At 28.8% G+C, this 59,464-nt stretch overlaps 1 protein-coding gene and 1 pseudogene across 1 annotated transcript; both read right to left on the bottom strand.

The window, feature by feature from the left end:
- Positions 1 to 4,108: 4,108 nt before the first annotated feature.
- LOC111293898 (wound-induced protein 1 pseudogene) lies at positions 4,109 to 5,178 on the bottom strand (annotated as a pseudogene).
- Positions 5,179 to 17,365: 12,187 nt separating this feature from the next.
- On the bottom strand, positions 17,366 to 19,913 carry LOC111295397 (uncharacterized). The gene is made up of 2 exons (XM_022888868.2): positions 19,773 to 19,913; positions 17,366 to 19,242 (listed from the first exon to the last, which is right to left on the bottom strand). The coding sequence occupies exon 2, from the start codon at positions 19,239 to 19,241 to the stop codon at positions 17,550 to 17,552; it is 1,692 nt and encodes a 563-aa protein (XP_022744603.1). The 5' UTR covers position 19,242; positions 19,773 to 19,913; the 3' UTR covers positions 17,366 to 17,549.
- Positions 19,914 to 59,464: the final 39,551 nt, after the last annotated feature.

The following is a 59,464-nucleotide window of genomic DNA, read 5'->3' as shown; positions in this document are numbered from 1 at the left end:
TCTTCTTTATATTTAAAATTAATTTCCTAAAATTTATTTATGAAAAATATTTTTTTGTTATGAAATTATTATTATTATTATTTTTAACGTTTTAGTGAAATTTATAGAAATCTTTATTAAAAAAAAATTTAGAAAAATTGAACATTTATAAAATTCTCGAAATTTTATCATAGGATTTTTTTTTATTAAAATTGATTTTAAGATTATCTTGATTCTTTGACAAAATCCAAAAATTATTTCTTAAACTAGTTTTAGGATTGTCCAGACTCTTTAGTGAAATCCTAAAAATTTTAAGCTAATTTAGGATCATCCAAACTTTTTGATGAGATCCTAAAAAAAAAAAAAATCCTTTCTCTTGGTGATAATGAAGAAAAATTAGAATTTTCAATTTTCCTTAAAATTTTTACTTAAGAGATTTAATTAAACATTTAATTAATTTTTATTGTTATTTTTATTGCTATTTTTTATTTTCTATTATTATTTTCTATTTATTATTTTCATCTTTTTCTTATTATTTAAATAAATTTTTATTTAGTAAAAATATTTTTTTCGATTATCCCAAATTTTTGGTGAAATTCAAAAATAGATTTTTGGTAATAATTAAGAGATTTATTTAAAGAAACACTTTTATTTATTTATTTATATTGTTATTTAAACAAATATTATTTAGTGAAAATAACTTTTTGGATTATTCCAACTTTTTGGTGAAATCCAAAAATATTTTTTTTAATAATTAAGAAATTTATTTAAAGAAACACTTTTATTTTTATTTATTTTTATTATTCATTTTTTATTGAATCAAAATTTTATTTTAGTAAAAAAATAAATTTTAAATTATTTCAACTCATCGACGAAATCTAAAAATATTTTTTATTTGCATTAATTAAAGAAAATTGAATTCTTTCAATTTTCTTTAAAGATTGCATTTTTAAAAGATTTATTCAAATAAGTAATTATTATTGTTATTTTATATTTTTAATAATAAAAGTAATTTCTTGAATCATCCTAACACTTTATTGAAATTCAATAAATAGGCTTTTTTTGAATTTTTTTATTTTTTCCTCAGTTTTTTTCTCTCTAAAAAACCAGAGCTCCTTTCCCTACAAAATCCTTTCCTCCATTGGCTGTCGTGAAACCCAAATTTCGACTGGTTGTCATTGTGTATCGGTAGCTGGAATCTTAAATGGTGTTGAAATTTCAAGAAATCTTAATTTTCGATCGATTTTTCAGTTTTTGGTAGCCAAAAAATTCAATTGATTGTTGAAAAAATTCAAGTTTTTTCAGATTTCGACGACCTAATAAAATTCAAAAATCCCCAAAAAAGATTTCAAATTACTCATTTTTATTTTGTAGAAACTTTTTTCAAACTAGATTTAAAAAAAAAAATCTCAAACCTTTTATATCAAAGTTTCCAGTTTCGACTAATTTTTTTTTTGTTTCGTTTTTTTTTTTGCTTGCAGGAATTGGTTGTATTTATAAAGCTAATTAAAAGATCAAAATCTTATATTTTTTTTGAGATTTTTGTGGACTTTTTTGAGGTTCTTTTGTGAAATAATTTGAAGATTTGTTCGGTGACTTTTGCTCATTAGATTTTATGCTATAAAAATTAGGTAGTATAAAAGATTTTTAGTGCTTTAAATGCACTGAAACTTTAAAAAATGATGAAGAAAAAAAGAAAAAAAGAAGGTGTAAGAAGAACTAAGATGATAATAATAATAATAATAATAATAATAATAATAATATTTAAATTAAAAAGAGATTGAATTCCATAATTATAAATTGATATAACCCTTAAGGATATAATATGCACCTCGTCTTATGCACGTAAAACAGTATGCAATATGGTTGTATCAAGAATATGCAATTGAATTCCGTGGTTAAAAAACAATACATGTTTTATTCATAAAATAATAAGGATTACCTCCATACAATTTGTCAATTAAAAAATCCAAAGTCTAAGTTAATAATGACCACAAATTTTTTAGTATAATTTTTGAAATCCTCTTGCGTCCACAAGTCCATTATTAGCGCTTTTTTCCTCCCCAATTTCAAGGCTTAGTCATTCATATACGCAATTACAATCTCAACGTCCGATTGGACTTTCAACTCCCACATGTATATTTCAAGATAAGCACCACCAAAATTTATTTTATTCCAACATTTGCTTAATATTTCCTTAACCTCTCTTGTAAGAAATAGATGAGTTCTTAACATTACAACCTTGAATGACAAGGATTGCCAACAAGTCCCAAATTAATCTATCTATGTTGTAAGGTTTAATCATTCATTTTACGTGTAGATATAAAAGAATAACTAATCAAGAAATTTTAATATGTATAAGATATGTTACACACACACACACGCATGAATCTATCTTCTACAGTTGACATATGTTAAATATGACACAGGATTCATGGAAAACGACATGACAATAAGATTAACTAGAATGAAAAAAAGAACAAAATTTCCTCTAATTTTTCTAACAAAAACCAAGATTGAGTGCTGATGATTCCTTTAAGATTGGGATTCAATCCCCAATGCTTGCAATTCTCCTTCTTCACCCCTTAGGCTCAGTCTCTCTTTGTGAAAAAAAAAAGGGTTGATTTAGTTAACAGTATTGAAGAAATTGATTCCTTTCAGTTATGAGTAACAGATAAAGATGATTTCCCACTTTGTTCAACAAAAGTGAAAGGAAGGAACCAAATATGAAGTGATAGGAAGGGTCCCCAAAAAAATCTCAATCAGAGTCTATTCGCTACTAAACTTTTAGATTCTTGATAAGATACGAAGCTTTTACTCATTGATCTCACCCCTTGTATAGTTCCTTTCATATTGGTCTTCAACTCTCCCCTTATCAAATTAAATTAAGTTGAGCTGTGCAATAGATTACAGATAGTAATTTAAAGGGTTCTGATTTTTAAATTAAAAAAAAAAAACTTAAAAATAAAATAAACAAATATAGGGGTTGAAGCAAAAGAAGCGGCATATTTGGGTATATAAACTTTTGGAAATGAAGATACAGCAACAAATATGGGAACTATATGCTTTCCTTTTCCTCTATTTTTTCTGGTTTTGGGAGGGAGACATATGCCAAATATATTGTTCCTTGGACACCTTAAGCTGGGGCAAACATTCCCCATCTCCTTCCGCAAGATTTAATTATTTGCAGTTTTGTGCTTTAATTTATTTGATATAAACATGTGAAATTAGTATACATATTAATTATCAGATCTACTTGTATATCTACCTTAAGTTAGTTTGGTTGCACTGTCTTTGGCTGTTTTCTTTTCTTTCCACGTGCGTTTTGTTTCTCTCTCTCTCTTATCTTCTCTCCCTTTTACCTTTTCTTCGTAGGAGGGACGAGGGAGAGGGAGAGGGAGAGGGAGAGGGCGGAGGGCGGTGCAGTTGGGTAGCCCAAAAGTCAAAACTTTTAACTACAATAGGAAAGAGCCTAAGGATAAGATGCAGTGAATGTCAAATGTCTGATTACATTTTTTCTTTGAAAAAGAAAACGTTGGCAAATTCTTTTTTTTTTTTTTATATATATAATTTTATATTCTTTTTAATAATTCATTCTATCTTTTGATAGTAAATTTATAACGGATCAAAAGTAGATGTTTGATTTAAAATATTAAATCTGTGCCAAATCAAAATTGGATGTTTAATTTTATAAGGAGTAAGAACTAAATATTTTAAGATAAAAAATCTTATAAAAGTATATTTTAAACTAGAATGATTTAAGAGTCTTGACGCAATTACTAAAGAAGTTCACATGGTCCTTGGAGTTCTATTAAAAATGTTAGCTAAAATGAAAAGGCTTTTTTTTTTTTTTAATGCATAAAAGCAAATACCTAATTCTCTTTTTGAGCGATTCTAAATACACATTATTTTATATTAATTTGACGCATTCAAATTTTGCTTATTTCAAAAGATTGAATCTAACTGATAAGACTCAATTTTTTTTAAAAATGATCATTTGCGTTCATCAGTTTAATTTTCTTAGTTGAGTTTTGTCTAATCAGAGATACCCTAGCAACGTAAAAATATCCTAACCGGTAGATGAAACAAGCACGTATCACTACTGGTACAAATGTTGGAAATCGAATGGTGGTAAGAAAATCAAAGGACAATCCTTTTATCGGACAATGGAAACACCTTACATCATAGACATAGAGATTAGGGAAAGAAGAACAAGTAGGTCTTCCCATGGTGGACCCACAAATCTCCAACCACCGTGGCAAATACGTTGGAAAAGAAACGCAATACAAGTTGAACAAATTAAACAAACAGACCCCTAAAGTAAGACACGGTCCGTGCATGGAAACATACATACAGGACCTTAAGGACTCACATCTCTGATCTCTCTGTCCTAACGGTATTTCAGCCCATCAGCAAGTAGGTCACCAATAAGGAACTGACACGCAAGCACCTTTTTATTTACCGTATTATATTGCCCTACCTAAGGCTGCACCTGATCACAGAGAGAGAGCTTTGAAATGACTAAAGTGCCAGGACAAGACCCGGCACAGACTTTCCAAGCCTGTTGGACAAGCTGCTCTCCCACACGGAAGGGCAATGCACAGCCGTTGACGACGAAGCAGACGACGATGGGGATGATGACTTGTAGTCGGACGGTGGGGATCGGGTGGAGTTTCCAAGGCGAGTAACAGTTAGAGAAGTGTTGAAGTACTCCCTCACTTGGGTAATTATCCCATCCGTAACAGTCCAGGCTTGAACCCAAGAGATTGAACGGTTATGATCACAGCCTTCAACGATAACGGTGGACCCAAAGGTGGTAAAAGAAAGAGGCTCAAAATGGAAAGAGTCGTCTGATGAAGCTCCAGTGAGCAGGCGCATCATAAACTGGTGAGTTGGGGGGCCATGGAACCACCACTCAAGGTCAGGAGCAAGGATTTCGTGAACGGTTTCAACGTCTCGAGTTTTTAAGGCCTCATAGAGGGCATGAACGACCTCTTGGTTCTTGTTGGTTTCCTCCAGAATTTTTTCCTGAGTGTTAGCCAGATCTTAAAAGAGAACACCTAGAAAACAAGAAAGCAAAGAAAGATTTGGGTTTAACAAGAATGCAAAGAACGAATTTTGTTTTGTGGAGATTTATAGAGAAGGGAAAGGAGAGGGAAAAACCAGCAAGAACCGGCAAGGGTCTCAAGCAAGGAAGGATGAAACGGGATTTATATAGAAAAAGTCATCAACTTGGCTTTGATTCTCTACATCCATTTCTTTGTCTTATAATCTACGCTAAGGCAATACTAATAGAAGGGTTAACGCAAAGGTCCAGGGTTTTTAATAATTCTGATAAAATCGTAGGGGTATTTGGGACTGAAAAATGGAAAAAATGAAGTATATGTTACGTGGCAGGATTATAGTGGTTATATGGATAGAGTGGGGCCAACGATAATGAATAATCAGTTTCTTTCCTATGCGGTAGGCGGGGTTGAGGACAGGTGAGAAGTCAGGAATTTCTGGTCAAGCAAACTCTTTTTGACCCTAATTAAATTGCTTAATTTCCTAATAATCCGTCGTTAAATTATGGATTTGGGCTAATAAAAGGAAGTTTGTTCTGATCTCTTTACGCTACCAACTTTGGGGTGATAAGCAGGTTCCATGCTAAGGAATATGTTGGCGTTTTCATTTGCTAGTGATATGTCACTGGTTATGTCGGTTTCTTTTTTCCTGTTTCATCCTTTTGGGTTTGGAATTTATTGTTCCTTCTTCTTCGTCTTATATGACAGCGAAATTCTTTTGCTGAAATATAAAAAAAATTGTTACGTTTTTTGGACCGAAATTTGAGTTTAAGAAAACGAAAGAGATTTAAGATACGCATGGGCTATTTTAGGCGAAATAAATCAAGAGAATGTTTGCAACTTAAAAATTAATTAATAAATCACCTGTTAAATATGATTACAAAAATTAATTAAGTTAAATTTTATATTTAATAAATCAATAGATTTTAATATCATAATAAATTAATCTCCTTTTTCATTGTGTTAAACTTGTATAACCTCTAAAAAAAAAAAAAGAAAAGGGCTAAAGATTAAAGAAACCTGCTAAATATGAAGATATTTAAAGGTTGTGCTATGGTAGATCAAAGTTTATAGCAGATCAGAGCAAGCAAAATGCCAAAGAATGATTAAATTATCTCACTTAAAAGCATAGCATTGCCTTTTCTTGCATCTCAAGGATCGGTGAAATAACTTGCAACATAGAGAAGTTTCTTTCATTTCACATCAACTGAGTTTTCATAACGATTCAACCAGTTATGTTTTTTGTTTCCTTTGATAGGATGGTTTTGGTTTTTGACAATGAATTGAAGAAGATCAGCTTTTCTCTTAACCATTTGTAACATTGGTTTCTCGACAGATCATAAAAGATTTTATAGTCATGTTTGCAATTTATTTTCATTTATTAGCCCCTGTTGAAAATAGACAATTTTCTTGCTTTGAAATAAACAGCATACCCGGAAAAGGGGCTTGCAAGTAAACATCAGTTACCATTCAATGCCCTTGTCCAGTGTAGATTATTAGATATATATTTTCAAAATAAGTGTGGCAAGCAATCCTTCGTTAGAAAGGAAAAAAAGAGTAGGGGAAAGTTTGGTGTGGAAAAGAGTGTACATTTGGAGTACTATGATCTTGAACTTTCAATTTTTAGATGGTCTTGAGTTAATTAAATAATTAATAATATTTATTTAATGATATATGTTATTTATTAATATATATTATTTAAATAAATAATTAAATAATATATTATTATTTTATTTCAAGTTTAATTTTTGAATTAAACGGAAGTTAATTAATTTTTATGTTTAGATAATTATGTTTGTTAATTTAAAACAGATAATTTTATTTGGACGGACAGTTATTTGCAAAATGACATTTCATTGTTATTATAAAAACTTAAAAATCAAAATTAATTTATGTGAACTTTCTTTATTTCTCCAAATAATTATAAGATTTTTTTTTTATAATATTTTGTTGTAAAATTTTTTTATAGAAATCTGATAATTAATCTTATAGGTGGGTGAATGTTCAATGTATTAATTTCTTTTCTTCAATAAACATCACAATTAATCACTAAATTCCATAATATCCTCTATATTTGTATTTGCAACTCTTTTACATATCTACTCTACTAAGTAAATAATGCAACAAAAATAATTAAAATCTCAAAGAAAATGGCATCGTTACGCCTTATACATTTCCTTAAATTTCTTGATTTTTCCATACATTTTTTCGGAAGTCACATCTAGAAATCAACATTAGGCCCCAGTCCTAGGCGGACGAGGACAAAGAGAGCTTGTCTTGTACAATAAAGAGCAATGGAGAGTAAAATTGGCCGTGGTAAATAATAGTTGAAGCTGGTTTGCATCCTCATTTATCATCTATCATTTATCATTATTTTACAAAAAGGGTCCTCCTATTGGAAATACATATTTAAATCCTATAAGGGATTTATTTGAAATTAGTTACATATTACTTGATGAATAAAAAAAATTACAAAAAAAAAAATTTAAGAGTAAAGAGATTTTTAATAGGTAAATTTGACTTGCGAAAAAAGAATTCTAAGAGAAAAAAGATTCTTAATAAGTAAGTTTGTATGGTTATAAATATGTGAAATTTTTATAAAGTTAGGTATGAGAAAAAGATGTAACAGAATTATAGGGTTTTATGGGTATACACCTAAAAGACTACTGAAGATTTACATCTTATGAGTGTATATGTTTGTTTGTGAGTGAATTAGAAGAAAGTGAGAGGATTCATATAGATATGATGTATGGGTGCATATAGGTATATGTTTGGTTGTATTGAAAAGGGTGTACATAGGTATGTGTTTGTTAGGTTGAGAATACTCTATAAGATTAAAAGAGATTGAGAGGGTCTATGAGTATTGATTGTTGAGTGGTTGATATGTTTTGAAGTATGTTTGTAATTTTTTACAACTAGTGGATTTTATTTCTCATCCGTGGATATAGATCAATTAGATCAAACTACGTTAAATTATTATCTCTTGTATGATTGATTGATTGTTTGATTTTGCTTCCACTGACTTGATTAGATTATGGCTTTTTAGCTTAACAAGTGGTATAGAGTTGTAGGGTTTTATGGATAGACACCTATAAGATTACTGAAGAATTACATCTTATGAGTGTGTATGTTTATTTGTGAGTAGATTAGAGGAGACTGAGAGAATCCACATAGATATGATGTATGAGTGCATATATATATGTGTTTGATTGTGTTAAAAAGTACACATGAGTATGTGTTTGTTTGGATTAAAAATACTCTATAGGACTAAAAGATATTAAAAGGGTCTATAAGTATTGATTATTGAGTGATTGATATGTTTTGATGTATATTTATAATTTTTTATAATTAGTAGATCTTATTTTTCATCCGTAAATATATGTTAGTTAAATCAAATTACGTTAAATTATTATCTTTTGTATGATTGATTATTTAATTTTACTTCAACTAACTTGATTGGATTGAGACATTTTAACCTAACATCTCCTGTGCCTTATGATCAAGATCCAACTTCTCTCGTAGTCCACAAATTATCTAAGTTTCGAAATGGTCCTTGGTTGTCCCTACTCCAATCATATTCACAGAAATAGGATTAAGGCTGAAAACTTGGAAAGTACAGGCCATTCTCCAAGCAGCTTGCCAAACTAGCTAGCATGGAAAGATAGTAATGTTTTTGTAAGCTAGAGAAATTAAAGTGACAGGAACCCAAATTGAGCACATGGAAGTGGATTAAGATATTAATTTGTCAATTTCCTTTTGAACTGTTACAAAAAAAAAAGAAAAAGAAGATAGAACCTAAATGGAAGTGACCAGCGTGAGACAAACGGTTCTACTTTGATATATTAGGAGGGATACCTCCTTTGGAAATCAAATCAGTGAGGTCTTGCCTGTAATGAATCATGTTTATAGAATTGATGTCAGTTGAAGTTGTGTTTTTGAGTTGGTAAAGTGGTTAGTTTTGGTTAAAATCAATCCCGTACCTCTCAACTGCTTTAGATTTTTTTTTTTCACTTGATTTGATAGAGGTGTGATGTTTAGGGGAATCCTAAGGATTGCCAAGAAATTGACTTTCAGTGGGTACCCAAAACTACCTAAATTAGTTACACTGCCCCATCTATTGTATTTTTATCAGTACCCAATTGGTGAAAATATGTCAAACTATAAAGAGTTAAACCACTGAATGAACAGTACCTTCCTATCACGTGTTTGAGAAAAGAGTTAGGCAGAAAACTATTAAACCATCTTTCCAAAATGGAAGTTAATTTCACCTGAGTAGTTGAATCACTTTGTCCATAGTTTATTGAATCCCCCTTTGTTTATTGGCAAATTATTAATGCCTTGTATCCTAATATGGTTTTAAAAAATATTAATCTACGTTTGAAGCTTTTTGGATGAGCTGATCCCCATTCATTAATCTATTGAAAACTATAAGTTTGTGATAAATTTTCCTCTTTTTCCACTTGATAAATTGGAACAGTTTTCAACCATTAATAATTACAATTAACCACTTGTCTCCTTTTCAATTAGTGGTATTTTTTCAACCACTGAATATTGAAATCGAAAAAATCGAAAAAATAGATGAACTATTGAATCAACTTAAGCTTTTGGAATGATCTTAACAAAATAATCTCCACAGTAAAGATGCCTAGCGGGGAGCCCTGAGAGTCTTTGCTTTGTTTTTTCTTGTACAGGTTTCCATGCTCATCTTCTACACCCATCATCACCAACCCATAAACTTTTAACTCTGATGCTAGAATGTTCATCAGTCTATATTGTCAAATTGTGCCACCTATCATACTACTTCTCCATCTCCACCGTCCATTCTTGCACAAACCCTTTGTAGAATGTCGCTTTCCTCTGAAAGACAAGGCAGAAAGAGCCGAAAGGTGAAATTGCAAATGACTTAGAACCTAAATTTTCTCTCTAATCAAGGAACAGGTTAATATATTATTTAAGGTAATCATAAAACTGTCCCACTTAGGTCACTGAGGAGCAAAAAAAGGTTATATATCATAAAGAATGGGGCCTCCTACACGACATGCTGTGTTGATTTCCGATGTGAAACTGTTTGTTACTTCAGCCGTAAATTCTTTGATCTGGATTGTGTCAGCTATATGAATTCTTTAGAGCTGATTGTCTTTTTATCCCACTCAGTTTATTACATAACAATAATGGCATTATTTTATCATTTAAACCGCCCCGCGCCATTGTGCACGAACTCAAATGTAAAACTGAAATCTTTCCTGAAGGAGAAAGTTGGATTAGGTAACAAGATCATAGGCACGGTGGCGAGCTGGTCACTGTTTTTAGATCAATTCTTTATTGAATCAGGAAGTAGACTTTCTATAGTTTTGAGTGCAGCATGAGTATGTGCCCTGTATGTGAGTGTGAGAGAGAGAACACTGTCTCACACTGATAAAATCCTTAGAATAACTTCGGCCTCAATTTGCACCATGATATTGGGCAAGAGTACGTAGAAACAGTTGGTTTATAGAATTGAATGACTTCTGTAATAACCAATATGATGGTTATATATGATATTGTAGAAATGCTAAAACTGGTGGTACTACATGCTGACACTGCTTGCTTTGCATACCCCGCAAATCTCACGCACCCATGGACAGCCCGAACTTTCAGGCCATGATTATGACCTATGTGAGAAAATTGATCTATCAATACCAAAATGACAAGAAGACCTACATCGAAGCATTTGCTATTAACAAAGCTAGCTGTCTTGAACCCTTATGGCCCTCGTCACCATCTGACCAGCTAATCACTTCCTTACCAGAAAATATTTATATCTCTCTCAGAGAAAATTCACGTGTTCCATGACCGCACTGATGCATATGTACGTGTGTGGGTGTGGGCTTCTCCACGTGTAATACAATATAAATGTGATGTGAAATGTCTCCTTATAATATCTAATTAATTAAGGCATTAAACAAATCAAATGAGCAATGCTTAAAAAATGTAAATGAAATGCTTCTATGTCAACCAGCATAGTGCTTCATCAGATCAAATAACAATTGCCTTTGTTGACACCAGACACAAACGACACAGAAAACCTAACAAACAAATAAATGAAGCAGAAAAAATGAGTACATAATATTGAGTTTGAAGCAATAAATATAATAGTACAAAAATAATATATCACAATAAATTTATAGTAATAAATAGTAATCAATAGTAAAAAATACAAAAAAAATAAAATACACTAAAACTTTCATGAAAAATATTTTCATGTAGAAGGAAAAAATCATGACCATAAAAAAAATCTCTACTATCAAATAATAGATATACGAAGCTTTTCTTTAACTAAAATTAGAGCTAATCAACAATTAAAGAGATAATTGAAGAAATCTCACCAAATAGATAATTCAACAAATATAACTTGAATTTATTTATAGAGGGTTTCAAACTCGATATTTACCGTTTATAATGTAGAACTTTGAATTATAAACCTGCTGATAAAATTTCAGCTCAATCAGATCATGGATCAATTTTTGTTTAACCAACTCTTTTTTTTTTTTTCCTTTTCTTTATGTCTTTCCTGACTTTTCTTTTTTCTTTTGATTTTGACGCTACCTTCTGTTTCTTTATTACACAGTCATTCTTTTATTGTTTAAGGCTTTATTTAAGTAGGGCTCTCTTAAGTCACAAACAAAAAAGGTTTTAGGCTTTTTAATTGGCTAAAACTAGTGGAGTTAGACCCTACATATCTTAACAATCTCTCTCTTTAGCTCCATTAAGAGGAGATTCATCACTATAGTAGTTTCATTTGAAACTTAACTTGGCCAAAGAATTCATTCCAACTAAGTTACTGTAGAGCTCAAGCTTCTCTCCAAGAAATGTCTTAGTCAATATATCTACCACATTCTCATCAGTATAGATTTTCTTTAATAGTATCTACTATTTCTCAATCATTGAATGTAACAAGTGATACCTAACATCAATGTGCTTTGTTCTAGCATGGTATATGGCATTCTTACTCAAATCTAAAGCATTTTAGCTATCACAAAATATCACATACTTTTTTTAATTCAATCTTGATTTAAGAAAAAAATGTTTCATCCAAAGCATTTCTTTACCTACTTCAGTTGCTATAATATACTTAACCTCTATAGTTGACAAAACAACACATTTTTGCGACTTAGACTACCAAAATATAGCTTCTTTTACAAAAGTAAACAATTACTCGAAAATAGATTTTTTACTATCAAGATCACCTGTCATATCAGCATCAATAAACTTTTTTAAAACTAGTTTGAAACTTCATAACTCAAGCATATTTTTGAGGTGCCCTTAAAATATCTAAAAATCCATTTCATTGCTTCCTAGTGAACCTTTTTTAGATTAGAAAGCAATCTATTTACTACACCAATTGCATGAGTAATGTCAGATCGTGTGCAAACCATAAGATACATCAAAGAATGGATTGCGGAAGAATAAAGAATATTAGACATAGCTAGTTGCTATTTCTTAGTCATCGGATAAGATTTTTACTCAAATAAAAATGGTTGGCAAGTGGACTGCTAATTAATTTAGCATATTACATATTGAATCTACTAAACACCCATGTAACATACTTTTCTTATGACAACCACAACTTTTCAGTTCTCCTATCCCAGATAATGTTTATATCGAGAATTTACTTTGGTAGACCTATATCTTTTATGTCAAAAGACTTAGATAATTGTTGTTTCAATCTATAAATCATACTAGTATCTTGTCTTATAATTAACATATAATCAACATATAATAAAAGAATAATAAAGTTATCATAAAAATTTGTTTTGACATACACATAAGGATTCGTTGTTGTTCTTTTATAGCTGTGGCTCACCATAAAAGAATCAAACTTTTTATACCACTATTGCAGAGCTTGTTTCAAGCTGTACAAGTTTTTCTTTAGTTTGTAAACTACATGCTCTTTCTCTTTTACTTTAAAAACTTTAGGCTTATCCATATAAATATCCTTTTATAAGTCACATACAAAAAAGTAGTCTTAACATCAAGTTGCTCAAGCTTAAGATTCAAACTAGTTGTTAATTTTAGTACTACTCAAATGAAACTCATCTTTATAACTGGAGAGAAAATCTTATCAAAATCAATGTCAGGTTTTTGAAAAAAACCTTTCACCACTAATCGAGTTTTGTACTACACTAGTTTATCATATTCTTTTTTTAACTTGAACACCCATTTATTTTTCAATGGCCTTATCCCTTTCGAAAGTTTAACAAGATCATATATACCATTTTTTCATAATGATTATTTTTTTTTTATTTTTAATTAGTGTTCTTTATCCGGAGTAATCTGTGTATCTTGAAAGCTCTCCAACTTTCTCTTACTGGTAACTAAAATAAAATCTAAACTTGGATACCTAGTGCATAGCTTGTGTTATCTGATAGATTTTTTAGGCTAAGACTCTACACTATTTGATGCTAAAGGTAACTCCCCCTACTTAATACTATCTGGTAGAAAGTATTGCTCACCTTACTCAACACTCTCAAGAAGAGAGGATTGCTCCCCTTACTCAAAACTATTTGTATCTGGCTCATCATTAACTATGATCAGCTCATTTGTACCCTCAAGTTTTATTTCTTGCTCAATTTCACCATCTATGGCTCTTTTTGGTGGAACCCTTATCGGTGTTGAAACATTATATTAAATAATAACTCATATAATCTTTTTATTTTTTTCAAGATCTAATATGATTTCTTTTTCATGAAAGACTATATTTTTGCTTCTGACTGTTTTTTCTTCACTTGATCTTATATTCTGTAGTCAAATTTTTTATTACCATATCCTACAAACATACACTGTGTGACTTTATTATCAAGCTTTGACTTTTGCTTTTTCGACATATGTATGAATACTTTACACTCGAAAACTTTCAAGCAAGAGTATGAAGTATCTTTCTCTATCCAAACTCCTTTTGGAATGTCAAAGCCTAAAGAAACTGATGATGATCTGTTAAACAAATAACAAGTTGTGTTGACTACTTCACCTTAGAATGATTTTGGTAATTTTGTCATTCTTAACATACATTTGACTTTTTTCATAATAGTGCTGTTCATCCTTTCAGCTACACCATTATATTGTGGTGTTTCAGGTTCTATTATCTTATGCCTGATCTTATGCTTTGAATAGTACTCTTCAAAGTTTCTGGATGTGTATTCCCCACCATTATTAGTCCAAATACACTTCAAAGGTAGTCTTGTCATCATTTCCACCATGATATGAAATTTATGAAAATACTGTAATACCTGACTTTTATTTTTCAACATATATACTTAAGCTTCACGTGAAATCAATAAAAGTAACAAAATACCTATTATCACCCAATAACTCAATCTTAATAGGACCACATATGTTAAAATAAATAAATTTTAATATGTTTTCTTTTTTTTGAGAACTCTTACGAAAAGAAACTCTATGATGCTTATCAAATAAATAATGATTACATAAATCGAAAGATATACCTTTGGTTAAGAGAATAAGAGACTACCTTATCAAAATTTGTAACCCATTTTTACTCATGTGGGCTAACCTCTTATGCCATAAGTTTGTTGAAGCATCATCTTCAATGGCATTATCTGGTTATCGTTCAATTACATCTATGTCTTGTACATTATGTAACATGGTTTTTCCCTTACAACTACCATAGATTCTTCGAAAAACTTTCACTATCCATTCTTTTGTCGACTTTTATATCTCTCTTCATCAAGGACATTAATAGCAAAAAAAATCATTCTCATATCCAAAATGTGTTTGACATCCCTTAAAGTCAACATGTAGCCTATACTAGTTTGTATAACAATAACACCAATCCCAATAATTTGTAACAATCTTTTTTTTCATATTGGTGTAACCAAAGTCTTTTGCTTTATAAGTTGTAAACAACTTTCTCTTAGGAACACAATGATATGCCGTTTCTATGTTAACTATCCACTCAATGCTAGGATCATAAATATGATTACATCACCATATGTACAAATCAAAGTAACTGAATCACTGTCTGAGTTCACTGTTGCAATATTGTCATCAGTTGAACTTTTATCTTTCTCATCTTTCCACTCTTGCTTCAAGTTTTGTAGTATCGCTTTATATGACCAGTTTTATCATAATGGAAATACTTCACTTTATCTCTGAACTTGGATCTACGTTTAGACTTATTATGGTCTTTTTAGTTCTGACCTCTATCGATGTTTCTATTTCTATTCTCTATAATAAAAGCTTGATTCCTAGAGTCGAAATTTTTTTATCTTGCTTCTTTATTAAGCATACTATCTTTTATCATCTCCAATGTCACCTTGTAATCAGGAGCTGAATCAAGAACAGTCACAACTAAAGTATTCTAGCTGTCTGGCAATGAACTTAAAAGAAATAACACCTTCATTTTATCACCCATCTTAAGCTCCATAGTTGTCATTTGATTAAATATATCTTAAAAATCACTCATGTGCTTTGTAATCAATCATCTATCCTTGTACTGTAAAGTTACAAATTTTTTAACAAGCATAACTTTATTCATACCTGTTTTTCTCTCATACGATGCTATCAATTTTTTTCAAACAATGTAGGCATTGGTCTTTTGTGCTACATGATAAAACATACTGATTTCAACCTACTTTTTAATTATAACTAGTGTCTTTTTACTTAACTTCTTTTAGCTTTTATCTTTTGTATCTGGTAGTTTAGTTGAATCACCCAATATCTTTGCAGTATAGATAATCTTTCATCATAGGCTTATAAATTGAATAATTTGATGTTATCAATTTTATCATGAAACCTGTATCATATTTCATGATCTCAAATAGAATTTACTTTTATCTTGAGTTACTTTTGTATCGATGTCCCAAAAATAACCCTTACTCTAATACTACTTATTAGGCCTGAATTAATAAACATAACAACACAAAAATAATATATAATAATAAACCCATAGTAATAGACAATAATCAATAATAAAAAATGTAAAAAAAATAAAGCAAACCAAAATTTACGAGAAAAACCTCTAATGTAAAGGAAAAAAATCATAGACTACAAGAAAAATTTTCACTATTAAACAATGGATATACAAAGTTCTTCTTTAGCTAAAACTAGAGCTAATCAATAACTAAAGAGATAATTAGAGAAATCTCACTAAATAAGAGACTCAATAAATATACTTTAAATTTGTTCTTAGAGAGCTTTAAACTCGATTTTCACTGCTTAGAATGTAAAACTCTAAATCATAAATTTGCTAACAAAATTTTAGCTTAATCGGGTCACGGATTGACTTCCGTTTAACCAACTCTTCCTTCTCCTTTTTCTTTTTAATTTTTTTGTCTTTTCTTCTTTCTTTTGGTTTCTGCGTTGCCTTCTGTTTCTTTATTACATAACTTTTTTTATTGTTTAAGGATTTATTTAAGTAAAACTCTTTTAGATAAAAAACAAAAAAAACTTTAAGCCTTTTAATTGACCAAAACCAATGGAGCTGGACCTCACATATCCTAACATATAATGGGCAGCTGGTCATGTAGCTTGAGTAAAAGTTCATAATATCTTTTGAGATTAACAAGAATACCAATTCACCACGCCTTCATATATTGTGTATTGGAGAAGGTATTTTCATTGTTAGACAGAATACTGAGGTGGAAGTGAAGTAGCAGGTTTGTGCAAATTTCCTATAGTTGTGCCTGTTAAAATCAATTGTCTGTAAGGTCATGGTGTTTGTTCCAAGAATTTGAAGGCAGCTATTTAAATCCTTTTCTGCTTAGCTTCATCTATAGGGTCTTTTTGATACGATCAAAAGCAAACAACAAATCGCAGAGATGATGACCCCAGAAACAGTGAATTCTGCTATAATTCTGCGGGCATCATATTCAACCATCTTTTCCTCCTGATAACAATCAGGTTCGGATAATGAAAAGCAACTATACATAGTTTTCGGTCAAGTCTCTAACTACTTCTGGTTCTATGTCAAAAGAATTTTTTTTGGGCACGTTCTGCATCTGAAGATAGAAAGGGATCATTGAAGTTATCAAACATTTTCTAGCCACCCAGGACGAAGCTAGAATTCTTTTGGAACTCATCATGGACAAATCTTTACAAACTAAAAAGGTGATACCGAACCGAACAATATGATGATTAAAAAAAAAAAAAAAAAAAAAACAGAATGACAAGATGTACAGATATGTATAAAGCTTCAGAGAATTTGAAAACTACCTTAAGCTAGATTGCGTCACAAAACTAATGCTCTGGATAGACATCAAGTAGCAATTTCAATTATAAACAAAATTTGCCATATCATTTGAAAACTAATGCTGCTAAGAAAGAGATATCTCTAGAAAATCAGTGTAGTACTCCTGAACGGGAATTTACATATATTCATCCAACAAGAAAAAGAAATGAGAAAGTATGAGAAATGTGAAATTATAATGCATTTCAATGCTCTCAAAAGCATTTGTGTACATGACCACAACTCATTAGACAAAGACAATGACGTTTGAAAATTTCCCTCAATTATGTTTCTTCTCTCTGTATCAATGACAGAGCGGGTGGAATCATAGTTTCATCTTTACCTTCTACAGACAACTCTTCTTTCATCGTAGAAAGCTGCTGCTCTGGACTATAACGTTCCTTTGAAACCATTCTGGGACTTGAAGAATTAGCTGTAAATCTCATGGTTGGGCTAGAATTGAACCCAGGTGAAGAACTGGGGCCAGAACTAAATTGGATGATCCCATCTTCACAAGGTAAAGGTGATATTGGCAACTGGTTACCATGGTCCATTTGCTTTCTTAAGAACTTATCTTCTACAATATCATAAGAATTCCCAGTGCGTGCTTCCTGAGCAAGAGAACACCAACAACAGAATAGCCACAGTGTGCAATCACTAACTTCTGGTTGACCAAAACAGAAGTTATAACCTGGCAAATTGAATCTCTTTCTCATTTGAATCCTCCAGAAGCCACCATACAGTAAACCAAAACCACAAAGAACAATTCCGGTGACACCAAGAGCCTCTCTGAGAGTCTCATTATCAATATTCACAGCAGCCAAGTTGAAAATCCAAAAAGGAGCCATACAAAACAGGAGAAAAGTTGCAATATGTACATACATGTTCCCAAACCCAAGTCTCTCCATGTTCCACCCAAAGACACAAAAGCTACAAAAAAGTGAAAGACATGCTAGAGAAATATCATCCCAAAAGTCAAGTATCCCTCCACTCCAGAGTGGCCTGCACTCAACAATTCTCTCTTCATCTCCGGATGCAAATGAATATCTCTTCTCCAATGATATCCTTCTCAACTGCTCTGGCCTCTTACTTTCACCAGTGTCAATTGGTCTCAGTGCTTCCTCATCCATTTCAGAATTATAATCCCTCCCTAGAGGGCTAACAATGGAGTAAACACCAGCCATTGCCGGAGCTGCTATTGCAATTGATACACATATCCCAACTCCAATAGCAGGTCGCTCAGATCTCCTGTATCCCAAGTTCAGACTACAAAGGGCATACTGAGCAAAACAGTTGATATGGAGTAGCACAACAACCACCAAAATGTGTGCCCACTCATGGGGCTTATAGGTCCCATTCTTACAGTATATCTTTCTGAGTCGGGAAATGTCTTCTGCTCTCCATCTACAAAGAAGTACAAGATGGTAAATTCGCTTAGGGTGTTGGTAAAGACACATAAGAGTAAACAGCGCATTGAGAATTTGATTGTTGACTTCAAACCAGGCATTTCTCTTGGACTCCTTAGGAAGCACTGCATTCAACATTCCAGTCATGACAAGGAAAAGAATGGCGCCCGAGATAGCAACACACATGATCCATACAAAAAGGGCCATGTTCATTGGGTCCCTAATCCATTCCTTAAACATTTTCATCAGAGAAACCTGATCAATTTTTTTTGCAAAAACCCCTGTCAGACGTTCTCGTAAACCATGACCGCTTGAAGAAGCCACCAACTGAGAAACCTCATCTCTCTCTTCTACTAAGCGCTTGAATTTGGCAGATGCAGAGCCAAATTTGAGAAACTTTATTCTATTCGGAGGAGACATAAAGCTGCTATGGGACCTTCTTTGAGAGTTTTCACCGTTCAGAAGCACCCTTTGTGATGATGAAATGTGAAGGGGAATTTGTCCCTTTGTTTTAGTGACATTGGATTCCTCAATTTGCTCTTTCTGATTCCCATTATCACTTGAAGCCATTCTAATATCAAAATTGAACTCTCAATCAATCCCAGAGCTATGCTATACAGAGAGAAGCTCCTAAGCGTGTAATTCTAAAATTCATTTGAAAACCAGAGTACACATGGTCTATGATTTTGCAGTTACTACCACAAAAACTATATCAAAAAAGAGGGAGCCAAGGAATCCGTAAAGCTAAAGGAACTAAAGCAAAAAAAAAAAAAAAAATTGTGATTGCAAAGATAAAAAATAAGTATCAATATTTGATAAACCTAAGTTGACTCAGATCATAAAATCTATCCTACACTCTAAATCTCAGAGAATTGACTTGCACAGTATCTACTTTTGCATCAAAATTTGTTTGTTATCATCAAAAGTATTACCAGATGAATGGAAAAAACCTAGAAATTTGTTCAATTGCTTTCATTTAATAGAAAAATCAGCATAAATATACGCGAGAAAAACACCAAGCAGAAAATAAAGAGTCGAATGTTAACATATGTAAAGGAAAATTGACCTCACATAGAAGAAAAGCATGAGCTTGAAACTTACGCTTATGGAAAAACCACGAAGGAATTCATGAGACAACCGGTTCTGGAATCATCCTAAAAAAAATTCACTTTTGCTGTAGCTGAAGCACATATACAGATGTCCGTCGAGACATGAGTGAACAGCTTCGTTCACCAATCATAAGTCATGGTAGAGAATCTTACTTTGAAAATAAGTGGCGCTATCCAAATGCTACAAGAATAAATTAATTTCGATTAAAATTGTTCTATTTCTATATCAATCAGTTAAAAAAATTATTTATTTGATTAATTTGGTCAATTATCAATAGACTGAGTTAATTTATTTTTAAATATATTTTAATATATAATATGTTATATAATATTTTAAAATCATATATAATATATAAATTTATTTTATATAATAATATAATGTATGCAATATATAAATGTAAAATAACTTTTTGTATAATAATATAAATGATATATTTTTCAAATAGTTAAAACCAAACAAATCGACAAAATCCACCAATTTAAGTCAATTTTCATTAAAATATTTTATTTTATTTAATTATTTTAATGCAATTTAATTCAATAAATTATTTCAAATCAAATCAATTAATTTAAATTCTCAACTTTTAATATCAAATCCACCGAATACTCTCTAATTGATAAAGTTGGGAAAATAAAAATTTTACAAAAGTTGAGAAATGAGGTTGTTATAGTGATGAATTTCCATTCCAACCATGACATTAATATTATAGGTTTGAGAACGTTTATAATTGAAAGGGAAAAGCTAATAAACCTGATAGGATTAATTGAGTTTACTTCAACATTTTCATAGGAGATGAATATTGGATTCAGCCTAAAAGCTTACATGGCCATTAATATAATTTAACAAAAATTAAAACTGATTTGAATGCAGGTACGAGTTCAATTTCGTTGGATTTACATTTATAAAATTGATGCTACCATCATGAGCTCTCCATTACTTGTCTCCAGGGCCTAATTGGAGACCTACACAATAAAAAGGAGAGAGAATTACTCTTTACCTTTTTAAACTAAAGTTATAAAACTCAATGGGTCAATCTCATATATATAGAGACGAGAATAGAACTTTCCCTAACAAATTACTCAAAATTGACCAATACTACTATGGGTCCAAATACAATTAAACTAAAGTTACACTTAACAATAATCATATTACTATTTAAGTATATTATAATGTGGTACCACATCAATTACTTATTAATTGACATTAACTAATATAATCCAGTATATAATGACTTTGTTAGTCCACTAATATGAGATAAATATAATAATTTCTCACTTGGACAATACAAATCATTAAATTTGAATCAAGATTAACAAAATGGTCATAAATAGAAATTTTTAATATGAGTGTATACTTAAATCATCATACAACAAAATGAGCATTTATAAGCTCCAAAATACATTGTACCGATAGGGTACCAATGTATGGACTTATATGCTCTCAGCAACCTGAAGAAATTCATAAGCTTCAGAATGCATTGTATCAACAACAAAACAACAAGAAGTATTTATGAGCCTCAAAATGTATCATACTAACAAAACACGTGTACACAAACTCATAAATACTTTAGAAGTAATAATATGATAGTGTGAAATGGAAATGGTATGAAAACAAAATTAGTATCCATTTTCATTAGGTCTTTCAAATCTAAATTTAATGATGCGTTGCTTTGAAGGAAGCACATGAGACTAAACCTGAATGTCTCATTTAACAAAATGTCAAACTTAACAGAATGTGCGCAAATAGTATATACATATAACAAATAGGAATCCATCGATCACGGTTGCAATTCAATTACACAGAGCTCCCATTAACTTGATACAATAAAAAGCTTTATAAGCCTTGAATAAGGGTCTGTTGTCTGACATTTGAACAGCCAAAATTAGTTAGTGGTTACATCAGACTGAGCTCTATAGATTATTTACTCTACTATTTATACCAATAATGGATTCAATTACTTTCTCTCTAATATATTAAATAATGATATCTATACATATAGAGTGTGAGAAAGTCTTAATATCTAAGAGAAAGCCACCATTACAGATTTACCCCAAAACATCCTTAGCTACTTTAGAATGGAAAACCCAAAATCTAGCCTTGAGATAAGATTTTATAATCAACAATCAAACATATAGCTCCACCACATGCTACATGTTTTACCTTCATAATCAAAGACGGTGTAAGTGTTCATTTCACATTGTCTTAAAAAAAACTTCTCTAGCCAAACTATCGGCATTGGTTTCAACAACATACAGAATCTGTATAAAATATTTGATTAAATCCTAAATGTTGGATCATGGACATTTGAATATAGAATTGTTCAAGTGTTTTTGAAGTACATCTACAGTATACATAACATTAGAATGTGTTCAAACTTGAGCATAGATTAGATTGCCTATAGTTGAGGCATACTGAATATTTGACATGAGCTCTTTCATTTTCGCGATAAGTGCCTTACTAGGAAAATAATAGTGTACATCAAACCTACTTGACAAACACATATTGAATGTAGGTTTTGAGACCAATTGAATATGCCTCTATTTTGTCACAAAGAATCTTAATCTCTAAACCAAAATGGTAGCTTCACCTGAAGTGACATAACAACATGTAATCTCTCAAACAATAAGTCAATGTCTACAGTTGCTAATTCGATATCATCTAAATGTAGAGCACCCAAAACACTCTGCTCCCACTGACTTTTAGACATGTGCATTGATCACCAATATTTTCCTTAAGTGACAATCTCATCAACTTCAAATATCACAAATTGGATGCTTTTTGAGTCCATATATGGACTTTTTGAGTTTATAAACTCAACGTTCCATTATAGAAAATCACAAAACCTTTAGGTCACTCTATTTATACATCTAGTCTTAACGTCTAACTGATGTAGCTTTTAACCAAATGAGCCACCAATAATGTAAAGATTCTAAAAGAATCAATGGTAGAAATAGAATAGAAATATTTTTACACCCAATTCTTTCTTTCTGTTTAAAGGTTTAAATCACTGAATTGGCTTTAAACATTTCTACCCAACCTCTAGAGTACCTTTTCAACCTTGTAAGTCTATCAATAACCAATTGAACTATAATGATGTTGTCATTCATCATGATCCCCACACAATGATACAACACATATACAATCTCATATTGCTTGGTAAACATTCAACTCAAAGTGATATGATCTTAAAAAAATCATTTAAAACGTAATAGAATCAAAAGACACATGAACATAATATTCATGTTCCTCTACAAGTTTAGGTGTAATTCCAAAAATAAGACTATTGAGATCTGCTATTGGTTCAATCAACTTGTGGCATTTTCTACCAATAATTAAATCACATATGAGACTGGTTCAATAACAACATATTTTCCATGAGAATGACTTTATGGTGTTCAAAACCTACTACTCTCACTATCTAAATAGTCCTTTAGATAAATTGCATAGTCAAACATGATGATTTTAATATTTCATGATAGATGATAGAATTTAGAATCTTTAAATATGGTTAAATAGCTAACAAAATGCCATTGATAGTTTTCCAATCAAGTGTTTTTTTATTGTGGGTCGTGGGCCCATAGATATGAATTACAGCCTTAAGCTTCAAAATTGGCTTAGAAATTGACTTCTTATCTCACCATAGTTTATAGCAATTTTTAGGAACTCATCTGCTTAGACTTTGATTTAAACTGAATGTTACAGTTTCAAAGGCTTAATTCTACATGAAATCTAAAAGTGTAGAATACCAAAACATATACCATAACATGTATAGAATTGTGCGATTGCCTCTTACTATAACCTTTTTTTTTTTTTTTGGTATTTTAAGCATAGCATACTAGGCATCAACACCAAAACCGTAGAGAAGACTCAAAAGAATAGTCTAGGATTTTATCTAATTTCATCATACCGACCATAATATTCATCATCTATGTCTAACCTCATTGTCTTAATTTTGTGTTTTTGAAAACTTGGCAGTAGATTTTAAAAAAAAAAACTTTAAAGTCTACATGGTTAGACTTTTCATTCCATATGATCGAAACCCAATTGGTCTTTAGTAAGGGTGGTGAAATACCTATATTTACTAAAAATAGTAAGTAGAGGCGATCCATAATTTTTAGTATAATTCAGTTCTTAAGTCAATTCTTAAACTTATCTGTATCTGCTAATCACAACCATATATTAGCAACAACATTTCTCTTAATGCAATCTAGTTATGTGCCAAATTTAGAATGTATTTAGCGTTTATGCCACAACATAGTGGACTTTTCATCTATTTTACCAAGATTAGAACTAACGACCATATCTTTTACAATATGCACAACTAAAAAGATTGCCTCTATTCACAAATATCTTCCCTTAATTTGGTTTTTGGTTACTAGTCAATTATAACATTTGGCTTAACAACACTAGCACTAGTATCCAACCATGAAAAGTAGAAGGCATAGTATCTATATTGGGTTCAAATAGAAAAGGCTAAAAACATGCCTTGCATCACTTTCCAATTAGAGAACTTTCACTGATTGCTTTTTTATACCTGATTTATAACAGCAGTGGCACATATTCCAAGATCTTTTGATTTCATGATTCAGAAGCATTCGTGGATTTGAAATGGGAAGTTATGCTTCACAAAATTCTTTTGCTTAAATGACCTTTAATGGAATCTTTCTCAATAATGTTTGGTTTGAAATTAATATTGACCTGTATCATCGAGAGGATAGAATGAGATTGCAGGCTCATAATATCTTTTCCTTTTTGATGGTTAAAATGCTCACAATTTTTAAATCTCATATGCTTCCTTTTACACTTTACGAGAGGATTTGACTCACATTGTTACCCTAGAAGGAAGCTATTTAGAAATCTACCATAATAGGAACTAGTCTCGTATTTCAACATAGGTCATTTTTAGAACATGCTCATTGAAACCATCTACCCTATCCAATATGGTAGTAGTAAATAATTTGTGTGGTTTGATATTTCAATCTTATGGAACTTTAAAAATTGACTCTCAAATGACATCCTTAATTATTAATGTACAGAACACTTTATCTTATTCACTTTCTAATAGTACACCTATAGCCATTAGATAATTCTAGTTAGAGTGTTGTTAGGAAGCACACTGTCCTTTTGTCTTTAATTGAGGCTCAGTAACATAGGCTTATCACCTAAATAGGTATTGAAAGTGATCAAATCTCAGGGCTATTTTTGAATTTATTATGCCTAAAACCATAAAGAGTGATTCATACCATTTATATAAATGATCTTGTCAAATGATAGTTGTAGAAATGAAACTGGGATTTGAGACTTTATAGAATAACTCAAATTATATTATGTATGTAAAAACAAAATCATGTCATGAAAGTTATTCTATTAACTCCATAATTCAAGATTTTTTTTAGAATGTAAAACAAAGGATAATATAGAACTGGTCGAATATAACCTTCACTTGCAACCGACAATGTATCTAAATCATATTGTACCCCAACCAAAATCCTTTCCTTCCCAAGCATCCTTAAAGGCAATAATTAATCTAACAGGAAAGGTCTTACTACCTTAAGAAATCTTAGTAGATGTTGCAATTATCATAAGTGATCTGCCTTATTATTGTTTCAAAATAAATTATTAAAAAAATACCAAAAATCTTCATGATCACTCCCACGACAGTTGACCTTTTATAAATCCAATTAGTGATTTGTGTAATTTAAGAATATTCGCAAAAATTATCAAACTAAGTTTAATTACACTAGAAATATGCAATGCTTGAAGCATATACTAAAAATTAGGTCTAACAAAACCAAGTAATTTGATTTACTGTAAATATTCAAATAATAAGGTAATTTTATTAATTAAATGAGCTTTTACTGAATTAAATGAATTATTAACAAAATTAGTAAATTTTAATTACCAAAGTTAGGCTAACTAGAATACCCAAATAATTCATTTATCACCAATTTAATTAGGCCTAATATTTTATAGAATGAAGCCATTAATTTTAGACCCAAAATATTTTACAAAAAATGGCTTTAAGCAAAATGGCCAAAATCAATTAAATTAGACCTAATATTTTAATTTCAACAAAATTGGTCTAAAACAAAATGAACAAAATTTTAATTCCACGAAAATGGCCTAAACTTGAATGGCTCAAATGGAATTAAATTAAAATTGGCCTTAATTTAATTTAATGTGGTCCAAAGTCCATTAAATTTATTTTGTCCAAATTAATTAACCAAATGGCCAAAATTAATTAAATTAATAGCCCTTAAAATTTAATCATTAAATTTTGGCCTAAACAAAATAGCCCAATAATAATAAAAAAAAACCACTTGATTTCCACTAAATGGCCTAATCCTAAATGGCTTAGAAGAAAATAGCCCGAAAAATGGAAAAATAACCCAATAAAGAAGGAAAAATCAAATTGGTCTAAACAAAATAGCCCAATAATAATAAAAAAAAACCACTTGATTTCCACTAAATGGCCTAATCCTAAATGGCCAGAAGAAAATAGCTCAAAAGTGGAAAAATAACCCAAGAAAGAAAGAAAAATCAAATTGGTCTAATAATAATGAAAACCCTTTAATTTTCACCAAATAGCTTAATCTTGAATGGCCTAAAAGGAAATTATCCAAAAAAGGGAAAATAGGACATAATATAGAAAATGAAAAATTAAATTGACCTAAATAGGAATGGCCCAAAACTATAAGGGTAAAAATGTAATTTTCCCATGTTTTCCTTTTTCTATTTTTTTTTTTTTTGTGTTAAGCGTGTGTAACTCATTCACCTATCAAGGGCATGTCAAGCGCATGTGTCACATGTGCTTGAGGGATTGCCTATGGCACTAGTGTAGGTTAAGCAAGTGGGATCTGTATGTGGCCTTACACACAGTGTTTGGCACGTGTGAGTCTTCTTTGCTTGTTCACCTGGGTTCAAGTTTATTGACCCGACATGACCTGATAAGTCCAAAACTCACCATTTTTTCATTGTTTTGGACTCGAAAAATTAGATTTCAACCTTTTTCAAGCTCCATAACAATAAAATGGAAATTTGAAGCCTAAAAATGGAAAAAATAGCATGGGTATAAAAGCCCAAAAAATCAAAAGGTTTATTTGAAGCTTTAATGGTGGCATCACACCAAACAAAAGTGTTAGTGACCTCTAAGTCAATATGACTTTGATACCAATTGTTGGATTTTGCTTATAAGCTCATAAGGTCACTAACACAACTTAACAAAAACTAAAACTGATATGGATATAGGTAAGAACTCAATCTTGTTGAATCCACGGCCACAAAATCAATGCCGCCATCATGAGCTCTCCATTGTTGGCCATAAGGACTCGATCAAAGACTTGTATAGTAAAAAAAATGAGAATTGCACTCTACCTTTCTGAACTGAAGTTATGAAACTCAACGAGCTAGCTTTATATATATAGAGGTGAAAGCAAGGACCTCCTTTAACATGTTAGTCAAAATTGATTCATCCCATTATGGGTCCAATACAAAATTAAACCGAGGTCACATTTAATATTAATCATATTACTATTTGGGTGTATTACAACATGGTACCACAATAATTATTCATTACTTGAAATTAGTTAATATAATCTATTATATAATGACTTTATTAGTCCACTAATATGAGATAAATACAACAATAAAAGATAATAAACAATTTAGAACATTATTTTTACTATGAAAATTACTGATTTAGGTAGATTAGCTTAGTGAAATGATCTTATTCTAATCAAGTAAATTAATTGATTTTTAAGTTAAATATTTTTTTTACGAAAATTAGATTGACAAAGTTGAAATTTAGGTATAGTAAATCAAGATGAAATTCTCATTAAAAATTTGTTTGCATTTATGTAAGTTTTTGTATACTATCACATATTAGATTTAGGTTCCAACCATTTTAGTTCATGTAATTTTTGCTTAAATTACGTTAAAATTAACATAAGCTTTATATCTTAGTTTTTTGTGTCAATTCAAATTAAATTAAGTTAGATTTGGAATGGATCAAGAGAGTTATTTAACCACTATTTGTAACCACATAAAAGGATTATGGGTAGTACCCACGAAAATTAGCATATAGTTTGAATTATTACATTTATGATTTGTTTTTTTTTTTAAAAAAAAACTTTATTTCTTAAAATTTTATCTTCAGCCTATGTTTTTTCATAATTAAAATTTGAATCAATGAGATTTTAATTAGAATAAAATTATCTTACTAAATGCCTTTTTATTATAATGGGTAGTTTTTATCTTTTTGGTGTTTATTTTATCAGTAATAAAAGTGGGGGATTTGGGAGAAACTAGCCTTAGAGAAGAATTAGGGAGGAAGAGAAAGGGTAAATCAATTTTAAAAATCACTGATTAAGGTAAGGTTTTGCTTAAAACTTTTGAAATTTTTATGTTTTGTGTAATTCTTATACCTTTTCATCTTAAAAGAAATTTCGATGACTTTGTGGTGAGAATCTAACTAAATTGTGGATACCAATGAAAAGGTCTGTTCAAGACCTTTCTAATGGTATGTGTGGCACTTTATTTGTTTAAGTAATTTAGGAGACTTGAATGTTTGAAGTTTTAGGTTTTTGCTAGTTACAAATACCTGTAGTAACAAACACCCAAACTTGGGTTACTGTAACTCCCCATTTCAGTGGTTGATTTGGTCTAACTTTAAGTGTTTTTGATAGTACAAAATGTGATATTTCTAGTGGTCTAATTGGTTTGTTTATATGATCTATAGGCTAAGAGAATCAAAACCCCGAAATAGGCTTCATGAATTTGAAACCTAAAAAACCTAGGATGTTTGTGATGATTTGCAAAGTTTTAGCCTTTGAAACTTAGACTTATGGAAATCATTTTTTGCTAAAACAAAATTTTAAGTTGTAGTATTACATTCCTACTTTAAATTCCTGCTTTCCTTTTTCACTAGAAACTGTATTAATTTCATGTTATTAGTCTTATTAAAAGACTATTAAGTTGGATTCAAACTTGCAAAAATTATTACTATTAAATATTAAAATTAAATATTTATAAAAATTTATAGTCCTACTTATTTTTATGTTTTTAATTCTTAATTTCATATTTTTACTAAATTTTAGGAATTTTGCTATATTAAAATTTTTTTTATTAATATGCTAAAAAAAGACTTTCTATTAGCCTTGAATTAATAAAACAAAAATTTGCCTAACTTGAATCAAATTTATTCTATATCATATTGAACATTTTTCTTACCTTTTATCTTCTAAAAAATTATTTTTAAACCAAAACAAAGCATGTTTAGGAAACAAAAATGAACTTTAGACAATTTTGGATAGAAGAGATCGATCCCTTTAGAGGAGGGATCAATCCCCTCACATGACCCGATCGATCCCTTAGCTAAAGGGTTCGATTTATTTTTCTTCCAGTAGCCTATCTCGTGTAATTTTTTCAAGAATTAATTAATCCCCTCATTGTAGGGATTGATTGGGTCAGTTGAAATTAAGACTAATTTTATGCATTATCAGACTACTCGATCGATCAAATAAAGGACCCGATCGATCTTTATCCCAAGTGATTGATCCCTTGTGTAAGGTGATTAATCCTAGGAGATCTTTTAAGACTTCAGGCGCTACCAACTCTCCCAAAAGTAATTATTATTAGAAAGATGCATATCCTAGCCTTATAAGGCATTCAACACACACAAACACCCATGATGTTTGAGCATATGGAGTTGATGGACGTTGCCAACTTTCTATCTACCAATAATCTTTCCCTAGCAACACCACTAGGACTCCAATCCTTAACCTTGGCTCTAATACCACTTTTAGGACTCCAGGCGCTACCAATTCTCCTAAAAAAAATTGCTATCAGGAAGGTGTATACCTTAGCCTTATAGTGTATTCAGTATATACAAGTGCTCACAGGGTTTAAGCACATAGAGTTGATGGACGCGACTAGCCTTCGATCTGTCAATACTTTCAAATGGTTTCGATTTGTCATAAAGGTTACCACACAACCTAATTTGCTTAGGATGACCAATGGAAAGTTTACCATGTTATATTTATGTCTTCATGTTAAATTCTAATTTTTAAATATTTCTTGAATTATTAGGACATTAAGAGAATTATGTGATTTGTTGCTTAAGTTTTGGTTTAGTGCATCAAGTAAATGAGTTGACATGCCTTCGGTTTTTATGTCCTTAAAATTCAACCTTAAATCATTTCATATTAAGTATGCTATGAATGTTATTTTGTCTATTATTTTGTTAAACTGGGTTATGCATAAAAGTATATATCTTTGTTTCGATTATGAAAATTATCTTGGTAAATAATTATGGCTATCTCTTTATTATGATTTTATCATGTAATTAGTTTTGCAAGAACTATATATATATGTATTTGATTTTGAAAGCCTTCTTGGAGTTATTATTATTCAGGTTGCGTACTCTAAAAGTCTTTGTTTTAAAGTGTTTCTCAGTATATTATGTTCTGACCCAACCATTAGGGGTTAAATGTTGGCTATGTCGGCATGCATTTTGTGATTAGAAACTGGTTTTGAATCATGCCACAAATTGAGAATAATGGATTTTTGTTCACTGTGTTACTAGTGATATATTTTAGTCCCATTGCACTAAAAGGTTACTGTGATTTTTGTTTTGTTTCATTACACTAATGGGTTAATTATGACTATTCAGTGTAACCACCCAGTTACTTTTGATATACTTTTGTCTCTTTGCACAAGAGGTTAATCATGATTTTGATTCTAATTCTAACTTGTGCCATTAGGATTAAGGTAGACATAGCTTGTAAAGGGAGATAGATTTATAAAACTAAAATTTGTAATAATTGTTTTATTATTTTGACATATGATTTTGGAACAAGCTATTTTTTAAATGCATGGTTACCTTAAAATTTGAAATCGATCTTTAATTTTTTTGTTTTGGCCTCAATGTTCTAATTGTACTTAACCCAATTAAGGGGATATTGGTTGCTTGCTGAATAGTTGTGCTCATTCTTTTCTTTAACATTTTATAGGTTCTAGTTTTGATTATACATGCGGGAATCGTAGAAAATGATGATTCATAATTTTAGTGGTTGTTTCATGACTTTTAGTGTTGTCTTAGATACTTAGACATTCCAACTTCTATAAATTAGTTATTTATGACTTTAAATTAATATTTTAAGTTTCATGAATTTCTAAGCATTTCATCTCCATGTCAATTGGTATTAAAAGCTATGAACTTTTAATTTATAAACATGCTTGTCTCATTTAGATTTTTTTAAAAGTCTTGGAAAGAATCTTGTATTGCATCTATAAGATCATATTTAGTAGGTGTGTGGTATCTATTATGCCTTGATTTCAGGCATGATAGATTTAATGGTATCAGAGCCTAAGTTTTTTTTTTTTTTTTTTTTTTTATCTTAGTTTTGCATAAGCAATAATTTTAACAATTTAGACGTATTTGCAAATGATGATTGTGAGGTAGAAATTAAGTTTAGGATGTTTCTTTCTTCTTACTTCTTTTGTTTGGATTGTTTTTTTTTTTTAATTGGTGGAAATACATTCTTGTAATATGTTTTCTATTGTGATTGAACTAGTATGCATCTTCTTCGCGATCGTAAACTTAATCTTGTTTAGATTGCAGCAAACACTAAGGCTAGTGGTTCTAGGAGTTATTGTCCTAAAAGACACCATAGTTGATAAGGTAAAAACAAAGATCAGGGTGATATTGTTGCACCAAATGCTTAGGGAAGTGTTGAAATTAATTGACTTCCTACTAATCAAATTGTGAAAGCATAAGGTACTATGGCAAGGTATGATGAAGTAAGGCCTTAGATTTGATAGATATGGTTCTCGATTTAGTAAGGGATCAAAGGTAAAACCAGCAATCGGTGCAACATGTAGATAATTTTGCATAGTGAAAAGCTTTAGGTGAGTTGAAGAAGATAACACCTCATGCTTTTAAGGATTTTAGAAGCTCTAATAATGCTAAGTTATGGATTGGAGAAATGGAGAAAGCCTTGATGCTATGCATACTTAGGAACAATATAAGATCAAATTTGCTACATACTTTTTACAAGATAGTGCAAATAATTTGTGAAGGGGTGTAGCTTGTACACATGAGAAAGATCTTGAATTTTTCTCTTAGAATAACTTTCGGACTGCTTTTTATACAAAATATTTTTCTCAAAGTAAGCTACTATAATTGGAAAGAGAGTTTCTTAATTTGGTTTAATATAGTATGACTATGGATAACTATGAGACTAAGTTTGATTGGTTGTCAAAGTTTACCACTTCTCTTATTGCTAATGATAACAGTAGAGCTAGAAGGTTATTAAAACTATTTAAATGCCCACATTTAAAGAGGCCTTGCTTTATTATACTTGACTAGTTATAATGAAATGGTTGGTAGGGTAAAGTCCTTTAATTTAGTTTAGAGAGAGTATTAGAAAGTGAGAAGGGATTTTTTTTTTTTAAAAAGAGGTAAAGTTTTAGATTTTCATAATAAAAGGACTTTTAGTAATCCTTCCAAATTCAAGCCACTGAAAGGTCTCAAGCTTCTTTTACCTCTAAAGGTAAGTTTTCTTTATGGGAAATTCAATTATACCAAAGTAATATGTATCAGCAAGGGCCTAAGTGTTCAGTTTATGGTGGAGGACATCAAGTTGCTGAGTGTAGGCAGGTCAATGGTGCATGATTTAGGTATGGCCAATAGGGTCACTGTATTGCTAATTTCTTTTAAATCTTCAACAGTCACAGACAATACATAAGCCTTAGAACTTTCAAGCCTTTGAACCATCTATAATCTAGAAGATACCTCCAAATCAAGTTGCTTAGATTACATAAGCACCATCCATTAGATCACAGAAAGGAGGAGACCTTATACTAAAGGTCATGCTTATTCCTTAACTTAATAGGATGTTGAAGCATCAAACATTATTATCTCAAGTATTCTGCCAATTGCCTCGGTTTATGCTCATGTCTTATTTGATAGTGGTGCTTTGTATTTTTTTTTATTTCATTTGTTTTCATTTAAAAGTTTGTAATGTGTAGTTTGCCTTTGAAATATGATTTATATGTAAACACTCTAATTAAGGTTCAACTTTTGGTAATCAAATTTGTAAAATGTGCTTAGTAAAATTTAAGGGTAGAGACTTATTTGTCAATCTACATGTTTTAGATATACATGATTTTGATGTGATTTTTGAAAGGCTAAATGTCTAATTTAGTATTAAACATTTGGGTGGTTACTCAATTCAGAATTAAAAATTTTATTTTATTCAAATAAGAATCAAACATTATGAACTTGTGACAATGTCAAACTTTTTCAAACGAAAGAAGTAAGGTGAAATACATGTGCCATATTATAGCGTGAAAGAATTAAAATGAAGTTAACTGACTTCTTTATGCTGATTTGAATTAAATTCATGCTAGCATAGAATTTTTTAGATTTGGCTTTTTTTTTTTTAACTTTAACAAAAAAAAGCATTAATTAATCAATCAAAAATAAACATCAAAACTCATACATTACCTTTGACTTCAGAGCTTTTGATTTCAAAGCAATCAAAGCTATCTTAATAAGCATTTAATTTTAGTGCCAATCCTTAAAAAAAAACCCCTAACTTGCAAATTTTAAACTTGAAATCCTTGCAAACTTTTCAATGCCAACCTTCTCTTTCCCAAAAAAATAAAAAAATAATAAAAGAAAACATGAAGAATATTATCTAATTCTAAGTCAGCAAATATACAAGAGGGAAAAAGGATAAAAATTCTAATTAAAATTCAAAAAAGGCAACTGGAATCAAAAGATAAAAACTAGCTCCATCATTTAGAAAAATTCAATGGTATCTTATATAGGCTGTTTCTAAGACCTAAGGAACTGGAAAAAGTAGGAAGGCTAGAATAATTGGAGTAAGAAATTAATTAGGGAATCAAATCAAGCATTAGTTTATGATGATCTACTGTTCAAAGGGGACATTTTTTTAACCAATTGTTAGTGTTGAGAAACAATGAAAAACAATTTTGGATTGATTAAAAAAAATCATAAATAAGAACATTCAAGCCAAAAAGAAAAACCTAACAAATAAACCCTAAAAACAATATAAACCTGTACAGACTTTAAAAAATCAAAAGATTAAGAAACATAGCTTTGAACTTTGCTTTCCATTAGTTCACAACTAGCTAAAATTAGCTTATATGTGTTTGTATCATAAGACCCATCTTTAGAGCTTAGTAAATTTAAGGTTTTAAAGAATAAAATTAGGGAAATTTTAAAAAATGTGTTTAAAAGAAATAGACCATTAAAAATTTAAAAAAAAAGGTGAAATTTTTGCTAACTTTGAAATTTCACATCAAGATGATGTCATATTTGAATTAAAAATTGCATTAGGGTTTTTACTTTAAGAATAATTTTTTTGAAAGTTTAGGATGTATACAGGAGAAAGAAAAAAGAAAACAAATCTCATATTTTGAAAAGAAAGAGAAAGAATGAGAATAAAGAATAATTTAGCAAAAAAATTAGTACTATTAAAAGATGACTTTTAAAATTAAAAAATTACACGTCAAATCCATTTGTCATGTTTTTTAGATTTAACGGCGCATGTATTTCATGTAACTATTTCCAATTGAAAAAGTATGACATTGTCACAAATAAAAGACATTTGATTCTAATTTGAATAAAATAAAATGTTTAATCCTAAATTGAGCTACCATATAAATATTTAATTTTAAATTGAGTGTTTAGCTTTTTTGGAATGTATTGGTCATCTACTCATTATGCTAAAATTGACTGTCAGGAGAAGAGGGTAGATGTTGAAATTCTTAGTGAACCAATTTTTAGTTTTTGTGGTAGTGGTGCATAAACTCCTTTGTGGGTTATTTTTGTTTAGCAAGGTAAACGATTTATTAAAAGTGGTTGTAAGGAGTATTTAGCAACTGTAATTGGTAATGGAACTAAAGAGTTGGCATTAAAGGACATTCTTATTATAAGGGAATTTCCATCTATCTTTCCTGATGATTTTTTCAGGTTGCCTTCTAATTAAGAAATTGACTTTTTTATTGATTTGGTTCCTAGAACTAGTCATATTTTTAAGACTCCTTATAGAATGGCTCTTATAGAGTTGAAAGAACAGTTACAAGAGGTACTTGTCAAAGGTTTTATTAGACCTAGTGTATCTTTATATAAAATCTTAGTGTTGTTTGTAAAAGAGAAAAATGGTAGTATGAGATTGTGTATTGATTATCGCGAGTTAAATAAGGTGATTATGAAGAATCGATATCCCTTGCCTCATATTGATGACCTATTTGATCAGTTAAATATGGTACTCAACTGTTCTCTAAAATAGATCTTTGATTTTGGTATCATCAATTAAAAGTCAAAATCGAAGATGTGCCTAAAATTGCCTTTCAAACTCGATATTGGCATTACAAGTTTCTTGTGATGCCATTTGGATTGACAAATGCTCAAGTCACTTTATGGATATGATGAATAAGGTTTTTAAACCTTATTTGGCTAAATTTGTGGTTGTCTTTATTGATGACATATTAGTGTACTCTTCTATTTTGGAAAAGCATGAGCAACATTTTAAAATTGTTTTAGAGACCTTGAGGCAGAAGTAACTATTTGCTAAGTTGAATGAATTTTGGCTCTCTAATGTGGCTTTTCTTAGGCATCAGATGTCTAAGGATGGGATTTTTGTTGACCAAACAAAGTTGAAACAATAGTAAAGTGGAAAAGGCTTAACAATGTTTATGAGATTTGTAGTTTCCTAGGTTTAGCCCAATACTATAAGTGCTTTATGCTATGTTTTTGACCAGATTAATCGAGAAGGGAGTTTGATTTGAATGATTAAATGATTGTGAGAAGAGTTTTAAATAGCTGAAAAGAAGATTTATCTCTGCTCCTATTCTTACCTTACTTATTACTAGTAAAGGGTTCACTATTTACCGTGCTCAAAGAAAAGATTAGGTTGTGTTCTTATGTAAAATGATAGTGTGATTGCCTATGCTTTTAGACGGTTGAAACCTTATAAAAAGAATTACTCTACTTAGATTTGAAGTTGGTTGATGTAGTCTTTGCATTGAAAATTTGGAGACATTATTTGTATGGTGCGTCTTGTGAAATCTTTACGGGCCACAAGAGTTTGAAATACTTTTTCACTAGAAAGAGTTGAATAAGAGGCAGAGTATATGGTTAAAGTTGTTGATAGACTATGTCTTGACTATTAGTTACCATATTGGTAAGACGAATAAGGTAGCTGATACTTTAAATAGAAAATTAGTTTAGAATTGGCTATAGTAATAGCTTCTCAGAGATAAATTTTTGAAGAATTGACAAGAATGGATATTGATATGCGAGTACAAGGTTTTGGAGCTTATTTGGCTAACTTGCGAGTTTAGCCTAACTTAATTTAGAGGATTAAAGATGCTCAAACTAATAATCCCCAACTCCAAAACATTAAACTTGAGGTGGATCCTAGTTTAAAACTAGACTTTAGGATTCATAAAAATGGCTCTTTAAGGTTTGGTGATAGAATTTGTGTTCCTAATGACTTAGAACTACAATGAGATATTTTGGATGAAGCTCATTATAGTAACTATGCTATCCATCCTAGTAACAAAAAGATGTATAAAGATTTGAGAAGCATTTTTTATTAGAATAATATAAAGAGGTATTCCTCAATTAGTTGTTAAGTGTTTGATTTGTCAGTAAGTTAAAACTGAATATCGAAGACCAATGGGATTACTGAAACCTCTTTTTATTCTAGAATGGAAATGAGAGTGAATTACTATAGACTTTGCATTTGGTTTACCTAGGACATAAAAAGGTAATGATAACATTTTTTTGATTATGGATAGATTGACAAAGTTTGCATATTTATTGGCTATTCGTACAGGAATGAAATTAGAGAGGCTAGCAAAGTTATATGTTGAGTAGATTGTGAGACCTCATGGTGTACCAGTGTCAATTATATTTGATAGAGATTCTCAGTTTGTAGTAAAATTTTGGGAGAGCTTGTATAAAGTTTTAGCCACCCGTCTAAGTTTCAGTACTATTTTTCATTCATAGACAGATGGCTAATTAGAAAGGATGGTCCAAATCTTAAAGGATATGTTGAGGGCATGCATCATGAATTTTGAAGGTTCTTGGGATAACCATTTATCGTGGGTAGAATTTGCTTACAATAATAGCTATCAGTCTAGCATCCAAATGGTTCCATTTGAAGCTTTGTATGGTAGGAAGTGCAAATTTCCTATTTGTTAAGATGATGTTGGAAAAAGACAATTATTGGGTCTAAATCTTGTTCAACAGGTAGTTGAGATAGTTCAATTGATTAGAAAACATCTTTGAGTGACTCAAAGTCGACATAAAAGTTATCCAAATAATAGAAAACGTGAACTGGAATTTAAGGTTGGAGATCATGTGTTTTTACAAGTTTTTCCAACGAGAGAAGTTGTGAAATTTGGAATTCATAGAAAACTTGGTCTTTGTTATGTAGGTTCATTTGAAATTCTTTATAAGGTAGGAGATATGGCTTATAGATTAGCACTTCCACCTTCTTTGGCTCAAGTACATAATGGGTTTCATGTCTCAATGTTGAAGAAGTATGTTTCATACCTAAGTCATGTGGTGTATATAACGAGTGTCTTATACATATTGTTGATTGAAAAGAGCAGGTTTATAGAAGACAAAATATTCTTTATGTTAAGGTTCAATGAAGTGATTATACCAAAAGAGAAGCAATTTGGGAGTTAGAAAAAATATGAAAAAGAAGTATCCTTACCTTTTTGAAAGCCAAGGTATGAGTTTAAAAGACTAAACTCTTTTTAAGGAGGGAAGGGTCTAATACCTACAAAAATTAGCATATAGTTTAAATTGTTATATTCTATGATTTATGTTTTTTTTTTAAAAACTAACTTATTAAAAATTTATCTTCAGCCCATCTTTTGCCATAATTAAAATTTGACCTAATGGGATTTTAATTAGAATAAAATTATTTTATCAAAAGCCTTTTTATTATAATGGGTAATTTTTATTTTTATGGTGTTTATTTTGTTAGAAAGAGAAGTGGGGGATTTGGAAGAAACTAACCCTAAAGAAGAAGAAGAAAGAGAAGGGTAAATCAATCTTAAAAATCATTGATTAAGGTAAAATTTTGCTTAAAACTCTAGAAACTTTTATGTTTTGCTCAATTTTCTACAAACTCTAACTTATACTCTTATATCTTTTCATCTTTAAAAAAATTCTGGCAACTGTCAATGACAATCTGACAAAATTATAAGTACCAATGAAAAGGTCTTTTCAAGACCTTTCTAATGGTATGTATGACACTTCATTTGGTTAAATAATTTAGGAGAATTGAATGTTTGAAAATTTTTTTTAGGTTTTTGACAATTACAAACACCTAACTTTAGGTCGTTGAAAATCCCTATTCTGGTGGCCAATTTGGTTGAACTTTAGGTGTCTTTGATAGCATAAAATGTGATCCTTCTAGTGATATAATTGATTTTTTTCAAATAATCTATAGAATAAGAGAGCTGAAACCCTAAAGTAGGATTCATGAATTCGAAACCTAGAAAATTTTAAGTTAATTATGATGATTCGCAAAATTTTGACTTCAGAAACTTAAACTTTAAAAAAATTTTTTGCTAAAACAAAATTCTAAGTTATAGTATTATATTCCTACTTTAAATTCATACTTTCCTTTGTCACTGAAAATTGTGAGATGTTAGAGATTTTGTGGCTTGAAGTAAGCCAAATGCTTATAAAATGAGAAAATTTATGAATAGAGAAATTTAATTTTTAATTATTTAAGAAATTATTTTCAACCAATATTTGATGTATTTAATTATAAATTACATAAATTTTAGTTATATTATTTTTAAGTCACAATGTACAACCTTTTGAATGATTAGTACCCATTAAAATCTTTGCATCTCACCAAAGCATGAAAATAAAAATCAACTTTTTTCTCTTCCTAAATCTTTTTTGAAAAATAATGATTAGTTTTGACGCACATTAAAGTATCATGTTTTCAATAAAAAAGTGATTTTAAAAAATTATCTTTTTGTAAGCCTAAGAGAAATCCTTGCAATCCTTGTCGAGCCTTTCTTGAAATATGCCCATTAGCAAAAAATTAAATTGGCAATCACCCCATCTACAAGCATTTTGAATAGTAATTATTGAACATTCCTTGCCCACTAGTAAAAAAATTGAATTGTCAATCACATCATCCACAAGCCTTCCAAATAGTGGTCATTATTTTGCAAGAGAATTGAAAGTTATGTGTTTTTAACTTTTGTCATTGATTGTGGAAACATTTTATGTGGGGTAATTTTATGATTACTTAGGAAAATTTTGGAGATTAGTTGAGCATTTTGTATAAGATATTGAGATCATTTTTGGTAACATGTAAACATTAAAAATTTGAACAGAGATCTTTCAAAAAAAAAGAAAGAAAAAAATCGCATTCGTATAATTTATGCTTACATATGCATCTTAAGAAAGACATTTGATTTGCATATTACAAAAATAAAAAGAGTCTTCATATTCACATCACTTGCATTTATATATGCATCATTAAAAAATATTTTGATCTGCACGTTACAAAAAATAAAAATAAAAAAAAGTCTTCGCATTCATATCATTTGTGTCCACATTTGCATTGGATCTACATGCTACAAAAAAAAAGACATTTACATTTGCACCATTGTATCCGCATCATAAGAAGTGTTTGTAAGGGCATCTATATGAAAGAAGGGATATTCATATTTAATCAATTGCATTTAGACTTATCATGAAAAAGATATTCACATTCACATTTACATCATGAAAGAGGGGATATTCACATTTACATCACTTGTAAAAGACATCCGTATTTACGTTATTTGCATCAAAACCAATACATTCACACTTGCATAATAAGAAAGGCATTTACATTTGCATCATTGCATCCGTATAATAAGAAGTGTTTGCAGAGGCATCTAATGAAAGAAATATTAACACTCATATTAAGGCAATCTTTAGGGTTTGAAAGAGTAGAACTAATCTTGGATTTAAAACTGATATGATCCAGAAACACATGGTATAAACTATTGATTGCATATTTACCATTCAATCTCATTTTAGTAATCATATGTATTACATACATTTCTTTTGATAAATGATGTTATAGGTTTTCATAAAAGGATATTAAGTGATATTAGAGTGTTGTTCCTTAGGTTTCTTTTGCATCGAGAAGAAATTTTATTCTTTATCTTTTCAATCATTAGTGTTATCTTAATCATCTTTATCTTTCTGACCATTAGTGTTGTCTTGGTTATCTTTATCTTTTTGACTGATGGTGTTGTCTTAGTCATCTTTATCCTCTCAACCATTGGTGTTGTCCTGGTCATCTTTATCTTTCCAAATGTAAGTGTTGCCTCATATATCTTTATCTTTTTTACTATTAGTGTTCTTTCGATCATCTTATCTTTTCGATCATTGGTGTTCTCCTACTCAACTTTATCTTTCGATCGTTAGTGTTGCTCAATCATCTTTATCCTTCCAATTGTTGGTGTTGTCCCAATCATCATTATCTTTCAGATAATTGGTGTTGTCTCGGTAATCTTTATCTTTTTTACCATTGGTGTTATCCTGGTCATCTTTACCGCACAATCGTTCGTGTTATCTCAATTATCTTTATTTTTTGACCTACAGTGTTATCTCGATCATCTTTATCTACTCGACCGTTGATGTTGTCTCAATCATCTTTATTTGCGATGTTTTTCGATCATTTTTATTTTTTGACCTATGGTGTTATTCTAGTTATATTCATTTTCTCAACCATTGGTGTTGTCTCAGTCATTTTTACTTCTTGACCAGTAGTGTTGTCCCAATCATCTTTATTTTTTTGATCATTAGTGTTATCCCGATTATCTTTACTTCCCAACCGTTGGTGTTGTTCGATCATATTTATTTTCTTGACCATTGCTGTTGTCCTGGTTATTTTATCTTCCCGACCATTGGTGTTGTCTCAGTCATCTTTACCTCCATATCATTAGTGTTGTGTCATTATTTTTTCAACCTATGATGTTGTCTCGATCATCTGTATCTTCTAACTTACAATGTTGTTTTGATCAATTTATTTTTTTGACTATTGGTGTTGTCCGTTCATCTTTATTTTTTTGACTTGTAGTGTTGTCTCAGTCATCTTTATTTTTTTAACTTATAGTGATGTTTCGATCATCTTTATCTTCATAACCGTTGGCGTTGTCTTGATCATTTTTATCTTTCTGATCATTAGTGTTGTCCAGGTCATCTTTATCATCTGAACCATTAGTGTTATCCTGGTCATCATAACCTCCTAACCATTGGTGTTGTCCCAATCATCTCTATTTTTTTGATCTACGGTGCTATCTCAATCATCTTTATTTTTCGACTGGTAGTGTTATCTCAGTCATATTTGTTTTTTTGACCATTGGTGTTGTCCTAGTCATTTTTATTTTTCTAATCTACAGTGTTATCCTAATCATATTTATTTTTTGATTTTTAATGTTGTCCAAGTCATATTTGTTTTTTCAACCTGTGATGTTATCTCGATCATCTTTTTTTTTTTCAATTTCAAGCGATGTCCCGATCGTTCTTTATTTTTCAAAACAAACAAAAAAACAACAAAACAAAACAAACATAAAAAAAGGAAAAAGGGGAACAACGATTCTTGCTCACTTGAAAGTATCATCTAGATAAATTTGTCATTTATGTCTTTGTATTATTTCTTATTCTTAGAAATATGCAAAGAAGAACAACTATAGACATTGAATTTTGTCCGTAATATTTTTAACATGATTGATCCGAGCTCATTTACGAACATAGGCCAAAACCATTAATATAAGACTATTGCATAAATTATTTAAGAAAACCATTTACAACCCATAAAAGATTTCATAAATTAGCCTATTTAGAGACCCAAAGTCAATTTGGGTTAAATCCGATCAACTTGATCAATAAAGTTAAAATTAGTCAAAGTTAAAATTACACGAAACTTAATAAAAATAGATAGAACTTGAGTTAATTGTCAAATTTCACAACCTAATTGGAATCAATGTAGTTTAAAGTTAAAATTAGTGATTTTTAAAGCACTAAAAATTTTTTATGGCATTTAGGGGATTATAAAATTACTAAAATACCTTTTAAAGGTATTTTTGTAATTTAGCTTTCTCAGGCTCAAAGTTTCATGAAAATTTTCAAATCTTAATTCCATAATATTTCATGATTTTTAGTGCTTTTAAATCATAATAGTATCCCCAAATGTGTGAAATTACTAAAATACCCTTTTAAGGGTATTTTTGTAATTTGGCCTTTCTAAGCTTAGATTTTTATGAAACTTTCAATATCTCAATTATATAATATTTCATTATTTTTGGTGCTTTAAAATCCTAAAAATGAGCATAGGAACATTGATTTTTAAGAAAATGGCTTAAATATAAAAAATTTTGTATTAAAGGTAAAATAGTTTTTTTCATTTAGTTTAGAGGCTATAAAAATCCAACATTTATAGTGACTAATGTGGACCATTAGATCTCTTATTAAATCTTGATTCAATAGCTAAAGATTGCTGCTTGAAAGAAAAAAGAATGAATATTGGCCCTTGGATGAGATTTAATCCAAAGGCCTATTTTTAATCTTTTAAAGATATTTTAGTGGATTTCTTCTTTACAAGAGAAGAAAAAGGGCGGGCTTTTGGAAAAAAGAAAGGAAGCTTCTTGGAGTTTAGGGAGAGTAGCCAAAAACCAAAGAAAAGAAAATGGTGGAAGACCAGTGGAAAAAAAGGCAAACAAAAAGGGAAGTCATATTTTTTTGGAGAAATTAGTAAAAAAGGTAACCTTTTTTTTTCTTTACTAGCTTGATCTTATACATGAGAATACTATAAAAAATTCTATATTTTCTCTTTGCTCATATGGTTTCACATAAAAATGAAAAACTTTATTCAAGTTTCATTGAGATTTTAACAAATGATAAGAAATGGTAGAGTTCATAGTTTTGTTTTTTAAAAAAGCTTTAGTTTAGGTTCATGATGTGGAGATTGAAAGTTCTTTCTTTTGGTCTATATTCCTTTGGTTTACTATGAAATGAAGCTCCTTTAAAAACTTTTCTTTTTCTTTTTTTAAAGCTTGTTTTTTTATTGTTGTTCTTATGTGCCAACGACATGTAGAAACTTAAAGCTTCATCTTCATTTCCTTATTGATGGTTTCTCATTGCATGTGATATTTTGCATGAATTTAAAGTCCCAATATGATCTTGGTTTTTTTGTTTTTTTTTGGCATAGCCATTATTTATAAGAAAGTTGGAACCTTTAAAACTTTTTTCTATTTACTAGTGGATTAGTACAAGAAAGGTGTTTTTCTTTTTTGTGAAAATGTAGCCATGTTTTGTAAATATTAGAAGCCAAAATGTGGGGACCAGGGGGATAAAGCAATTGGATTTTATATCTCCCTTTTGGTCCTAACATGAATAATAAAAAGTAGAATATTAGTTTAGAAAACCACTTTAGTTAGAATTTTATGATAAATAAAATTTTATAAAAATATAGGGCTTAAAGTTTGTTTCCAATAAATTTTATTTCTATGTATATTTGATTTTAATCATACCCATGCAATTTTTTTGATTGTTTAAATTTAATTGTAAGTTTAATTTCATGCATTGTTAATTTTCTTATTGTTTGGATTCCTACGCTAATTTTAATTTAAGCTTACGTACTTAAATTCATGTTTGATATATTTTATTTTTCATGCACTTTAAAGTTATGCATAATAATAATAATAGCAATAATAATAATGATTTTAAAGAAAGAAGAAATATATACGAAATATATAAGAATATAAAAATTCATTTTTAGAAGAACCATAAAATCAAGCTTACTCCAAAAGTCTACCTAGATGTTAGAGATTTTTAGAGAAGTTCATAAATTTTTAAACTTATCCAAAATCCAAAACTCATTTTAAATTTTTAAAGATTTGCATGAAAACTTTTATGAAATAATTCGTTCTTGAATACTGCCTAAATGTTGAAGTATTTAGGAAGTTTATTTCATTAAGAGTTTTTTATACATTTTCATAACTCAAAATAAATTTGTTTTGTTAAAATAAAAAGTGTAAAATTATAAAATAATAAAAATAATAGGATGGAATTTTAAATATAAAAATTCTTACCCAAACTTTGTTTGGATGTTAGAAAGTTTAGGTGGTCTCTATATATTTGAAAACCTAATTCTTAAATTTGTAATTTATCATCATTTATATATAACTTTTTTTAGAATAATGTGTACATTCATAATTCATATACATTTGTTGATATTAATTATATTATTCGCTTTTTCACCACATTAAAAAGTTTTTTAAAAAATTTTTAATTTTGAGTAAATAAAATTAAAATAGCATTTCGTGGGTCATCAATAATTATCATTTTCAAAGAATGTTATTTTATTATTTTAGAAGGAATGTTATGATAAATCTTAAATGAAAAAATCATATTTGAATTATGCCTTTATATAGGAGACTTTGAAGGTATTTTTTTAATTTGAAAAATTTCATAATATTCCTAAATAAATTTTTTTAAAACTAATTTTATTTCTTAAAAACAAAGGGAATTGTAATTAAATTTCATACAAAAACCAATTTTATCCAAAATTACATATAGCACATAATTAATTGGTACCAATTCTATAGGCATTGTAAGGGGTGCCAATCTTTCACCATGCGTAATCGACTCCTGAACCTGATTCTATTTTCGTAGATCAAAATTATCTTTTTAATAAACTCATTATTTTTATAAAAAAAGATTAAATTTTTGGGTGGCCAATCACACCCTAAAAAGATTGGTGATGACTCCTCATGTTTTTCACGTTTTTAAATTTTTATCTCTAGCAATCAAGTCTCCAGACCTATATGTTATGTCAAGAGCCAAGGTCATGGATTCAAGTCCCAATAGTGTTGCTAGGGGAGAGATTGTTGGCAGATTAGAGGTTGGCAGATTGTTGGCAGATGATAAAAAAGGTATAGATGTCCTTTCCCCTCTCAAAGCCTTCAGCAAACAACTAGGGGTATCTTTTTCATTTGTGCTAACTTAACATGTTAGGTCAGCCTGACGTGGTTAGTACCACTTCAGCTCGACCTTAACTAATTATCCCTTTATGGTCCCTTTTAGCTTATCTATAAATATAAAAACTTAGGCATCATGAAAGCAGGTTCATCTCATTTACTTCTCTTTCTTTTTTCTATTTTCTTATCAATATGATCTTTACTTATTTGTGCATCAAAGTGCAAAGGTAGGGAATGCCCTCTCATTTGCCTTTAACCATCATTTTTTTTATATTCACAGGAATACCCTCAGGTCGGAGCTTGTCACCAACAATAACATGTATTTATAGCTCTCATTAGATTAAAATGTTTTCTTGCCTACCAAATAGAACCTAAAAGTAGCAGTGGAAAACAATGTCAAGCATATTACATTGTTTTGCTATGTATTCTAACAAAACAAATTATTCAACATGCATATCACAAAACAGAGTTACGAAGCATATCTTTAAGTCTCCTAATGATGGAATTGTTGGACAAACTTAACTTAGTAGTAAGCAAAAATAAATTGTAAAAAGTTAGGTCATTAACCAGTAGAAAACAAATAAAATGATAAATCTCTACTTATCGTCAAATATTAAGCAAAATATTAATCTTTGTTCAGCAATAACTTAGGTTAAGTTCATCATTAGCAATCACATGTTAATTCATTGCACCAATTATCAATATTAATATTCAAAATCAAAACAATTTATCTAAAACAAAATAAACCCTATAGAATTTCATGAAATTTGTTCATTACATCGATAATAAAGGTCATAAAACACATATTCAAAGCAAAATCAAGTGCTAATGCTGTGTCTATAGCTATCCTTGGAGGAATTATGGTCGTTAGATGGATGATGATGATCATAATCATGATCATGAGCATCATCATCACTGTCGTCTTTATCAAAGGGCTTTTTTTTTTTTTTATAGAAAACACAGTAGATCTTGGAGCTTTTCTTGTTCATGAACTCGTTGTCCGTAACTCCTTAAAAAGATATGAGATGGTGTAAACTATATAATTTAGTTTTGTACATGTTAAATTTCTCTTCATTTCGGGTTTTTATATTTTATTATTTACATTGGGAATTAATTTTTTTATTTTAAAATATGACATTTTTAATTTTTTATTTTAATAAAAATTATAATGATTTAACTTGATTATTTAGTTTTGATTATTTTTAATAGAATGCCACATGTCTAATTTTATAAACTAATGTTGAGCATATTTTTATAATTTCATATGTGATTAATTTTATTTTATGTTAAAATTTAACACATAATTTAATAAGAGTATTATAGTAATTTCAAAATAAAATGTTGCATGTCAACTTCCTATGAACACTCATAAGGGCATTTATGTAATTATGATATAAAAGGCATCATAGTAATTTTGGTCAATTATAGTTGATGGACATTTTTGTACATATGGTATGAGAGTATTATAGTAATTTTGGTCATTTATCATAATTATGTTAAGAGTATTACAGTAATTTTGAAACAAAATGCCAAATGTTAACTTCTTATGAAATACTCATAAGGGCATTTACGTAATTATGATATAAAAGATATTATAGTAATTTTAATCAATTGTAGTAGGAGGTGTACTTTCATAATTATAATAAGTGCGCATTATCATAATTTTGACCAATTATAGTAGGAAAGGCATTTCTATAATTATGATCGGATGGAATGATAATAATTTTGACAAATTATAAAAAGAGGTGTATTTTTATAATTATGGTAGAAAGACATTATAGTAAACTTAAAAATTATTTTTCATTTCAAATTTGACTTTTAGCCAATTGAAATTGATAGATTAACTTTTGAAATAGATAATTGAAAGATAAAAATTTTTGTTTGTCGATTGCATGATATTTATAATTATAAGACTGAATAACACGTGAACACAAAGATGTGTTAATTGATGAAAGGTACGTAAATAAATTTTTGTAATTTTTTACTTTTATTTTTATTTTTTTAATTTATTTTATCATTTTTGTACTTTTAGAGATTTTAGATTCATACTGTTCTTTGGAATCATAATGTATATTGATTGAAAAATTAGATTTAAGAATGGTATGGCTGCAAATAAAAAATTGATTATAAGATAAATGTTGTGAATGATAGTATGATTTATTTTGCTATCATTTAAAAGATACTTGATGAAAGAATAAATATTTGAGGACATGTTTTCTACTTCATAGCTTATGATTATTTTGATGAGCGTTCAACTAAGTATTTATAGATTTTGAGTTTTTGTACTTCTCTTTAAAATAAAATTTTTATTAGATATTATTGGTGTTGTTCTTTACATAGATTTGTCTCATCATTAAATTGTTAGTGACATGTTCATAAATTATTTGGTGTTATGCATATTTAAAGTATTATTTTTCATTTTAATATTTGTATATTGATAATATTATAAGAATGATGATTTTTTTAAAATTTTTAAACTTTTTTTATTATTATTTGAATTAACTATAATTTTAATTTTTTTTTCTTTAGCGAAAGGTCAATATGAGTTAGTTTGTACATAAGTTTCTTTTTGAATTTGAAGAAAGCAACTAGTTTTGGGAATCAAATATTAAATTATTATACTTCTTTAATTGCTAAAAGATTTCAAGATTAATTAAAAAATTATGAAATAAATTTCAAGTTGTTATAATTATTTTTTTATCACTAATAATTATCATTTTTATGACATTTTAACTAAGTATTGGTTCCCAAATTTTTTTCATTGTAGCTATGATTTGATTTATTTAAAACTATTATGATTTTTGAATTCATTGCTTCTTTTGTTAATTTTATCTTAATTTTTCTTACGACAAATCTATTTATAAACTAAGTACTTATTCTTTTAAGATCTTTCAATCTAAAAGCTAAAAATATAATTTTTTTGTTCTTCGAAAATCAATATCTTAAATTATTAATCTTATTTATTTTAATCTTTTTAAAAATTTTTCAATATTCAATTTAAAGTTTTTTATTGTTTTTATCTTTTACAAAAATTAGCTATCAATAATTTAGTCCTTTCTATGAAAAAGGTTTTAAAAAAAATCTTAAAGGTGGATCTTTTATAAAAATCCTATAGGTGAGAAAGTTTAAAATCTTTAATTTATTTTTTATTTTTTAATAAAATTCATGTTTTAATTTTTTGTTTTAAACTGATTTTAGGGCATTACTTTTCTATGGATGAAAGGTGAGAAAAATTAAATATTTTAATTTATTTTTTGGTTCCTTAAAAGATTCATGTTTTATTATTTTTGTTTTGATTTTAATGATTTTTCAAGTGATTTTTGGGGTTTAATTTAAATAATTATGTTTATAAGTTTTGTATGAAAATATTTTTCTAATCAGACTGATAACGACCTATTCATGTCAATGCATAAAAAAGTGAAAAAGATAATATTTTAATTTTTTTGTTTCATATAAAATTTATTTTTAATCTCTTGAACTTTTTAGTCTTATTTATTTTCTTCTTTTAATCATTTTTAATCTCAAATTTAAAAGTGTAATTTTCATTTAATCTCTTATTTATTATTTGTTTTCTTCTTAAAAAACTATTAATTACATAATCCTTTATATGGATAAATTGGTGAAAAATGTTTAAAATTTTATATTAATTATTGGTTTCTTTTAAAATCCATGTGATATTATTTTGTATTACTTTTTAAATTTTTATATTCAATAAATTTTCATATAAATTACATTAGGTAAGTAAATTTATACACTAATTTAATTAGAAAAAAAGTACGCTTTGACTCATATTTTACAAGTTTAATGTTGAAGTTATTGTTTGATATTATGTTGTTTGTCTTTCTTATTTTTTTATAATGTAGTAGTGAGTTTATTTTTTTATTACTTTTTTATGCTTTGTTGTTAATTGGTAGGCTTTTAGTAGCTTTAATCAATTCATGAAAAGAAAACAAAATCTATCAAAATTGAAATTTTTAGTTTTCACACTTCTTGTTAATAAATTTTATTTATTTGTAATAATAATAAAATATAAATTTCATTTTTATTTTGGTAAATTTATCTTTATTATTATCAATTTATTAAATTTTAATTATTGTTTTTTACCTTCTTGAACTTATTTGTTTGTTGGTTATATTAATTTGTTATTGATAGTTTGAGTAATGTAATATGTCAAAGGTGCATACGATATGGTTTCCAGCCACTTTATTTACAAGTCAATTTAATTTTGTATAAAAATTAGATATTAATTTAATATGTTTTCTTACTTATTATTTAATAATTTTCATTAAAAAAAGGGTAACTTATACCTTACCAAGCCATTTCTAAAATAAATATAAAGGGTATATAGATATGAAAATGAAAAAATGATCCATTTATTATCATTTTTAGTAAATTTTTTAATTTAATCATTTATTTGACACAAAAAATTATTTAATTTTAAGAAGATGCAATGATCTTTCAATTTAATTGTGCAAACTTTTATAACGCCAAAAAAAAAAAGTTTCATTGTCATAGTAATTTAAGATTAATACTATTTATATTTAAAAAATTAAAGTAAATACTATTTATATTTAAAAAATTAAAGTAAATAATTTATGATTAATACTATTTATATTACATGAATATTCAAATAAAGATATTAAAAAATGAAAGCTTAAATAATAGGTGTTACTCATGTAAATAACTCATATTTTTTATAGTTGACTTTTGTATATTTTAATTACAAAAAAAAAAAGTTGAGCATGAGTAATTTCGAATTAATAGTAAATAACATAACACTCAAAAATATTATTTCTTTTTTATTTTCTTTAAAGACTATATAAAATATATATAGATTACATTTAAATAATGAGTTATAATTAAAATACATTTTATTTTTATATGTTTATATAGACTATTATTAAAAAATAAATATTTTGTGAAAATTGAAGAAATAATAATATTTTATGATTCCTTAATATTTGCTCATCATTTTTATTGAGTTTCACTAAACTTCTAATTTTTTCATATAATGACATTAAAATATTAATGGAAATAAATAAATATTATATTGAAAAGTCATTTTAATAAATATTTTTAAAAGCTTTCATTTGAAACTCTTTCATTTCACATTTATACATATCTACATGATTGTTTGGTGATAATTAAGTGATTTTGAATAATGAATTGTTTTATTTACCATTTTTAATGCAAATACGATTAATTTTTTAAAATATATTTTCTTTAATTTTTATTTTATCAAATAAAATAATACATATATTTCGATATTTAGTGTATTAATAACCACACAACTTTTTCCATTGTTAATTGTAACTAAAATTAGTTTATAAAAATTTAGGAAAGAATGAGATTGAGTTGAAACCCTCATTATATTTTTTAAGTTTTAATTCATCAAATGGAAAGAAAATATAATAAACTTCATATACAATAAATCTTATCACAATGGGTTTTTTTAGTTAGTATATTAGATTTTGACAAAATTATGTGGCATTCAATAGTATTACTTATACAGTTTTAAGAAGTTTCAGCTCTTTTATATTGATAAAATTTGATAATTCCTATTTCATTATTTGTAATATCAAGAGATGAAATGTTTAATTAAGACCTCAAAAGATTTTAGTTTTTTTCTCTAAAATCAAAATAGTAAGATTAACTTTCTTTTTATTAATTTTAAAATTTATGATTTTTTTAATAATAATTTTTTTCATTATACTACTTAGTAAAAATTTTTAATAAAATTTATTTTTTGTAATTTTCTTAAAATTTAATTATCTCCCTTTATAGAAATCCATTTTTGAAAAGTTCTACAATTTTTCAAAAATTCATTTTTAGTAAGTTATAAAAGTTTTTAGAAATCCATTTATGATAAGTTATAAAATTTGCCGGATATGAATATCCAAAAACTTATGAGAAAGGATAATGAAATAATTTCACTTACAAATTTTTTTTTAAGTGAGGGTAAAAAGAAAAAATAAAGGGTGTAAATAGAACCCTTAAAAATTTTAAGTTAATTCAATTTTCTATCATTTCAGTCAAACTTTTTTTTTAATATATATTAACTATTAAAATTTTATTTTTATCAAACGAATACTTATACATTTTAAATTTACTTAAAATTTAGTATGCATGATCTACATGAATAGAGCATAAATTTTAACTATTGTATTAACAAAATACAAATCATATAAAAATCAATGAAAAGATGTGAAACTAATTTAGTTTTAAACATGTCTAAGTGGATCTTTTTTCATTTTAGGTTTTCATAGTTCATTATTTTAATAATTTGAAAATAATTTTTTTAAAAAAATCATAAATCAACCTTATTGGAAAAATTTTTCATTTTATACTAATAACTTAAATTTAATTATGGTGAAAAAAAGAAAAAATCACAAATCATTTATATTAATTTCAATCTTTATATATTCCATGAATTGATGATTTAAAAATTAAATAGATTTTACTAATATTTCATTTTTGTTTCTTTTTTAAGTTTCATGATTTCTTTTATCTTTCATAATAAATTTTTCTTTAATATGATTATTATTTTAATTTTTTTGGATTATTTCTTTTTTTTTAAAATTTAGTTAATTTGTTTCTATTTTTAATTTTTACTTTAATAAAATAATATGAATATAGATTTTTTTAAAGAGAAATGTTTAGAATTTAGAAAACTTATGTGTATGTATATATAAACATATATATTTATGTACATATATATATTATTTAAAATATTTTAAAAATAAAAGACTAATTGTGCGAAGTACGGGCCAAAAAAACCTAGTTATTTTAAAAATTAAAATTCATTGTTTTGTGTTTACTTGTAAAAAAAAAAAAAAATCCATACCTTACTATAATTTGGGTTTTAGGAGGAATGAGATGATATTTGGTCAATTAAGATAATTAATTGAATGACATGTGTCCTTAATTACAATATATTGATTGGCCTAAGTTAAATAATTTATAATTAAGAGATTATATGATTTGTAATTAATTAGATTCATAGATACTATTCCCTAATGTTTTTATTCTTTTATTTTAAATTATATGAATCTAATTATTAATGAACTTAATCATTTATGAATTCATACTATCCATAAACTTAATTAATTATGAATGAATATGCTTTGTGTTTAGTATTATTTAAATTTAACATTTTGAATCTAAATTCATATCTATTATTGAAAAGCATAAATAACATTGAATCAAACTCAAATTGTATGAATTTGACTATTTATGAATTTAGCTACTCACGAATCTATGGTTCTATGAACTTAATTAATTGTGCACGAATGTTCTTTAAATGATTATTGTTATATACCCAATTCATTTTTTAATATTGTAAAATTATAAGTTATTGATTTGTATCATTAAAAATTAAGTTTTTAACTTACACATCAATGGAACTCCAATTGAATGAATTTATTAATTTGTTCACTTAGTTATTATTTTATAAATATATATTACTTGTTCATACCGAATAAAATTATATCTCAAGCGAAGTTGGGTTAATATTTTTGGCTGTTGATGTCAAAATTGAAATTCTAAAACAAGGCAAGGGATATGTTGCAATATGTAGCTTACTACTATATACCCGTATAAGCAAACCAGCTTTTCAGAAAATATTCTGTTGTAAAATGCATAGCGACTTATTAATTATCATTACTGACGAAACTATTAACAGAAACACAGGAATTCAGATATCCTCAGCATCAGCAAGCTCCTCCGCCGCAGCCACCCCCTCCCCCGCAACCTCCACCACCGCAACCTCCACCACCGCCGTCTCCTCCACAAGCACTTACAGCAGCAGCAGCAGCAGCGGCAGCAGGCCCGCCCCCAAAACCTGTTCTTGTGCTACGCTCTCCAGAGTTGTCATCACCACAAGCGAAAATGACCACTGAGATAATTGATAGAGAGAAAATAATCATGGAAAGAAAGAGCAGGCCAGCAGAGTTATGCATCACGAACCCAGCTTCTCCTCCAGGATCACTGCCACCAAGAACTACCAACTGATCCCTTGGCATTTTTCTTATCCTCATACCTTTGTTGCTTGCATATCAAGGCGTATTTATACAAGCTATGCATTAGTTCTATCAATTAATTTACTTGTGAGAATATTTTTCTCTCCTATTGTCTTTTCGGGCCTTGTATAATTATATTCGTACAAGCAACAACAAAGATAAGAGTTAGTATTTTAAACATTATTAGTGTATATTTTTCATTTCACAAATGTTATGCTGTTACGAGATTGATAAATATTTTATTTTATTTTATTTTTATTTAATTTTTTAAAATATATTTTAAATATATGTATATAATTTTTAATTACTATCAATATATTTGATATTTTTTAAAAATAAATATATAATTTTTGCAAAATTTGAATTTCCTGAAATATTCTTTTTTTTATTATTATAAAGTTACAAGTTACATGGTCCCTTACTAAAGAAATAAGATTCCAAAGTCAATTAATTGCCCATGTGGACAATTAACGCTAAGAGTTAAAATTTCAAATATCTTCAACGATAACTCTCAAGGTTTTATCACCACAAGTACATTTTTTTTTTTTTGGAAGAAAAGATTTCATTGCTCATCATCATAATTTGTCTTCTTTAATAATGATATTGATAAAGTTTAGACACTGCTCAACCCAAAATGCTATTTCATTTACTCATATGGTCTTTCTTGCGTATGCTACCTTGTTGGCTTCCCGTTTAGTACGCAGACATTTCCAGGGCATAAAGGTTGCGAGCCAGAGTTTTGCCTCGTTAATCAAATCCCCATATAAAAACCAATCATTGCCCCTCTGACTAATTAGTTTAACAACTCCTAGTGCATTACCCTCCAATTCAATTCTCTAGAAGCCCGTAGCAGCTGCAATTTCACCGCTTCCAACGCTAGTTGGATCTTAACCATGGTAGGGTCCCTACAATGTAGAACCTACTTGTGCAAGGCTCCCAACACTTGGCCACAATAATCCCTGGCAACGAAGCCAATACCTGCAGTGCCTCCTCTTATGTTGAATGCTCCATTGGCTGCATTTTCATATGGTTTTTTTCCATCTTACCACCTCTCTTGTAGCACGAGGGTTTTGTTTGGCTCGTACCTATCATAACGGTTTTTAGGATCATTAAATGAAAAGATTTTAAAGTAAAAAAAATAAAAAAATTATCATATTCTTTAAAGTATGATTGACAATTTTAAAAATTTATTTTTTTAATAAAATAATAAAAACGAATTTAACATTTATTAAAAATATAATTTTTGATCTAAAAAAATAGATTTAGATTCGAAAGTTAGTTAGGTATAAAAAAAGATTAGTACCTTTAAAATACCTATAAAATTAATACCGATTAATTATACGTTATTTATAATCTTGAATAAAAATATTTTTGTTATATGAAATTTAATTGTAATTCTTTTTGTTTTTAAGAAATGAAATTAATTTTGAAAAAAATTTATTTAAAAATATTATGAAAATCTTTAAATTTAAGAAATACCTCTAAAGTCCTCTACATAGAGGTAGAATTCGAAAATAACCTTTCCAACTAAGATTTATTATAACATTTCTTCAAAAATAATAAAATAATACTTTTGTAAATGATAATTGTTGATGATTCTCCAATATCCAAATAGAGTACCAATAATTATATTTCACAAAATGCTATTTTAATTTTATTTGTTCAAAACTAAAATTTTTTAAGAAAACTCTTTATGTAGCAAAAAACAAAAAATAATATAATTAATGATAAATATCAACAAATATATATATATAAATTATGAATGTATGCATTATTCTAAAAATGAGTTATATGCAGATGATGATAAAATATGAATTTAATAATCAAGTTTTAAAATATAAAAAGATCACTTAAACTTTTCAATATCTAGACAGAGTTCAGGTACGATTTTTTGGATTTAAAATCCTGTACTATTATTTTTATTATTTTTTATATTTGTTATTATAACAAAACGAGTTTATTTTGAGTTACAAAAATGTATGCAAATTCTTAATGAAATAAAATTTCTTAAATATCCTAATATCTAAATAGCATACAGGAACATATTACTTCATAAAAAGTTTTCATGCAAATTCTTAGAAATTTAAAACGAGTTTGGGGTTTTAGGTAAGTTTGGGTTTTAAATTTTAAAAATTCACGAACTTTTCTTAAAAATCTCCAATATTTAGGTAGACTTTTGGAGCAAGCTTGTTTTTATAATTCTTTTAAAAAATGAATTTTTTTATTCTTACATATTTCATATATATATATATATATCTTATTTCTTTAAAATCATTATTATTATTATTATTATTATTATTATTATTATTATTATTATTATTATGCATAAATTCAAAGTGCATGAAAAATAAAATATACCAAATATAGATTAAAGTATGAAATATTAAATTAAAACGAGCATGGGAATCGAAATAATAAGAAAATTAACAATACATAAAAATTAAACTTGTAATTAAATTTAAACGATATATAAAATTGCATAGGTATAATTAAAATTAAACACACATATAAATAAATTTTATTGAGAATAAACTTTAAACCTTATATTTTTAAATTTTTACTTATTATAAAATTGTAACAAGAATGAACTTTCTGGACTTACCTTTTTTTAGACTAAACAAAAATAAGGCAAGGGAAAAGCATTCAATGTAACATCTTTTTAATAATGGTACCCACATTCCATGACTTTGGACGCTTGCATGATGTTATGCAACAATCTTATAATAATGACCCCATACCATGACTTTTGATATTTGCATAAAAGGCCACATGGAAAGTCTAAATTTATAGCCAAATAGGAAACAAAGCCAACATTCAGGCATGTCCAGGTGTCACACCCTGGGAGGGTGCACCAGGTACATCAAGCGCACCAACACGCGCACCTGAGGTTGAGGCCCATGCACCAGGCGCACTGGCAGGAGTTAGTGCGCAAGGCCTCGGAGGCAAGGCCAGAACGCCGCACAAACTGTAGGCCAGCCCACAAGGCCAAGGTCTAGCCTGCATGATGCCCGCATCTCATCTAGTAGGGCATAAGATGGGAGATACGCAAGGGGATCTTTTGAAAGATCACAGGATCAGCAGGAGCCTTCTGACAGATTTGGTTGACCCTTAGAATCAGGAGATAGAATCCTGATTGATTGTAATATTTGTAATTCCTTGATTTTAGCATTAATTCTAGAGAGTTAGCCATAAGTGTAGCTGGGAGCCTCAACTATAAATAGAGGGCTGCTCCACCTTCATTTGTACATCATCAAACACTTATGTTTCAGTGAATACAAAGCAGATTCCAGCAAGCTATCTTGTTTTCCTATTTCTCTCAAACTTGCGCATTCTGCCTTTCCTTTTGTTCTAATGCCCGCACGCTTATATTTTAGGCTAACTTAGGCTAGAAGGAGGTGATTCCAAGCCTAAAGTCGTACAGATTCTGAGTCTAAGGTCAAAACTCGAGACACAAGGACTACCTCTATTTTTTTAAAATTTTTACATGAAACAAAAGTGTAAATAAAATAAATTGCATCAACAATAATACTAATAATAATAATTTATGACATGAAAAATTAAATTGCATAAAATTAATTTTAACATAAAACTTTAAACATTAAACATATTATAATGCATGAAATTTCAACTTTAATTAAGTAAAAAATAAACAAGTATGGACATTATTATAAAAAGCATTCATGACACCTATCAGGAACAAAGTCAATTTCTACCCCATGCCTTGAAGTTTTCTCATGTTAATAAATGAAAAAGACAAAACAAATTAATCTTTTTAGACCTTTACTCTATCCATGCTACTTTTTCACCCTATTTTAGATTAGATAATTCAAAGGATGAGATAGTCGACAATGTAAAAATTCTTTAATAACCTAAACCCTATTATTATCTTACAAGGTTTCAACAATTCCTAAGGCTCTGGACACCAACACTAATGGATTTCTTGGCTTTACATAGCATTAGGCTTTTATAAGAGAGATGGAATATATAGGCAAAGGATAAAAACCTTAAATCTTCATGAATTAACACAACCTACATACAGAAGTGACTAACAGACAAGGGATTGAGTGAAAATTAAAATTTCCATAACAAACCCATGTAGGAAAAGGGAAAAAGGAAAAACAAAATGCATCATTTGATATCCCACATAGCCCATTTACAGAAAGAAAGAAACAACGACATGGAATGAGTGAAGCTTTAAACTTTTAAATGTACAACCAGTAACCACATAACAATTGGGGCATTTAACTTCTCCTGTACAAATTACGTGCCAAAGGAAAGAGATTAAAGCACCAGGCCCATGAACCATTGATTTTTTTTTTAATCCGAATACATGTAGAAGAAACAAATAAGGAAAAAAAAAAAAGAAAGAATGCAAAATAGGCTTAGACTTTAACACCTCTTTTTTTTTTTTTACCTTCATTTACTGCAATTATAGCGCATTCAAAATAATGCTTCTTTCTTTCATGTGAAAAAAACAAATTTGTAGGGAGAAAAATATAGCTCTTTTTCAAGAGAAATTGGAATTGAAGTTATTTAAAACCCAACTCCTCTTTTTTTTTTTTTTAAATAAAAGTTCAAAAACACATGGCTTTCAAGGTTTCATCGGAGGAGAAGCCCATTTTTGTTATTCGAGAGCAACACACACAGACCAGTGAAATAACACATAATATGAACTAAAACTTGACTCTTTTTTCAACCCTATTTTGGAGGCCATTTTTTTCTTTTTTGCGATGAAGCTTCTAGTAACCACCTGAGAATACCTTATTCCTATGAGAAAGATGGAGTTACAAAGTCCACAAATCTTTTTTTCTCATTCACATGTGATATTTGGACATTTGATGCTAAACATACACATTAAGACATATGAGAAATGAAACAGCAATCAACAGTATATTGAAATCATAATAACTAATGGTACATAAAAAATAAGAGGAAGTTATAAAGTTCCTTCATGTAATGATCCACGTGAAATGGAAATGGCGCCATACACAAGGGGAAAATGACAAAAGAAATAAACAAGGTCCCTTTTTCATTCTTCTATGTTCCTTAAAATTTTTTCCTTCTCTTATATTTCCTCTTTTCTTCAGGTTTTTTCTTTCCAAAACTGAAAATCCCCCATATAGCTACCCCTTTTATGTGTTTCTTTCATTCTCCACTACTCTAAAACTAACACCACCAGCTATTAACTTAGTTAGTTTTTTTTTCTTTTTGTATCTTACAGGTGTTGTTTCCCTTCCCCTTTTATGGTAAGTCAGCTCATTCTTAGCTGATTATCTTCTGGTCCATGCAAACCTCAATTATTACGTCTTTGAAAATGGGCTCTCTAATGCCCAACCATCATAGGTTTTTCTTTCCATTTGGGTTCTCCTCCTTTCTTATTTATTGGATTGAATGGGTCACACTATGGACTTCATTTGGGCTTTATTTTGGGCTTCGTAAAAGACTTGTAAAAAAGTGCATTATGGGCTGCTCGTTAGGTTTTAAAATGGGCCTTTGTGGCCTATATAATGGCCTTCCTAAAATATATTTAGCCCAAAATTAGGGTCATAGCTAAAAAAAAGGGTTTGGATTAACATTTTTAAATTATTTTAGATAAAATTAGATATCTATAGCTATCTTTCTTTACATATTTTTTAGAATTAAGAATAATACAAAGACATAAACAATAATTTTGTTTATATAATGCTTTTAAGAGAGAGAGATAAAGAACTTTTTTTTTAATTTACTTTTTTATTAATAGTTGAAGAGTTTATAAACTGTAAAAAATGATTATGATTGATACACAAGTTAGTGATTAAGAATGCTCAAGACAAAGTGTTGAACCAAAAATAAAAGATTACTACGATTTAACGGTAAGTTAGGGAATAAAAATAACTAGAATTGAATCGTAAATCGAAGAATAAATATGACCAAAACTGAGCTACAAGTTGAGGAATAAAAATGATCAAGATTGAATCATAAGTCAATGAATAAACATGACTGGGATGAGCCACAAGTTGAAAAATGAAAATGCCTGGGTTTAAATTATGAGTCAAAGAATAAATATGATCAAGATCAAACATCAAGTCAGAGAATAAAAATGACTAGGATTGAACCATAAGTCAAAGGATAAATATGACTAAGACTAAGCTACGAGTCAAAAAATAAAGATGATTAGGATTGAACCGTGAGTCTAGAAATGAAAATGGCAAAGATTGAACTGCGAGTTGAAAAATAAATATGACTGGGACTAAGCCGCAAGTTAAAGAATAAAGATGACTGAGATTGAACAATAGGTCAAAGGATAAAAATTATTAGGAATGACTATGAATCTGAAAATAAATATGATCAGGATTGAAGGTGAGTCTAGAATTGAAAATGATCGAGATTGAATTATGAGTCCAATAATAAATATGATTCAGATTGAACCGCAAGTTGAAGAATGAAAATGACTGAAATTTAATCATAAGTTGAAAGATAAGATGACCAGGATTGAACTGTGAGTCAAAGAATAAATATAACCGAGATTAAATCGTGAGTCAGAAAATAAACGTGATTGAGATTAAATCACAAGTCGAGAAATGACGATGATCAAGATTAAATTGCAAGTCAAAGGATAAAAATGATCTAGAT

Source organism: Durio zibethinus, chromosome 14, assembly GCF_047325235.1.
Source record: "Durio zibethinus cultivar Kanyao isolate XHJ-2024 chromosome 14, ASM4732523v1, whole genome shotgun sequence".
NCBI lineage: Eukaryota > Viridiplantae > Streptophyta > Magnoliopsida > Malvales > Malvaceae > Durio > Durio zibethinus.
The sequence above is the reverse complement of the archived record's forward strand: the minus strand, read 5'-3'. Positions and strand labels throughout refer to the sequence as shown.

Bases quoted from the DNA above. Each gene is read 5' to 3' on its own strand.
- LOC111295397 (XM_022888868.2), bottom strand. From the start codon at position 19,241: ATGGCTTCAAGTGATAATGGGAATCAGAAAGAGCAAATTGAGGAATCC.